At 37.1% G+C, this 72,089-nt stretch overlaps 1 pseudogene; it reads right to left on the bottom strand.

The window, feature by feature from the left end:
• Positions 1-45,385: 45,385 nt before the first annotated feature.
• On the bottom strand, positions 45,386-46,737 carry LOC107525091 (ras GTPase-activating protein-binding protein 1 pseudogene; annotated as a pseudogene).
• Between the last annotated feature and the right edge of the window lie 25,352 nt (positions 46,738-72,089).

Genomic DNA, 72,089 nt, shown 5'->3' with positions numbered 1-72,089 from the left:
TCCTCTTTGAAATCAATAAAGATATATTTAAAACACAAACACACACACACAATGGTTATAAAGATGCTCAAGGAACTTAATGAGAATTTCAAGGATCTTAGTAAGAATTTTAAGGAAACTAGTGAGATCATTAATGATATGAAAAAAAACCAGTCAGAAATGAAGGCTACACTAACTGAAATGAAGAATAATTTACAGGGAACCAACAGTAGAGTAGAGGACACCGAGGATCAAATCAGCAATTTGGAACATGAGGAAGCAAAAAACACCCAATCAGAAGAGCAAAGAACAAAACATTCTGAAACATGAAAATAATGTAAAGAGTCTCTGGGACAACTTCAAGTGTACCAGTATTCCCATTAGGAGAAGAAAGAGAACAAGAAATTGAAAACCTACTTGAAAAAATAAAGACAAAAAACTTCCCCTACCTGGTAAAAGAAATAGACTTACAAGGACAGGAAGCACAGAGAGGCCCAAACAAGAGGAACCTAAAGATGCTCACACCAAGACACATCATAATGAAAATACCAAATGTTAAAGACAAAGAGAGAATCTTTAAAGCAGCAAGAGAAAAGCACTTAGTTACCTACAAGGGAGCTTCCAGCTAATTTCTCAGCAGAAACTTTGCACACCAGAAGGGAGTGGCAAGAAATATTCAAAGTGATGAAAAGCAAAGACCTATGACCAAGATTACTTTACCCAGCAAAGCTACCATTTAGAATTGAAGGTCAGATAAAGAACTTCATAGGTAAGAAAAAGCTAAAGGAGTTCACCACCACCAAATCAGTATTGCATGAAATGTTGAAGGGTCTTTTTAAAGAAGAAGCTAATGAACAAAAGAAACTGACAGACAAAATAGACCCAGAGACATTGAAGCATGCAACAGAATGTTGTATCTCAGAGGGATGAAGGAAGGGGCCTGGGGGTGAGAAGAGATTAAGCAAATAACTTATATGCATATATGTATAACTCATGGGCACAGACGATAATGGGGTGAAGGCCTGGGGAGGGGGCTGGAAGAGGGTAGAAGGGGCCAATGGGGGGGGGAATGAGACACCTGTAATACTTTCAACAATAAAGATATATTTAAAATGAATTTTAGTTTCTTTTTCTCTTTTCCTTGAATACAGAAGTTTTCCTATTATTTTCATATATCTTTACTATAGAAAACACACAGAATAGAGAAAAGCAAGATCTATATCTCTGTGTATATATATATATGCACACACACACACACACATACACACGTGTTCTATATTTTACTTTGAGGCCTTTGCCCTGATGTCATCTTTATTTTTTACATAAACATAGATTAACACCCACAGAGTTCCAGGCTTTTTCAGAAATTTTGATGAATATAAAGTTAAATATGAAAGTTTTTTTTCCTCAAACTTACAATCAGGTGAGTCTAAAGTGAATTAATAGTTACAATTGAGACCTGTGGAGAAGAAATAAACACTTTTTATAGAAACAAAATGAATGTGAAGTGCAATAGGGTAGAAACTGGAAAAAGCTAGTGTTGAAGACTAAGAGAAGAGAGAATTTCAGGTATTGAGAGTACTGTATTAAGTTCGCCCTACCACACATCATATACAAAAATTAACTCAAAATGGATCAAAGACTCAGATGTAATAGCTGTAATTATAAACTCTAAGAAAAATATAGGGAAAACCTTCATGACCTTGGATGAGGTCATAGTTTTTTAGATAGGAGGCCACAGCACAAACAACAAAACAAAAAATAGATAAATTGGACTCTATCAAAGTAGAGTACTTTTGTTCTTAAAAGGACACAATGTAAAAAGTAAAAATAGAACCCACAGAATAAGAGAAAAAATTGCAAATGGCATATTTGATAGAATATTTGAATCTAGAATACATCAAGAATCTTATACCATAATAATAAAAAGATCTACAAAAATGGTGCTTCGCATCATTAGTCATCAGGGAAATGCTACTGCATCATACCCACCAGGATCACTATACTAAAAAAGACAGACAATAGCGAGTATTTTTTAAAATATCTTTATTGATTTCAGAGAGAGGAAAGGAGAGGGCGAGAGAGAGACAGAAACATCAATGTTGAGAGAGTCATTGATTGAGCCCGCAACCCAGGCGTGTGCCCTGACGGGGAATCCAACCCAGATCTCCTGGATCCCAGGTCGACGGTCAACCTCTGAGCCACGCCCGGCTGGGCAACAATAGCGAGTATTGATTAGGATGTGGAGAAATTAAAATCTTATACACTGATGGATGGAATGTAAAATGATGCAGCCACTTTGGAAAACAGTCTGGCATTTCTCAAAAGATTGAACATAGAATCACCATATGACTCAGCAATTACACTCCTAGGTATATGCCCCAAATAAAAAAAAAACATATATTCACACAAAAACTTGTACACAAATGTTCATAAGTGGCATTATTCATAACAGCCCCAAAGTGGAAACAACCCAATGTCTATCAACTAATGAATGGATAGGTAAAATGTGATATATTCATACAATGAAATATTACTTGGCCATAAAAAAGAACAAAATACTGATCTGTACTACAACATGGATAAACTTTGAAAACATTGGGCTCAGTGACAAGAGTCCCCCAAAACATGCATTGTATGATTTACAGTTCCATATGTGAAATGTCCAGAAAAGGCAAGCTTATAGACACAGAAAGTAGATTAATGGTTGCTCTAGGTTGAGGAGGGGTATAAAAAGAATAAAGTGGCTGCTAAATGGCCTGGGCTTTCTTTGGGTGGGGTGATAAAAATGTCTAGAATTAATTGTGGTGATGAATTGTAGAACTCTGAGTATACTAAAAACCATTGAACTTATGCTTTATTTTTAAAAATTATTCTTTATTTTTAAAAAATATATATTTTTAGTGATTTCAGAGAGAGGAAAGGAGAGGGAGAGAGAGAGAGAAACATCAATGATGAGAGAATCATTGATCGGCTGCCTCCTGCACACCCCCGACTGGGGCTCAAGCCCGCAACCTGGGCATGTGCCCTGACTGGGAATCAAACCCCGATGGCCTGGATCCTAGGTTGATGTTCAACTGCTGAGCCATGCCCGGCCAGGTGAACTGTATGCTTTAAATTGGTGAATTGTATGGTATGTGAATTATATCTCAAGAAAGCTATTACAAAAACAAACAAACGAACAAACAAAAAGGTAAAAACTGGAGCCAAGTGTTGATCATTGTTTTAGGTAGCTTGACTCTGAAAGGAAACGTAAAAGATGGCCGCTGGAATGGACACGAGATTTTTAAAAAAGTCCTTTTTGAGATGGAAGAGACTGAGTAGTTTTGAACCCAACAAAAAAGCTGAAGCTACAAAGGTTGGTAGTAATTAATTTGTGGAACAGCATCAAGGAATGGAACAAGATGGGCTGGGAAGCATAGAGGAAGGATTCCACTTCCAACAAGCCAACAAAGGAGAATAAAAGGATGCACTGATCAAGTAAGGTTTTTTGTTTTCTGTTTTTCTCTTCCTGAAGGAATTAAGAGTAGAAACATATTGGAATGAGTAAGGATCACTGCTTTAGTGGAGGTGAGAAACAACAATTCAACACAAGTTCATGTGACTGGGCAGATCTCTCCAGTGGGGCTTTGCAGCCCAGGAGTAGAACCAAAGAACTTCGATGTTTGGGTTATAGCAAGTTTGGCATCATAGGCAGGGGGGTGATGGACCAGGGGCAGAAAACTGAAGCATTGCTAGAGAATGAAGTGTATACTTCCTGGAAAGAGAAAGGGGAAGATGGAAAGGAATGGATTAGAGTGTAAAATGAAATGGTCAGGGGCCTGGAGTAGAAGTAAGTTTAAAGAATATATATGTAGGGAGCAGGAATATAATAGGAGATTTTGGTCAATAAATGAATTACCATATTGTAAGCTTTAGAAGACAAAAAAATTCTGGTTAGTAAGATCTAGAGTGATTATGGAAGTAGGTTGTTAGTAAGGATGAAGGGTCATTGGAACTCCAGAAATCAAAGAATCATAGACCAGATAAGTGGAGGTATGTTATACTAGGACAATTATGCCATCCAGGAAGATTGAGTAGAATTGGGGTGGAGAGAAATGTGGCAACAGAGGTGCCCAAATGCTCCATGCATGTGTGGGAGTTACTAAAAAATCAGCAGGTAACAGTGACTAAAATGAACAAAATGGTCATGTTGTTTATGCCATTTTTAATTTTCTCCTAATATTACAAATATTTTCCTTGTTATTATCTACTTTATAAATATGAGTTTTATAACTGATGGTTATAACATAATGTATGTATTCCTTGCTGGATTTAAATTGTTTCCAAGGTACTATGGTAAATATAATTTAGTCCCTTTTTTAATTGCACATACATTTGTAAGCAAATTTGAAACCAATTTTTGAATTCAAGCAATTGCTTTGCTTTTTATTTAACAACTCATCAAATTTGGTCAAATCACTTTGTCAACTGGTTAAATTAATTTAATTTCAACTATTCAAGAACTAGGCTTTGCCTTTCCTGTAGTTTCAGATTCCCAGTTTGCTAAGAGAAAGTGGTGGGTAGATAGGTAAATGGGTCCTCAGCACTTCAGAAGGGACAATTAGGTATTTTCCTGGTTTCCAAATTGAGAAGAAAGTTTTCTGACTGGAGTCCAGGGAAGCTGCCAGATCAGATCTGTGAGGCAATCCAAACTGTAAATTAGAACTTCAGGCACAGATATGTCTGAGTATGTGATAGCTATTTGTAGCAACATATGATTAATGGTTGTGTCTTGTTGAGAAATATTATAAGTAAATTTTTGAATTAATTGTTGGAAAATCATCAGAGAGGCATGTAAGTACAGAAATCCCAGTAAATCAAGGGAAGCCTAGTCTTCAGGGAGGTAAGCAGAAAGTAGTTAAAGAAAGAAACATTTATTTCAGAAGATAGGCTGCAAGATTACCAGGAAGAAATTCTCTACTGAAGTCATATTGAGAGATAAAAGGAAAAAAGGAGAGAGGGTGAGCATGTTCTGGGAATAAAAACTGGATATGGCTATATAAAAAAGAACCTAACCTTTACTCTGAGCCTGTTATATGCCAGACATATATTAAATTACTTTCTTTTATCCTGACAATGACTGTAATACAGGCATTCTCATCAATTAGGATTAGGATTGGCTGCCTATCAGAAAAAAGTCAAAATAATGCTGCCTTAACCAAACACTAGATATTCTCTCTGTTAAAGAAGTGTGAATGAGTCAGTCTAGGGCAGATGTGGCAGCTCTATGATATCACAAGGGACCCAGACACCACTTTTATTTTCCTGTATTCTTAGAGTATGGCTTCATTTCTTTTTTCTCTCCCACCCCAGCATGGTCATCCGTGCATGGTCAAATGGTTTCCAGTGAAATGCAGTCACTGGAATTCATTTGTAGTAAAGTATAATTTATCACCCATCACATTAAAAGAACTTAAAATTGAGAAATCAAGGGGGAAAGGGCAATAATTGGGGAACTGGACCCGTGAAAGTGGGGGAGAGGTTCTCTTATGAGGAAAAGGGGAAAAGAAGGTGGAGGCTGAGTATTTGAACCACAAACTAACCTTTTTATAATGTTGTTAAATGTGATTCTGTGATCTACATCAGAAAATTCTTATTGTGCAATTTATTAGGAACATTGTTCCCTTATGTATACCTCTTTTATATGAAAGATTAAATCTCTAGAGTAGGAAGATTAAGGATGGCGGCAGACTGACTGGAAGCTACACTGACAATCTCCCAGGACCAAACTAGAATTACAACTAAAATATAGAAAAACTACCCTGAATAATCAACCTCAACTCAAGATGAGCTGGAGAGGACCCTCAAACTAAAGTGGAGACCCTGTAGAGACTGGTAGGAAGTGCGAAGGCATGAGAGGGCTCGCTGGGCTCCCACAGGCAGCAGCTGAAGGTACAGAGTGATAACTCAGCTGTGGCAGGTTCCCACTGAGGACTCTGGGGTCTAAAACCCAGGCTGCACTCCCTAGCCCAGAGCACCAGAACTGAGAAAGGTGTCCCCATAATATCTGGCTGTGAAAAGCATCAGGGTTTCTGTTGGCCATGGAGAGATGGCTGGAAATGTAGGCACCCTCTTAAAGAGCCAAAACACAAAGTTTTGTGTGCAGCCACTCACCTCAGGCTCCAGCAAAAAGAGGGGAGAGTGGACTGGAGCTGTGTGAGGAGAATCTAGGGTTGTGGGCTCTGGAAAGTGAGATCAGAAGGCACCTGTGTAGATTCCTGTGCCAAGTCATTACCCTGTACTGCAGAGGATGTCTTTCTCAGATAGACATTTTGCTACTTTTGTCTGTAGGGGAGGGAGAAAGCAATTGCCCCACCCTGCTGGAAAACCTCTTGCCCTACCCAGAGAAGTTTCTACAGCCTAAGGCTTATTAAGAGACAGATAACAACCAGCTGCACCACCCTGTGGATTTCTATAGCATAAGGTTCATTAAGAGAAACAAGATTAATCAGCCTGTGGCCAGAGGCAGATTTCAGAGTGCTTTGAGTCTTTGCCTGATCTGCTTCTGGACCTGGGCCTTGGAAAAGCAAACTTTGGTGTGCATCTTGGTCCTGTCCAACCACATCCAGCCCCAGCAGAGGATACCTCAAGCCAAGGGTTGTTGATACCTCCAAACAAGGTACTCAAGGCCAGTCATAAACCCCATCTGACATTGGCCTGCACCAGAGACCCTCCAAAAAGACTGAGAGTCCTAAGACAACTACCTAATACATAGAAACAAACCCAAACAGGGAACCAAAATGGGGAGACAAAAAAATAAGTCCCAAATGAAAGAATAAGAGAAGTCTCCAGGAAAAGAGCTAAATGAAATGGAAATATAGAGTTTAGAATACTGATTGTAAGGGTGCTGAACAGCATGAAAAAAGATATGGAAACTATGAAGGAAATTAAGAATGACAGCAGAAATAAAGAATATATTGGAAGGAATAAATAGCATATTAGAGAAAGCTGAGGATCGGACCAGTGAACTAGAAGACAAAGTAGAAAAAAATCACTCAATCAGAGATCCAAAAAGAAAAAAAAATTAAAAAACAGGAAGACAGTCTAAAGGAGCTGTGGGACAACATGAAACATAACAATATTTGCATCATAGGACTGCCAGAGGAGGTCAAAAGTAAGCAAGGATTAGAGAATCTATTTGAAGAAATAACAGCATAAAACTTCCCTCACTTGTCAAGGAAAAAGTCATACAAGTTCAGGAGGCAGAGAGAGTCCCAAGCAAGAAGAATCCAAAGAGGCCCACACCGAGGCACATCATAATTAAAATTCCAAGAATTAAAGACAAAGAGAGAATACTAAAGTCAGCAAGAGAAAAACAATCTGTTACCTGGAAAGAAGCTCCCATAAGGCTATCATCTGACTTCTCATCAGGAACTCTACAGGTGAGAAGGGAATGGCATGAAGTGTTCAAGGTAATGCAAAACAAAGACCTGAAACCAAGAATACTTTATTCAGCAAGGCTATCATTAACAATAGATGGTGAAATAAAGAGCTTCCCAGACAAAACAAAGGTGAAGAAGTTTATCACCACCAAAACAGCATTGCAGGAAATGTTAAAAGGACTGCTGTAATTAGAAGTGGAAATAAAAACATTGCAAGAAATGTTAAAGGGACTGCTGTAATAATAAGAAATATATAGAGAAAAATATAGGTATAAATAATGAAAATAGCAATAAATAAGGACCTATATATAATAACCTCAAGAACTTTTAGGGAGAGATCAACAGCAACACAGTTATAATCGTAGAACTTAACACTCCACTGACTTCACTGAATTGATCTTCCAGACAAAAAGTCAACACAGAAACAGTGACTCTAAATGACACACTTGGTCAGATGGATTTAATTGATATTTAATGAACATTTCACTCCAAAGTTGCAGAATATACATTCCTCTCAAATGCACATGGGTCATTTTCAAAGATAAACCACATGTTAGAACATGAAAGCAGTCTCTACAAGTTCAAGAAGACTGAAATCATATGAAGCATCTCAGGTCACAATGGCATGAAATTAGAAATCAACTACAATAAAAACACTCAGAAACATTCAAACACATGGAGGCTAAATAGCATGTTATTAAACAATGAATGGGTTACCAATAAGATCAAGAAAGAAATAAAGAACTTCCTGGAAACAAATGAAAATGAACACACAACAACCCAGAATCTATGGGACACAGAGAAAGCAGTCCTAAGAGGGAAGTTCATAGCACTACAGGCCTACCTCAAAAAGCAAGAACAATTTTTAGTAAACTGTCTATGCCTACAACTTAAAGAATTAGAAAGCTCCCCTGTGAAGCCATCTGGACTAGGGCTTTGTTTGCTGGGAGTTTTTTTTATTACTGCTTAGATTTCATTGGTTGTTATTAGCCTATTTAGGTTTTCTGATTCTTCCTGATTCAGTTTTACATGATGTCACTAATATGTGGAATCTAATAAACAAACTAGACTGAGAAACAAAATAGATCCAGAGACACAGAAGCATGGAACACACTGAGGAATCTCAGGTGGAAGTCAGGGGTGGGGGAGTGGGTAGGGAGAGATTAATCATAGATCTTATATACATATATGCACAACCCCTGAACACAGACAATAGTGTGGTGAAGGCCTGGGGGTGGTGGTAGATGGGGTCATAAAAGGGGGCTATCTGTAATACTTTCAAAAATAGATAAATTTTTTAAAAAGTAAAAATATAAACCCCTAAAACAAACAAAAAACAAACAAACAGAAAACAAAACAAAACAACAAAACAACAGCAAAAATCTCTACATGGGTAAAATACCCTCCTAATATCATCCAGTACATGATATGGCCTTTGTGGAGGCCAACAACTAGCAAATATTTATGCTTTTATTATCGATAATTTTCTCTTTGCACATCTTTGGCCTCCCATTATTCCTAAACACAGTGGTAAGTATTTATTTTATTTTTACCTCTACCTCTGGCTGCAGTATTTTTTAGTAAGGATTTTGTCTCTCCTATCAGATTATAAACTCTCTGAAAGCAGGAAAAACATGTTTGTGTATTTAATAGATCACCTTGTAGGCACTGAATAAATATTAGTTGCTCATATCAAATAATTTATTTTTTCAAAATCCATACACAACATACAACCCAGAGGCCAACTGGATTTCTCCAGAACATGGAGGTAAAAGTTTTGGTATTTCTGCAACATGATCAAAACACAACTTCATTGACTTTTCAAGAACTCTTAGCACACAAACTACATACCATTGTGGCATTTCACTGAAGATTGAAAGAATTCAGGAGAGCAAAAAAGGCATCATCACACCTGTGATGATTAACATTGTGTGCCAGCTCAGCTGAGCCATGGGGTGCCCAGAGAGTTAGTTAAATATTCTTAATGTGTCTGCGAGGGTGTTTCTGGATGAGATTAACATTTGAGTTAGTAGACTGAGTAAAGTAGATGGCCATCTGGCTTCATTTTTAAGATCCCAAGATGACTGTTGGATCTCCAGCCATCACACCTAAATTCCAAACATCACAAAGGAGGGACTGCAAAAGGGTTTTTCCCCCAACTTTCTCACTTTAAAGAAGTCTTCCCAGAATTCAAACTTATATAGCCACTGTGGAAAACAACATGGAGTTTCTTAAAAAAAAAAATAAAAGAACTACCATATTACCTAATAATCCCTCTTGTATGTATATATCTGAAGAAAATGAAGACACTATCTCAAAGAGATATCTGCACCCCCTTGTGCATTATTCACTATAACCAAGACTTGAATGGCTAAAGAAAATGTGATAAATATATCACACATTATATATTATATATATGCCCCATGTGCAGAAATCACCACATGAGATTCACACAGACAAGAGAATATTATTCAGCCATAAAAAAAAGGAAATCTTACCAATTGCAAAAACATGAATAAAACTTGAGGGCACTATGCTAAATGAAATAAGACAGACAGCGAATGACAGACACTATAATCTCACTTATATGTGGAATCTGAAAAAGCCAAATTCAAAAAACAAGTTGGTGCTTGCCAGGGTTTGGGGTAGGAGAAATGGGATGTTCATCAAAAGGTAAAAACTTACAGTTACAAGATAAATAGTTCTGGGGTTATCATGTATTGTATGGTGACTATAGTTCACAATATTGTATCTCATACACACAGTACCCAACTTACAGTGGTTTGATGAAATGATTTTTTTACTTTTTAATGATGTGAAAGCAATATACATACATTCAGTAGAAATTGGATTTCAAATTTTGAATTTTGATCTTTTCCTGGGCCAGTGATATGGGGTATGATACTCTCATGATGCTGGGCAGCATCTGTGAACCGCAGCTCCCAGTCAGGCACCCAGGCACCAGGGAAAACAACCCATACTCTACAGTATACTGTGTTGCCAGAGTTTTCTTTGATATTGTATTTTGTGTTTTCACATTCCATTATGTCTATAAAATGCCTTTCTATGTCTCCCGCTTCTGGGCAGAAGAGGAAGGCAATTATAGATGCTCCTTGACTTATGATGGGTTTATGTCCTGATAATGTAAGTGTTCTAAGTATATTTTAAGGCAGGTTTGGCTAAGCTATAATGTTAGGTAGGTGGGGTGTATTAAATGCATTTTCAATTTATGATATTTTCAATTTGTGATGGTCTTATTGGGACATAAGCCCATCATAAGTCAAGGAGCATCTGTACTTGAAAGTTGCTAAGAGAGTAGACCTTAAATGTTCTTACTACACATACAAAAAAAAGAGGAATGTGTTAATTAACCTTATTCTGGTAATTATTTCATAATATATATGTGTATCAAAACATCATGTTATATACTTTACACTTACGTACACCATGCTGTAAAAAGAGTCTTCCCAGAAATCTCACAAAAATTTTCCTCTACATCTTATGATTAACTTCTAACATATACTAGCTGCAAGGGGCACTGACTTTGTCATGCATTCACTTGATACAATACCTCCCCACATGAAAAACGGGGTTCTGATAGTAAGGATGAAGGGGAGAACAAATATTGTAGAGTTAACTAGCATTCTTTGACACTTCATTCTCTTGTCTTCTTTTTGTATTTGTAGAAAGTAGGGCTCAGTGCATTGCCGAGGTCTCATGACTAACAAATGAAGGTGTCAGAATTAGAACACAGGTCTGTCTGGCTTTAGATCCAAGTCTCACTTCATTATGTGACATTGACCTTCAACAGAAGATAATCTTTTCATTGAGTGGAAAGCAGTAGGTCCATGAACCAAAAAAGTGAGGCTTGAAGAAGTTGAGACCAAGAGGTTACCCAATCCTCATCTCCTTAAATGGATAAAGGTAGACTGTGGCCTGCATGTCACTTTTCATCTTTAAAATAGTCTTGCTTTTTAGTTTGAGCAATTTTACTTCTAGGAATTTCACATTTGGATATAATTAAAATGAGTGCAAAGATTTGTACTAGGATGTTCACTGAATCTTTATTTACAATAATGGAAAATTAAAAACAACCAAAATACCCAACAAAGAAATCTGGTTAAATTACAGAATACTGAAACAACCATGTGGTAGAACACATTGCAATCATGTTCTTCAAGAATATTTAAAGACATGCATGAAGCACTCATAAATTATATAAAAAGGATTATGAAATAATAATCAGTAGTGCCCCAGTTTTGTAATGTAAGTGTAGAGAAGCATAGAAAGGAACCTGGAAGAACAGGTGTCAGAATGTTAATAGTGTTTCTTTTATAGATGGTAAGATTATCAGTTATTCTGCTTCTTATTATGCTTTTCTGAATTTTTCAAATTTCTATAATAAATGTGTATTACTTTTGTAATTAGAAAAAACTCATGTGTTATTTGGAAATATGCTTTTTCCTTAGCAAAAACAGTTTTGTTATTCTCAAGATGATTGGCTTAGATGCTTAGCACTTTCAAAGTGATAGCATAAAGGTTACAGCAGATTGACTTTATTGAGTGTTGGCCATGTGTAAGCCACCAACATTTCTGGGAATTGGGGGAGTGGCAGGGGGGAAAGTTTGAAGTATAAAGGTGAACAAACCATGACTCCTGTCCCCAGAGAAGTCTCTGAGAAGGGCTGTGCTTGAAAGGTGATGGTTTTAGAAAAGGGCTGAAGGTCCTTATAGGGTGACAGACAAGACAGAAAGGCCATGATGTAAGACTGTATGTAGCACTACAGTAAACATGTAATTTAGTTATGAAAAATGCATATCCCATTGCCTAGATGTCAGGTGTAGTGCATGCAGACTGAGGTCAGCTTGGGACATTCATAAGCAGAGCTACCATCCTGGTCTCCTTAATGAGACCATAGAATCTTGATTGTGAGAATCAATGCTTCCAAATAAGATAGCCATCTTCACCTTAGGTGATGAAGGTAACAACAAAAACATGACTGTATTTGAATGAACAAATGACTCAACCCATTGATGGAATGAGGATTCTATGCAATTTTTATATAGCTAATGAAGTATTATGCAACAAATGACTTGGTCAGTGTTCCAATCTTGACACCACCATTTATCAGGATTTGGGCAAAAAAAGAAATTCCATTTCTTCTTATTTTGAATTGGTGAGAATGCTGAGCCTAGTATGGGTATGAGAACTGGTTCTGTTATAATCCAGGTCATATATCTCCTTTTTTAGTCCACTAGATTTGTTTTTCTGTGGCTTTTCATAATTCTGCTGTTGGCCCTTGGGCATGTGCTTCATGTAGCAGGGTCCTTAGAACCAGCTGGAGGAAATTCTCAACCTCTGCCTCTGCTCTCATTCCCAGTTCACCTGAAGGACCAAATCTCTGACATACTCTCAGGGAGGCTCTGCTTTTCCCATTCATATCTCATGCCACCAGTATTTATGGTCTGGAAACAACTTCTTTCTCTATTTGTTTGGTCCTGAAGCTTTCTCTTTCTCTCTGAGAGTTCTCTGGGTTTTCATTCACAGCTTTTGTGTTTTTCTATTTTGCTTTGGTAATGGGAGGGGCTTGAGAGCTCATTTCCCCGACTAGATAATTAAATTGATGGCTAGGTCAGAGTGAAAAGGGTTCTTCCTATGGGAAGAGGTATTAATTGTCTTACAGACCTCTGTCCTACATTCTGGTTGGAGGTTGGAATGGGGAAATGGAGGTGGTGGTGAAAAGGAGATGGTAGGTGAGTGGTTAGCCTTATTCCTTCCAGTGTCAAGGGAATGACTCTTTGAGATGCATTTCCTTTTTAAAATAAAAAAAAGCGATTTGGTTTCAGAAAATACCACACCTGGTCCAGCACACCTGTCTTAAAATTATCCTTTAAAACAATTTAGCCAACTTACTACTCTGTTCAGTACTCCTTTCTTCTGAAAATAAATTGAGCACCCTTTGAACCCTTTCCTTCCATTGTTTCTTTCAGGAAATTAGACCATATGTCTTCCTGAAGTTGTTATCCTTGAATTCTTTTTCACAATAGATAAGTAGCTTCTAACTACCCTTGAATTGCAGGAAAAGTCCAGACATTTAGGAAGCTAAGGGACAGGGAGGCACTATGATGAGACCTGAGGTGCAAATGGAATATGTGTTCTTATGAGAGTAGTCAGTGTATGGCACTTGGTTGTTGTGTCTCAGGGCTTTGTCATCTACACTCATGAGCTACTGGTGCAGGGCACACTCTTCATGGGGCTAATTTATAGCAAATATTGCGAAGCCACAGGGCATTTAAATGGTGTCCTGGATAACATCAGATCATTTTTGTACAGGGCTGTTATGGTCCACATAGTGGCTCTTAAGAGGCACTAACTATTTTAATGAAACAAATATTGATACTTTGCTCAAGTCAAGTAAAAGGCAAGGTATTTTTTTCAAGTTAAATTTTGCTTTTAAGTCATACTAAATATTGCAAATCTGGCATTCAATGAAATAAATGTCTTATTGCTTTGTGACTGAAATACTCTTTTCTTATGCTAAAGTGGAACCTATATTAAGCAGTCCTCAATTCCCAAATGGAGAGGAGGAACAGTTTGAGTTTAGGCATCTGTTAAACCTCAGTCTTACTCTTTCTTCCACCTCTTAGGAGTGGTGGGATGTTGGACAAGTTAAATAAATTTCACAACTCAATTTCTTCCTCTGTAAAATGTATTTTCAATATTCCACCTTATTTCCCCATGGGCCAGTGCTGTGTTATACCAAACTGTGTTTCTGGTGAGAGGTATCCAGCTTCTGGTTTCTGAGCCTCTGGCAGGCCCCACATTTATACCACAGGCGCAACCCCAAGCCCGGGGCTAAAGCCACCGAGCGGGCAAAAAGTCCTCTTGAAAATTAAAATTATACTGATTATGAGTGATAGTTGGGTGGATCTTTATTTGAACAGGTAAAATGTAGTCTGGATAGCTCAGGGATTAAAATAAACCTGTTCTATTTAACCATAATCATTTTGAGTTGCCTTCTGCCCGTGGGTAAAGGATAAAGAACATTCAGCTTTCTTGTAAAGTGTTCTAAGTCCAAGGGGTGAGGAGGGTATGAAAGAGGAGCACCCTCAAGAGGAAATGTTGCAGGTTAATTTAGGTGGAAAAAGCAGCACATGGCATCCCAGAGTACCCTGTGCTCCTTTCAGAGCATGGTGGCTGTTAGCACTTGATTTTTTTAAGCTTGAGTTGCCATTCTGTTTGCATGGGCACATTTGGCATGACAAGGTTCCAAAGCGTTTGTCTGAGATATTTCAAACACAGCAGTTTAATAATTGGCAATAAAAATATCTTTATTCATACAATATCTTTGGTTATTCATATAATATATATGTTTATGGACAAAAAAGGGGCAACATATTAAAGCTGAGAAGCTCAAGGGAGGCCCAACATGGTCAGCCTTACAAACCTAGAGACCAAAGTAACCACACAAGATGGTCTGAATGTAAAAATCCCTAATTAAAAGTGGGTCATGGTGGGTAGTCACACCTTAGGCCTGTAGCTTCCTTGACAAAGGTCAAGCTTTAATTTTGAAAATTTTTATTGTCTTTGTGCACCTAACATATTTTTGAAATGTCAGAGTTATCTCCTTTTTCCAGATTCCTAGAAGGCACAACTACCAGCACCATAGCAGGAGACCTGATTGCTATCTTATTGCCCAAATACCATCTCTATGTGCTATAAATGTGAATTATTAACTATCCTGTACCCACCAAAGTAAAAAAAGTATGTGCCTCTCAGTTTTGCTTTGTATCCAATCCCAGAAATTTCCCTGCTTTGCTTTCTGCCTCCTCCTTAATCTACCACCAATGTATGTATTTCTTGTAACCCCCCCTTATGTCTCCTCCTTTGATTCTAGTGTATAAAATAAGTTGCAAAACTGCCATTTTCCAGAGCATTTTCTCAATCCACTGAGATTTTGCTTCCCAGAAATGGTCATCAATTTGGCTCAGATAAACTCTTATAAGACTTTTTCTTGGCTTAATGTTCTTTTGCTGGCATATATAATCATATTTTGTGTTTTTCTGGATGTGAAATACTTTGAGTCTTAAGTATAATTGCAGGAACATGGACCACGGGGAAGTTGCTAGGAACAAAAGACAAGGGCTGCTGTTTTAACATTGCTACAGATGGCTAATGACTTAAAAAACACACCACTTTGTATATAAAGGTTGCATTTTTGAGGCACTGTGGTGTCAGTCCAGACAGCTTACCTGCGGGTTTCTACAGTAGGCAGTAGAAACATCCATTCAACTGGTGTTATACTTTTTACTGTGAACATAATGACTTGATATGAGATTTTTTTTTTTTTAAACAAACAAACCAGTGTTAGGTGGAGGATGATAATGAGTTTTTATTTAATTCTAAAAGAGTAGGTTAAAATTTTGGAAAACTGTCATATATGGACAAGGACTACACTGCAATTGTGCCATCAGTAAGAAGACTAATATTTATCATTCCCACTTGTGAGATCTTCACTGGGCCCTAGCCATATTTCTAGTAGTTAGATACTACTAGAGGCATAGATCACCAGGGTAAAAATGGAGGGTAAATGACTTAGTCCTTTGTTTTTAAGTGAGCCTAATGGTTTGGAGCTATCCAGGGACAAGTCAGACAATCTGCTGGGTATATTTTTAGGTGTCTCTTGAGTAACCCCCATATATCTACGATGGAAAGACAGAGATGACTGGTCTGGTGGCTTAACTTCACAGAATTTAGAGAACTGAGAATTGTCCCTTCTTAACCTTGAGGTGCCCATAGGAAGGGAACATGAGTGTAGAACTTGTCCCAGACCAGGGAGTGAGGAGAATCCCTAGCCTTAGCTGGGCCAGTAGATTCCTTATTCCAGGAATTTGAGACTGCGACTCAGAAAACTAATTACACTGAGTAGTCTTCACAACCAAAGCAGTCTAGAGAAAATCAGTGGTAAAATAGGTAGGCAGCATCTTTCAAAATTGTGTACCACAAAATATGAGGCCTAAAAGAGACAGAAGAAGAGGGAAAAGGATATATGTTCAATAACTTTAGGAAATGCTGTGTGCTAAATTCTTTTAAATATTCAAAATTAACATTAACACATGAAAGCTTCTAAGAAAGCAAGTACAATAAAGAAATCGGTTAACCTTGTTCAAGATGGTGTTTTCAAGTTTAGTTGACCTAGGAATCTTTCATTTGTGTAACCATATATTATAATTCTATTGACTGTTCTCTAGAAACTACTACACTTCACGTTTCATATCAAGCCAGTAAGAAGACAAGAATATTTGCTATTCTCTCTAGGACTTCTTGCCAATGCAGTAAGTTGGAGAAGGAGTTTGGCAAAGGGAGGTATAACCACTGGAAAAGAGAAATTAAGTAATCATTATCAGGAGAAACCCTCACCAGTCACATCTTGCCTCTTTTCTCAGACACATTCTGTACTCCAGGCATGATGGTTTTAGTTTCCTAAATGCTAGTGTATTTCCACCTTATTATTCCTTTTTTTTTTTCTCTTAACATATCTTTATTGATTTCAGAGAGAGGAAAGGAGGGGGAGAGAGATAGAAACATCAATGATGAGCCAGTCATTGATTGGCTGCCTAACTCGCAGCCCGGGCATGTGCCCTGACTGGGAATCGAGCCCCGATGGCCTGGATCCTAGGTAGATGCTCAACCTCTGAGCAACGACCAGCAGGGCCCTTATTATTCCTCTGCTTGCATCTCACTTTTTCTTCTTCCTCTGGTTATGTCTTCCTTGTCCTGAAAGAACCAGTTCAACATCATGTATTTCAAGGAAGATTTCATTACATCCTCTCTTATTTAATTTTATGGCCCCATAATGCTTCATAGAATGTGTTGAAATTCTATTTAATAATTTGTGTAATTAATTGCATAATGATTGTATATCTTGCCAGAATGTAAGCCCCATGTATGCAGATACCTTTGTCTTACTCACCTGTATATTTTTTTGCCTATCACAATTCCTTGCATTAGCAAGCATTCTAGTTTTGTGGAATATTGAATGGAAATAGGCAAAAAAAAAAAAAAAAAGTTATTAAAGAGTAGCAGAGGACTTGCAGTAACAGAAAAGCACAATAAATTATAAAGATTAAAACAATATATTGCTTGTATCAGAACTGAAGAAAAGATCACTAAAACAATATAAATCTCAGGAACAAATCCTTGTATAAATTTGGTGTCTGAGAAAGATAACTTTCTACTAGGTAAAGTAAAATTTATATAACATATGGTGCTAGAACAATTGGTTTATTCTTTGGATTAAAAATATAGAGCTCTACATCCTGGGTAACAAAATAAAATAAAATAGCATATTTCCTAAATGTGCTCCAAGGAACACTAACTTGTGGGTTGGCAATAGGGTTAATATGAAAAAATAGTTCTATGGCTACAAAAGTTTGGGAAGAACCAAATTAAACTTAATCAAACTGGTTTCTTTCTTTCTTATTTTATTTTATTTTATTTTATTTTATTTTATTTTATTTTATTTTATTTTATTTTATTTTATTTTTCCCCCATCACCATTTATCCACCCTATACTCTTCCACAAACTGGTTTCTTTACTGTCATATTATAATGCAGCATTTGGCATAATTACATAGACCTATTTTTATTTTCAAATGTAACATAAATTTGGGAAATTTGGATTAAACACTCTGTTAGGAAAGCCTTTCTAAACAATATCAAAGGTAGAACTGTAAAAGGAAAACTGAATTATTGAAGGTTTTGATTATAAACAGCAGGAATCCTCTTGGATTAACTGAGCATAATAGACTCTAATATAGTTTCCTAATATTTTCTCTCTCTCCATGGGAAAACATTATGCTTCTCTGCTTCTGTAACATCTGGATTGGCTGCGTGACCTACTTTGACAAATAAAAACTAAAAACTTGATGGTGTGCTACTTCTAGGCAGAAAATTTCAGAGACTTAGATTACTGTTTTCTCTGCCCCTATAATTACGAAAATATGTATTAATATTAAAATTCTATCAACTGGAGTCCTACATAGTTTTGAGGAACATAACTTTTTTGTGTCAGAACAAAATTTGAGTGAGAAAGAACTTTGGTTCTTTAGTTGGCTTCTTTGTTACTTTAGCATATACTTACTTATACTGACTGGTTCATTTAGGGAAAAGATAGTTATTGGATTCATATCAGGAGCTCAGAGTGGATGCTTGAAGATAGGTAGGCTTGGTAGATGGAGTTTACCATAAGAGCTTTGGAGACTAGGAAATCAAAATTATAGGAATGATTTTATAACAGGAAACAATATGATCAGGGCACTTTAACAGAAGTCGGATAAATTCAAACCTTTTTCATTTAATTTTTTCCTCAACTAAAAATTTAAATTATAAAAAAAAATATCCTATGGGCTTAATTTTTATCACATATCCACCCTCTAGCAAAGGAAGGTGGGACTTACGATTACAGTCCCACTAGACTATACCTGTATACAATGGCAGTGGAGGAAGGAAATTAGAGTGCTGTTAAGACAAGGAAATGAATACTGGGAAGCAAAGATACAAATATTTACTGCATAAAAACCAATAGATTTGGCCACTGAAAAAATTAGTACATGAAAAAACACCTGTTAATACACTTAAAGAGAAAACAAACAAAAAATATTTATGACTTGTGTGAGAGCAAAAGGCTGATATACTAATATATAAGTATACAAATGAAAAGTAAAAGACTACATTAATAGAAAAAGGACCATACCAAGGCAAAAGATGTAAACAAAAGTTTCCAAAATATGAGCTATAAACAGCCAGAAAATTTGAATAAAATCCAATTCAACAGCATTCAAAGAAATGCAAATTAAAACAATGAGATATTTTTTATCTTTTGAATTTTTCAAAATTGATACTCTTTTTTAAAGGAGGAGAAAACTTCCTCATATGAACATCAGGTTACAGAGAAAACAGTATTTTTCTCAAAGTCTATGATTAGTGTAAATTATCCAATCTCTATATAGAACCATTTGGCTGTATTTATTTAAAATCTTCATAATGCTTAAAACCTTTGGCTAAATAATTTCACTCTGAAGAATTTAACTTAAATTTGCCTTAGATTTGGAAAATTTATTTATAAGAATGTTTATTTTGGCATCATTTATAATAATAAAAAATTAGAAATAACATTAATGACCAATTATAAAGAATTTGTAAAATAAATTATGGTGTATCTGTATATTGATGCAGCCATTAGAAATGATGTTTTAGAAAATGACTATTGACATGGAAGATGATTCATACTATATTATTGATATAAAAAAACATGTTATTTTAACAGGTACTATGAAATGCCAACTATGTAGAAAAATATTTAATGTGATGATATGATAAAATGTTAATGAATTATTTGGGACATGATCATCTAAATATGCTCAAAGAATGAAAAACAGGCTCAGTTAAGCAGCAGGTTGAATAAGAGAATTAGAAGATAAGGTAGGAAAAAACCCACTCAATCAGAGGAGCAAAAAAGAAAAAAATATTTAAAAAGCATAGGACAGTTTAAGAGAGCTTTGGGACATAAAATGGAACAATAGCTGCATAATGCAGGTACCAGAGGGAAAAGAAAGTGAGCAAGGAATAGAGAACCTGTTTGAAGAAATAATGACAGGAAACTTTCCTAAGCTGATGAAGGAAAAAGCTAGACAAGTTCAGGAAGCCCAGAGGGGACCAATCAAGATGAACCTAAAGAGAGCCACTCCAAGATACATCATAATTAAAATGGCAAATGTTAAAGATGAAGAGAGAATCTCAATTTCAGAAAGAGAGATAGTCAGTGACCTACATCCTTAAGGGAGCTCCCATAAGGATGTCAGCTGTTTTCTGAACAGCAACACTGCAGGCCAAGATAAAGGGGCATGAAATACTTAAGGTAATGAAAAGAAAACATTTAAAGCCAAGAACACTCTATCCAGCAAGGTTATCATTTGACATTGAAGGTAAAATAAAGAGCTTCCCAGACAAAAATAGGTTAAAGTAGTTGATTGCCACCAAACCTGCAACGCAGGAAATGTTGAAGAAACTGCTGTAAGAGAGGAAAATAACCATAAAGAATAAAAATGGCAATAAATATCTATCAGTAATAACCTTAAATGTAAATGGATTAAATGCATCAATCAAAAGACACAGAGTAGCTGAATGGAAAAGAAAACATAACACATATAAATGTTGGCTGCAAGAGACTCACCTCAGAACAAAAGATTAGCACAGAATGAAAGTGAAGGGATGAAAACAATGTTTCCATGAAAATGACAATGAAAATAAAGCAGAGATAACAATACTTATATTTGACAAAATAGGCTTCAAAGCAAAGCAAAGGCCATAACAAGAAACACAGAAGGTTACTACATAATACTAAAGGAATAGATCTAACAAGAGGATATAACCCTGATCAACACATATGCACCCAATATAGGAGCACCTAAATGTATAAAAAAGCTCTTGGAGGACTTTTAAAAAAATATGTTTTATTGATCTTTTTAAACAGAGAGGAAGGGAGAGAGAGAAAAATACATCAATTGGCTGCCTCCTGCATTCCCCCACCTGGAGATCTTGTCCCCAGCCTGGGCATGTGCCCTGACCAGGGATCAAACCAGTGACCTCTTAGTGCATGGGACAGTGTCCAATCAACTGAGTCACATCAGTTGGTAAGCTCATGGAGGACTTTAAGGGAGAGATTGACAGCAATACAGTCATAGTAGGGGACTTTAACACCCCACTGACATCACTGGAAGATTTTCCAGACAACAAATCAACAAGGAAACAGAGACCTTAAATGACACACTGGATAAGATGGATTAAATTGACATTTATAGAACATTTTACCTCAAAGATGCAGAACGTACACTCTTCTCAAGTGCACATGGGATATTCTCAAAGGTAGACCACATGTTAGGACACAAAACAAGTCTCCACAAGTTCAAGAAGATTGAAATCATATCAACCATCTTCTTGAATCACAATGGTATGAAAGTAGAAATCAACTACAATAAAACACTCAAAAACATTCAAACACATGGAGGCTAAATAGCATGTTATTAAACAATGAAGGGGTTAACAATGAAATCAAGGAAGAAATAAAAAACTTCTTGGAAACAAATGAAACTGAACATACAACCACTCAAAATCTATGTGACACAGCAAAATCAATCCTGAGAGAAAAGTTCACAGCATTATAGGCCTACATGAAAAAACAAGAAAAACTTCTAATAAATTATCTAACCTTACAACCAAAAGAATTAGAAAGAGATAAGCAGGAAAAGCTCAGAGTAAGTAATAGGAACAAAATAATAAAGATCAGAGCAGAAATCAAGAAAATAGACACTAAAAAAAAAAAAAAAAAGGCTAGTGAAATCAACAGCTGGTTCTTTGAAAAGATAAACAAGATTGATGAACCTTTAACCAGACTCATCAAGAAACAAAGAGAGAGGACCCAAGTGAACAAAATTTGAAATGAAAGAGGTGAAGTAACAACTGACACCACAGAAGTACAAAGGATTATAAGAAAATACTATGAACAACTATATGCTAACAAAATGGAAACCTGGGGGAAATGGACAAATTCCTAGAAAAATACAATCTTCTAAAACTGAATCAGGAAGAATCAGAAAATCTGAATAGACCAAAATCAGCTAATGAAATTGAAACAGTAATTAAAAAAACTCCCAGCAAACAAAAAATCAGGGACCAGATGAATTCTCAGGGGAGTTTTACCAAATATTCAAAGAAGAACTGACACCTATCCTCCTCAAGCTATTCCAAAAAATTCAAGAGGGAGGAAGACTTCCAAGCTGTTTTTTTTTTTTTTTAATGAGGCCAGCATTATCCTAATTCTCAAACCAGATAAGGACACTACAAAGAAAAAGAATTACAGGCCAATATGCCTGATGAACATAGATGCTAAAATCCTCACCAAAATACTAGAAAACCGAATCCAGCAATACATTAAAAAGATCATACACCATGACCAAGTGGGATTTATTCCAGGGATGCAAGGCTGGTGCAATATTTGCAAATCAGTAAACGTGATACATCACATAAACAAAATGAAGGACAAAAATCACATGATCATATCAATAGATGCAGAAAAAGCATTCAACAAAATCCAGCACTCAGTTCTGATAAAAACTCTCAGCAAGGTGGGAATAGAGGTATCATACCTCAACATAATAAAGCCACATATGACAAACCTACAGCCAACATCATACTCAATACACAAAAAACTGAAAGTGTTTCCCTTAAGAACAGAAACAAGACAGGGATGCCCACTTTCACCACTTTTATTCAACATACTACTGGAAGTCCTAGCCACAGTGATTAGACAAGAAGAAAGCATAAAAGTCACCAAAATTGGAGAGGAAGAAGTAAAATTGTCATTATTTGCAGAAGACATGATATTGTACATAGAAAACCCTACAGGATACACTGAAAAACCACTGGATTTAATTAATGAATTTGGCAAAATAGCAGGATACAAAATTAACATCCAGAAATTGATGACATTTTTGTACACTAATAATGAACTCCCAGAAAGAGAAACTAAAAAAACAACCCCTTTTACCATTGTAACAAAAAAATAAGATTCTTAGGAATAAACTTAACCAAGGAGGTAAAAGATTCATACTTGGAAAACTATAGGACATTGAAAAAATTAGTAGAGAAAGATAAAAACAATTGGAAGCATATTCTGTGTTCATGGGTTGGAAGAATTAACATCATTAAAATGTCCATCTACCTAAAGCAATCTATAAATTCAATGCAATCCCTATTAAAATACCATGGGCATATTTCACAGACCTAGAACAAATAATCCAAAAATTTATCTGGAACCAAGAAAGACCCCAAATAGCCTCAGCAGTCTTGAGAAAAAAGAACAGATTGGAAGGATTCCAATACCAGATCTGAAATTATACTGCAAAGCTATTTTAATCAAAATAGTCTGGTATTGGCACAAAAACAGGCATATAGATCAATGGAACAAAACAGAGAACACAGAAATTGACCCAAGGCATTATGCTTAATTAATATTCGACAATGGAGACAAGAGCACAAAATGGACTAAAGACAGTCTCTTTAATAAATGGTGTTGGGACAACTGGACAGATACATTAAAAAAAAAAGAGAGAGACTAAACCACCAACTTACAAAATACAAAAGAATAAACTAAAAAATGGATAAAAAACTTAATTGTAAGCCATGAAAATCTAAAAATCTTAGAAGAAAAGAAGCAGCAAAATCTTACACATCTCACATTGCTGAATTTTCACAGATACATCTCCTAGGGCAAGAGAAACAAACAAAAAAAGTAACAAATGGGACTACATCAAACTAAAAAGCTTCTGCACAGCAAAAGGAACTGTCCTCAAAATGCAAAGGGAACCCAGTGTACAAGAGGATATATTTGCCAATGATACATCGGACAAGGGGTTAAATTCCAAAATATATAAAGAACTCATACAAGTCAACAAAAGGAAGACAAACAATCCAATTAAAAAATGGGAAAAGTACCTAAATAGTCTTATCCAAAGAAGACATACAGATAGCCAAGAGATACATAAAAAAATACTCAAGTCATTAGCCATCAGAGAGATGCAAATTAAAACGATAACCACCTCCCGGACTGGCGTGGTTGAGCGTCCACCTAGAGTCCAGGCAATCAGGGTTCGTTTCCAGGTCAGGGCACATGCCCTGGTTGAGGGCTCAATCCCCAGTTGGGGGTGTGCAGAAGGCAGCTGATCAATGACTCTCTCATCATTGATGTTTCTTTCTCTCTCTCTCCCTCTCCTTTCCTCTCTCTGAAATCAATAAACATATATTTTAAAAAAAAGAAAGAAAAAAAAGAAACGATAACCATCTCACACCTGCCAGAACGACTACATCAACAAATCAACAAATAAGTTCTGGCAAGGATGTGGTGAACCTTAGTACACTGCTGGTGGGAATGCAGACTGGTACAGCCACTATGGAAAACAGTATGGAGCTTCCTCAAAATGGTACTGCTATTTGACCCAATGTCCCCACTTCTAGCAATATATCCTAAGAATCCTAAAACACCAATCAGAAAGAATATATGCACCCCTTTGTTTAAAGCAGAGCTATTTACAATACCTAAGACCTAGAAACAGCCCAAGTGCCCATAAGTAGATGAGTGGATAAAAAAGGTTTGGTAAATTTACACAATGGAATACTATGCAGCTATAAAAAAGAAGGATCTCTTACCCTTTGAGACAGCATGCATGGACCTGGAAAGTATTATGCTAAGGGAAATAAGCCAGTCAGAGAAACACAAATATCGCATGATCTCACTTATATGTGGAATCTAATGAACAAAATAAACCCATCAACAAAATATATCCAGAGACATGGAAGCATGGAACAGACTGACAAATCTTAGAGGAAAGGGGATGAGGGGAATGGGAAGTGATTAACCAAAGAACTTATATGCATATATGCATAACCCATGGACAGAGACAATAGTGTGGTGAAGGCCTAGGGCAGGGTAGAAACCGGTAGGATGGGGGCACTGGAGGAAAAATTGGAGAAATTTGTAATACAACAATAAAGATAAAAATTAAAAAGAAATAAAAATTCTAAAGAAACCAAAAAGAAGCAATGGTCTTCCAATTGACATCCTCTTTTTCCTCCCCTACTTCTTCATCCCCAACTACACTCAGCACAGCAGCCAAAGTCATCACAAATCAGCTCATGTTACCTCTGTTCAACCTCTAAAATCTTTTCTATTCACTCAAAGAAAAAGCCAAAGTCTTTGAAAGGCCCTCCTGGACTTAAGATGACCTGTTCCTCCTCGGTTACCTCTTTGACTGTTTCTCCTGCCATTCTTCCAGCTGATTATTCCAATTTCACCTCACCATTTCTTCCTGCTCTTTTAACACACTAATTAGACTCCCAGGTCAGAGCCTTTGCAACACTTTTCCTCTGTCTCAAATGTTCTTCCCTCAGAAATCAATGTGTCTTACTCCCTCACATTCTTCCCTTACTCATATGTCTTTGGCCATTCTAACCAAAATTACAAGCTTCAGCTCAAGATTTCTTTTACCCCTTTCATACATTTAAAAAAATTGTCTATCACTTACTTGAGTGTACTCAACAGAAATGCAATGATTTTACATCATTACTTCACTCATTCATTTATATATTTGTTTTAAATCACCCAATGACTTGAACATTAGGATTTGAAAGATATGTAAGACACAATCCTCAAAACTTAGTATTCTACTAAAAAAACCAATAAATACCAAGCTGCATGATCTTAATTCCTGCATACTGTTTCTAGTATGAAATCTTTACCTCACACAAGTTTTCCAAAATAGAAGTTAATATTTTTGTTAATGAGTTGATGTTATTTTTGTCCTTTAAATCTTTTTGTGGGGAATTCTCTTATAAAGAATAAGCATTCTCTAGTTCAGTCATAGACTATAATACCTGGATGAACCTTCAGATATGGTCTCATACACTTATCTTATAAAGCTGAAGAATTTAACACCAAGAAATAATGTCTTCACAGGATTAGTAATCATACCTATTATTTATTGAATATTATCTACCTCATACTGTGGAAACACTTTGCATGTATTATTGCTTGTAATATTTACAACAATGTCATCAGTTGGATAATAGTGTTGTCTCACTTTTATAGCTGAAGAAAACTGAGGTTCAGAGAGTAATTTTCTGAAGGTTACACAGATGTAAGTGGTGGAGCTTCCAGTCACACCAAGGTCTGTCTGTCTTACTTATTAAGCACAGGTTCTTGATAAATGAAGATGTTACACTTGCTCATACTGTTTCATAAGTGATTTACAAATTGGAAGCTGAAATCCTTTTTCTGATTCCCAGTCCAATGTTTTTTACGCAGAAAATTCCGTTTTGTTTCAAAGGTTTTTTTATGGTGTTTTTTTCCTATGGTGGGTATTGCAGTAAACTGTGTATCTGAGGATGTGGGAACAACATTTTTTTTATATATTGACATATAAGATATACTAAATCCTACCTGAAAACAACTATGTTAGTAGTTACACTGGTCATCCTTTTTCATTTATTTATTTATTTATTTATTTATTTATTTATTTATTTATTTATTTATTATTTATTTATTCACATATTTATTTATTTTTATTTTTAATCCTCACCTGAGGATGTGTGTGTGTGTTTATAATTGATTTTTTAGAGAGGGAGGAAGGGAGATAGAGGAAGAGAGAGAGAGAGAGACTCAGTGTGAGAGAGAAACATCAATTAGTTGTCTCCGGTACACGCCCCAGCACGGGATAGAACCCACAACCTAGGCATGTGCCCTGACCAGGAACTGAACCCACAAACTTTTGGTGCACCGGATAACACTCCAACTGACTGATTCACCCTGCCAGGGCCTTTTTTATTTATTTTTTAATGATTTAGAAATAGAGAGAAAATTGAAACATAGTCACATCTTTTTTTCCCCTCTTTGATTTTTTTTTCTTTTCTCTTTTTTCTCAGCACTGGTTCTCCTTGACCATGTGCCTTGGGAAAGACAGCCAAGTGCTTTGCCCATTTCTGACATGTTTCTGCATGGCTACCTATTGGATAGTGTGGATCTGGAAGCTGCATTTATATCATGGAGATGATTTTTTGTCTGTTTCTAATACAGCATGGCCATAGGCATAAAGATTTGGGCAGACATTTTGATTAAATATTTTGAAAGGACCTTTTATCTCATTTTATTAATTTATTGATTTATTTCCTTGACTCCTAAATGCAAAATTTGAGTTTTTTAGGATATTTCCAAGAGAATTTGTAGGTGACTAGATTCTTAAATTAAGCTCTCTTACTTTGATCGAATGAAGCAGATGATTCATAAAACATAATCAAGATTCAATTTAATTTCAATTCTTGAATTAGTAAGGCATAAACTTGATCTGCTCATCTGATAAGCCCTGACAAGAAATATGTGTTTATTTTACATTTGTACACATACATACATGTAAAGCCATACCAACCTTAATGGTCCTTCATATTTGTTTACTTATCCAATACCTAACATTTATAAATCATTTTTTACCACCTTTATGCATTTAAGACATTTTGTGCCACTGTCAACCATATTTCTTGCCAAATATGAAAGTAGGCATGTGAACATTCAGATTTTACTACATTGAAATGTGTTTTAAGAAACCATCTCTATATACACCATACATCAAAATGCAAGACCTCCTAAGTACAGTAGGAAAGACTTGTGGTTCAGGTGAAGACAGTGTCTTCAGGACTATTCATTACAGGAAGAGCAATGTTTTTCTTTAAATAAGATTCAGATTAGTTTTTGTTTTTTATATTTTCCCTAAGAATATCAAGGTCTTCTGGGATAATAGTTTCTGTTTTAATTCCAATTTCATTGTCAGGGGAGTATATCTATAAATTCATGGCAATGCCTTTTTATTTTTATTTTTAAAAGGTTTTAATTTATTGTTGAAAGTATTACAAATGTCCCCATTTCCATTGATCCCCTCGTCCCTGCATTCCCCAGCTCTAGACCTTCACCACACTATTGTCTGTGTCCATTGGCTATGCATATATGCACATGAGTTCTTAGGTTAATCTCTCCCCCCTCACCCTCCCAACGCCCGCCTTCTTCCTGAGATTCCTCAGTCTGTTCCATGCTTCTATGTCTCTGCATCTATTTTGTTCATCCATTTATTTTCTTCATTATATTACACGTGTGAGTGAGAATGTGTGATGCCTGTGTTTCTCTGACTGGCTTATTTTGCTTAGCATAATACTCTCTAGGTCTCACCATGCTGTCTCAAAGGCTAAGGGATCCTCCTTTTCTAAAGCTGCATAATATTCAAAGATGTAAATGTCTGAGAAGATGCTTGATATGATTTCAATCTCCTTGAACTTATAGAAACTTATTTTGTATCCTATCATGTGGTTTATCTTTGAGAATGTTCCATGTGCACTTGAGGAGAATGTATGTTCTGCAGCTTTGGGGTGAAATGTTTTGTAAACGTCAATTGAATCCATCTGTGTCATTTAGAATCACTGTTTCTTTGTTAATTTTTTGTCTGGAAGATCAGTCCAGTGAGGTCAGTAGGGTGTTAAAGCCTCCTACTATGACTGTGTCACTGTGGATCTCTCCCTTAAAGTACTGTGGAAGTTTTGTGTGTTTTTTTCAGCCTGTCTGAGTGTTGTTCTGAGGAGGGTCTTTTGTAGACAGCATATATTTGTAGCTTGTTTTCTTATCCATTCAGCTACCCCATATATTTTTATTGGATCATTTAATTCATTTATATTTAAGATTATTATTGATAGGTACTTATCTATTGCCATTTTATTTCTTTTTGCCTTTCTCTCTCTCTCTCTCTCTCTCTCTCTCTCTCTCTCTCTCTCTCTCTCTCTCTCTCCTCTCAACTTCTTATTATAGTAGTTCCTTTAACGTTTTCTGCAATGCTTGTTTGGTGGTCAGCCTTTGCTTGTTTATCAGTCGTTTTTTTTTGTTTTGTTTTGTTTTGTTTTTGTCTGAGAAACTCTTTATTTCACCATCTATTTTGAATGATAGCCTTGCTGGATAGAGTAGTCTTGGTTTCAGATCCTTGTTTTGCATTAGCTTGAATACTTCATGCCATTCCCTTCTGGCCTGTAGAGTTTCTAATGAGAAGTCAACTCACAGCCTTATGGGAGCTCTTTTGCTGGCAACAGATTGCTTTTCTCCTGCTATTTTAATATACTCTCTTTGCCTTGACTTTTTGGCATTTTAATTATGATGTTTCTGGGTGTGGACCTCTTTGGATTTTTCTTGCTTGGGACTCTCTGTGCCTTCCAAACTTATGTGACTTTTTCCTTGACCAAGGTAGGGATGTTTTCTGCCATTATTTCTTCAAACAGTTTCTCTATTCCTCTCTTATGATGCAAATATTATTACATTTCATGTTGTCCCACAGCTCCCTTAAACTGTCCTCCTGTTTTTAAACTTTTTTTCTGTTTGGTTCTCTGATTGAGTGATTTTTTTTTTTTACCAGGTCGTAATATTTGCTGATTTGATCCTCAGCTTCCTGTATCTGCTCTTTATTTCTTCCAATGTGTGTTTTATTTTTATTTCTACTATGTCATTCTTAATTTTCTTCATAGTTTCCATTTCTTTTCTCATGTTGTTGAACACCTTTATGATCAGTATTCTGAACTCTATATCTGCTGGGTTGCTTATCTTTATTTCATTTACCTCTTCTTCTGGAGAATTCTTTTGTTCTTTCACTTGGGGCTTGTTTTCTTGTCTCCCCATTTTGGCTGCCTGTTTGGATTTGTTTTTATGTATTAGGTATATCTGCTAGGACTCCCAGTCTTTTGGATGGTCTCTGGTGCTGGCCAAAATCAGACACTATGACTGGCCTTTAGTAGCTTGTTTGAAGCTTTCTGCATTCTTGTGGCTCCCTCTGTTAGGACACCAAGTCATCCATTGATTTTTAGAAAAACTTGAAGGGAGGAGAGAGGAGGAGGAGAGAGAGAGAGAATGTAGAGAGAGAGAGACATGAACGTGAGAGAGACACAAAGATTGGTTGCCTCCCACATGGGGCCCAGGTCCAGGTGGTGATTGAACCTGCAACTCAGGTATGTGCCTTTGACCATGAATCAAACCCATGATCTTTTCATGCCTTGGCAGACACTCTAACCACTGAGCCATGCCAGCCAGGGCTGGAGTCACATCTTAAAAACAATGTCAGTAATCTCTTTTGTTTATGTCATTAAACCAACATTCTGCAGGAGAGCAAGCCATCTCAAACAGTTCAATGGTGCAAGAGCAATGAAGTAGTTCTATGAGGTCAATTTATATTGTACATGAGTGTTTACTTACACACATATACTGTAATCATAGAACAGTTTGCGATAGCCAGAGAAAATGATTGTAAAAGTGTTTCCTTTCAATGTATCACTCAAAGAATCGTTTAGTCTTTTTAATGACAGTGCTGTATATTTTTGCAATTGCAGTAAGTAACTGTGGACAGCATTTTGATATCATCAATTGAAGCACAGTATGTTAATGTAAAATTAATGAGTGAAATGGCAATCTTCTTTTTAGGCAAATCACACTTTATAAAGAAGCGCCCCCTCTCAATAAGTCTGTTCTCAGGAACCAGAAAATGTGAGTATTGCTGTGAAATGTATATCTAAAGATGTGGGAGCAACTAAGGAAGAAGGTTGCTATTAATAGACAATGTACAATGATTGCGTATAAGATATAAAGGAGTATACACTAACAGAATATGCATTTACTCTTTTTGAATTTATTTGTTAATTCTTTCATATAGTCAACAATATAATTGAAACTTAACTGGTTTGTATTTAATAAAATAATTAAATAAGTAAGTAAACAAATATGTGAATGCCACCCCACATTTTCCTGCTTTTCAATAATGGTATATATTCAATGACTCTCAAAACCAGCAAAATGCATAAAGACCTAGCCTTGCTTACCATACTAATTATCACTTTCATCACTGAGGCTAAGCCTCTGATTTCCATGCCTAGTGTTGAGATACGAATCTCTTAATAAATACTAAACTGGAATTTTAACTAGAAGGGCTGTAGTGTGCTTTTAGATTCACTCATCCACAAGAGTTGAATTTCAGGAAATCCAAGGAGCTCAGGAGGGATCTTTAGAAAGCAAACCTTTGATAAACTAGACAAATTGTGTGTTGCCTCAAAATCATTCAGGAGGGTTGATCTGGTAGAAGGACAAGGTATGATGTGACACTCCATCTCAATTTGGTGTGGTTTCAAAGAAAACATTGCTCTGTGGAGCTTGTCCTAATTGCTACTTATTTTTCTTTTCTAAATTATGGTGTCTTGTGATATGTTTGTGGACTAGTAGAGAAGGATGTTGAAAATTATTTGAGAATGAAGTCACTTAGCTTTCAAATGTTTAAAAAATTTTATATGGCAATTGTAAGAAATAGAAAAAAATGTACGTGTAAGTACAATAGAAAATTACTTATGATGTTACTGCCCAAAGAAAAGCCCTCTGGCTATTTGGGTAAATAAATCTCCTTGTTGGTTCACAAGGTTTTTGCATTCATGACAATGAAGATTGTCTTTCTTCTTTCAATACTCAATCCTCTATAGCACCGGCCCATGTAAGTTATGTTACATAACAAAAAGAGATATTTAGTAAGGCTGAGAAGAATGACAGTGACTATTTTGGAACATTGCTGTTATGCTAAGAGAGGGTCCACTTCATAATAAAAGTGTTTTATTTCACTTGTAAATATTTCACTCTAAGGCTTGTTTGGGATGGGAAAACCCAACTGGAAAGCAGAACCTGAGGAATGGTGAAAGGTTTAAGTGACCAAGGACATCTTGAAGGGCGTGGTGGGAGATGTGGAGGTGAACTGGCTTGTTCTCACACTCCCTGCCCCTAGGAATTCTTTGCAAGTGGGAAGGAACTCGTAGATGGTGAGGGAAAAGTACTGAACTTATTTGCATCATTCTCTGAACTCTACTGTATGCTTGGGAAACTAGTAATCAGACATCTCTTAATGGATTATACTTTTAATTCATCCAACTGTTAGGGGAGATATATATATATTGCTTACAGAATTAATTTATTTATCTAAAAATGTGCATCACTTGTTATTGATACACAGACAAGACCTTACAGTATGGAGGCTGCTGTCAACTGAAGGAAGAGATAGCAAAGCCAGCAGGAGGCATCATAGGCCAATTGAGATAATCCTGTATATACAATCATGGACTTATTTTTCTTAATTATGATATCATGAACATTTTCCTTTGTCTTAACAAGCTCTTCATAAACACCACTTTTAATGACTGCATAATGCTTTATTTTATGGAGGTTTCATAATTTACACAATCATAGCCTAACTGTTGGACCATAGGGTTGTTTCTAATTATTTTTATTTTGTTTGTGATAATAAATAATTTCCATTAATATTTTTGTTGACATCTTAGTCCACATTTTGAATCACTTTGAGTCTAGGTATTGGATTATTGGGTCAAAGGGAACAAACACTCTTTTAAAGTTTCTGATATACCTTGCCAGATTTCTTCCCTGAGAGGTTATACTGAGGTGTGTTCTTTGCAACAGTATTAAGAGTAACTAATGTGTGGCAATTCCTTCTCCCCAGAGTCAAGCATGCCAGGGTTCTTTATGTAAAGCAGGCATAAGCTCCTGGCATCTCTGCTGACAGAGTTCTTCAGTTGTCTTGCACACAATGTCTTTTCTCTGGGATTTATGGATATTTGTTTACCTCTCCTCAGCAACTTTAGGACTGCTCTAGATTTGAATGAGAAAAGGTCATTCTGGTGACTTGCCAGGTCATAGAAAACTGCTAGAGCTTTCTGTTTCAAAAAATAAGACCAAAAAAATTTAAAAATTCCTTTACCTGGGAATTTCACTACTTTGATTATTTAAATTCTAAATAATCAAATTTTGATTTATTCAATGTTACAAGTATACTAAACATAAGTTAATTTTGGATAATTTGGAAGGTGCATATGAAAACATTTTCTTGTTCTCTGATTCTTTAGACATATTAATTATCTACCAATAACAGTTTCCTTTCATTTGACAAAATCTGACTCATTTTCAAGACCCAACTCTGTGTTCCCTCTTAGGTGAAACACTCTCTAAGCTCTGTTCTCTTCCTCACCTCTCTCTCTACCTGCTTCCCTGGCAGAGTTTGGGGCTAACTTCTTTGTATCTCTATGAAATACCTACCTCACAGTAAATGTGTATTCATGTCTGTTTCTCAGCCTAGGATGAGAATTTCTTTAGGGCCATTTCTTGTTTATCTTTTTATTCCTAAAACTTAGCACAGTGCCTGGCAGTTGTCAACTGTTTGAAAATAATTAGAATCATACCATAGATACCTGAAATGCAGTTTTGACTGAATTGCTGCAAGAATGGAATTACCCACACTGTTGTTCTAAAAATTCAAGTAATATCATTGGTCTTAAATGTATGGAAACACTTTCACATTTTGAACATATCATCTTCAATGCCAGATAGATTTTTTTTACTCATAAAACACAAGTAACTTCTAATAAAATCTCTTTTCAAATTGAAATTATCACACTAAATAAACTTCCATGTTTTTGAGAAAGACCAGTAATTTCTCAGCTAGCAAATGTAGCTTTCCTGTTAACTCTAAATAATTTGTGCATTAGGTAATTGTGATAATTATTAATTAATTTATTTGAGGAAAGCCTTCCTTTCACCTACCCTACTTAAATATATAGTACTTAAAAAGTAAAACAACCATGCACTCATCATTAATAATAACTAATGTTAATTATAGCTTGGTTCAAATCTCAACTCTATTATTTTACTATAAAAATCATTTGAAACCAAAATACTTGCATCCCTCAAAAATTTTTGAGAGAGCAAAATTCACAGCTGTTTTATAAAGAATAGTCTATTATTAGCAAGAGTTGTTGCCAGGAAAGATTTATTTATTCATTAATTTAGTTAGCCAATGAAATATTTTCAAATGCTTACTGTGTATGAGATCTAATATTTACCACTGTGATGTGCAAGAAGAAATATGTCAGAGCGACAGGAAGTGAACTAGCAGAAAAACTCATATATGTGCAAAAATTACAACACAAGTATGGTTGTATGCTTGTTATATAATCTTAGAAGATAAAAAATAAGAGAAACTTTTTGATTGAAATTGGGGGAAAAGCTTAGAAAATAAAGACATTTTTGGTTGAATCTTTAAGAGTACATAGGGTCTTAATAACTGAAAGTAGCTGGAGGTCTTCAATTCAGAGAGATTTATGGTGGCCAAGTTAGAGTGAGTGAAATATTATGGTAGTCAGAGACCATGACAAAAATTCACCAGGCAGAGGGTTTGTTGGAGAAGAGCAGTTGAAGATATTTTGGAGGGATTTAACTACAAGACTTAAGATATAAAACTATTCCATGGGACAAGCAAAGTCATTCACTGAGCATTTCTGAGTAGAAACTTAACACAAACAAATAAATATCTTATGGAAATGAATTTGAAATCAGTGTACAAAGTGGGTAAGTATTTCAAGAAACTGAAAGATCATTGCAGTATCCTAAGAGTAAGAGGTAATGAATGAAAATAAAACTTGATGTGGAGTCAGTATCAGGTGAGGTTCCCAGGTACAATGAAAATATGTTCTCTTTTTGTCATGAGAAGGGAAATTGGGTCTGGTTAGGTATCTGAGAAGTTTTGAAGTAGTGAGAGGAAGATGGAGATTGAGGGCTTTTTGAGGGAAGAGAGAAGGAGCTTGTCAAACAAACTTTAGCAGGCCTGGAAGGGTGCTCCACAAACCACAGGCAGCAGAGCATCTAGCAGTCTACGCTGAAGACACAACCGCCAACTGGGGACCGAGGAGGGGCTGTGGACCCGCCTTCCCCCTGCTTTTCTTCCTTATCCTTTCTTCTTCATCCCTCTGCTCTCGCCTTTAAGAATTTTGACCTGCTGACAAAAAGGTTGCCACAGAGGTTTTGGATCCAGGGTCATCCCAGATTCAGCTCAAAGCCATCAGCTGCATCAGCTTAACTTGTTGCTGTATGAGCCTGGGGGTGAGGGGAATATAGAGTAGGAGAGATCAAACAGAGTTGTTTAGGAGAATTAATGGAACTTGGTAACTAATTAGATATGGAAGGAAAAGGAAAATAAAAATAAGGACAACACTAACTCCATGATTTTGTGTCTGGGTAACCAGGACAATTTCAAAAGAAGAAATTGGTTTGTTGATGGGACCTTAACTAAAGCTTATTTAGTCTAATCTCACTTCCAGGGTTCAGATCCCCTCTACATCATCTTGCCAAGGGAAGGTTCACTGTAAGAATGAACATCTTCAGTAATAGGGAACATTCTATCTCCTCTAAGAGTGCAATCTACCTTTGACATTTCATTTCAGATTTATTGAGTTCATGGTAAAAAGAAGTTGTTTATATTGTTGGAAATACAGAATTTTAAGTCATTACAGAGACCAGAATTGGAGATAAAGATTTGGAGCCAAGTAGATGAGTTGATATTGTGACAAGTATTGAGGAGAAGCAGTCAATGGTAATAGAGAAAAGCAATGAGTAGGGAACCATGACTGGTCTTTGGAGGCCAGGGGAGAGGGAGAGGAACCACAATGGAAAAGAAGACTAAGGGAGGAAAAAATTGATTACATATAGTACTGTCATGGAAGTTAGGAAAAGAGAGTTTCAAAAGAGGGTGAATAATGGCAATTGCTGCAGAGGATGAGCAGAAAGAATAAGATAAGAAAAAGTCCTTCCATATTCTTCTGGATCGGATCTTCATAGTGTGATTTGATTATCTTGTTAGAAGTCATTTCGTAGAACATTAAAGCACGGCCATATTTAAAGTTAAGGATAAAATTACATTCTAAATTTAAATATAAATAATTTATTCTTTTCAAATTGTTTGAAACTTATGCATGAGCCAGGTTTATTACACTGTATAGCTTCTTCCTTGTTAAAGGTGAACATTTAAATATTAAAATCAGGGAACCCTGAGATAGTATATTGTATCCAATTGGACAGTATTGAAGTTTTGAGTATATTGTGTATATTTTTGTATGAATGCTTCCTCAAGTGTTTTTCTACTGTTTTAGTGGACTCCATGGTGAAGTGGTTTGAGATATGAATGCATTTTTGGGAAAGATGGTTCAAGTCTGTCATAGGTTGTCAGTGTATGTCCATGATTATTTCATTTTAATCTATACTGGACATTTCTTCATATCACAGAATCACTGACCATGAAATTTGGCAGAAGTGCCAATTTTGTTCACTGTAGGGCTAGCACTAGCAGGATACAGGATATTATAGATCAGACATAAAGTGTTTTATCACTGCTGCCTGGGAAAGCTCTATGGTACCTGAGGTTACTTTCTACAACTTGTTACCTAACCTATGAACCTGAAAATCATGTATAAATCATTTATTTTGTTTTATATAGATAAAGATACTGTTGAATAGCAGGCCTATATGAGGGGTTCAGGAAAGCATTCCTCAGGAAAAAAAGTTCACCGCAATGACCTCACTATAAAGCCTTGAAATTCACACATTATTTGCATTTTGGGAATCCAGTTAAGCTATTGACTCATAAATATATTGACCTGGTTAGTTAGCCCAGCACATTACATTCCTTCCCTTCTATCAGTGGGATGAAGGGTAAGGACATTTTGATGAAAAAGGTGTTTGGGGAAGTCCAGAATTTGGGACATTCTCTGGAAGGGCATGCTGTGGGCACCAAGGTGTGGGGGAATCTGAAGATAGTGAGGACACTTGTTCCTGGGGACTGGCGAACAGTCAAAGATAGCAAGGATAGTTGAGGGGCTAGGATAGCCCAAGGGATACTGTTTCAATCAGCATACTCATTAGTTTTCCTCTTTCATTCAGTTGAATAGGCTTGTCTCTGGTGCTCAGAAGAATCACTAATAAGCTCTCTTGAAGCTACAGGAAACAATAGTAGGGGCAAGCTTTGGAGAAGCCACACCAGAATTCAAATACAATCTCCATCACTTTTAAGTTGTAAAATTTGGGAACATTGCTAGCATTCTTTGAGTTGCTTTCATCTGTTAAATCAACATATCTTCCTAAGAATGCTGTTACAGGAGCAAAATGCAATAACAGACATTAAATACAATCATCCCATCAATGTTTCTTTCTTGCTTTTGGCCCAAACTACATTTCATACTAACAGGGTGGAGGACGTGAGGAGGCTGTTCCCAATGAAGATTCCCTCCTGGGCTGCTTTGTGTGTGTTTCTTGAGGTTCTGTCCCCATGTAAGCAGTGTTCTCTCTGCCAGAGGCAAGTTGGGCTTCACCCATGCGTGACCCAAGAAGAGCCCTGGCCTTGGTTTCATGTTCCACTGCTGCCACATGGAAATGCTTAATAATTTTTGAAATAGGGTCCTGGTGTTTCATTTGGTTTGAACCCTAAAGATTATGTGCAGGTTAGAGGATGTTCACTTGGTGACATGGGCACTTTCCCCCTCTGCTTTCCAAAGAGATGAACCATTTGGAGGTAGTGACTAGGCCAGGTGCCTGCTGTGGGGAAAGTGAGGAAGAAAAATGAGAAAGGCTCTTGGGAAATTCTTTTTCTGGTGTGAAAGAATAAGAAAAAATAATGAAAGAAACATACTTTATACTGAGGTTTATTTGGTCAGTGAAAGCAATGTGGGAAGTCAAGATGAATATTTAAGTATATTCCTTCTCTACTTCTTTATATTACATATTTGGAGCCTTAAAATATACATACTCACATAAACACAGACCAAATAATACAACTGCCAAAGGATTTAGATATTTTAGGGCACATTAGTTTTTCGTACTTTTAGTTGATGTCTAAACACAGTCCTTCGAAGTGAAAATTCCCTCATCGAATTTAATTTATTCACATCTTTAAGCTGACTATCTAACTGGTTTTTATGACAGGGTTATGCTGAAGCTTTATTTCCAGCCTCTAAAAGCAAAGACCAATGCTCTGCAGAGTATTTTCATGAGGGAGAGGAGACAGAAATGATTTCAATAAACTTGCACATTTATTTTGCCTAACTTGGGCCCTGATGCCTAGGCAACTACTCCCTGACTGAATTAACAAATAATAGAAATCTGTGCTTTTGAAGTCTGCCACCCCTAATGCTAGCCCATGATTTGGGAGTCAACAGGAAGCAGGTATGAAGGGAGAGTTGCCAAGAAAGGTCAGAATCAAAACGAAGACTCAGGAACCATTAAACACAGTTGATGTGGTTCATAATGACACTGAAAGCAATCATGCTATAATATATAAGGAGATGTTGTCAGAGTATCTTTACTTGCTGTCTGGAGAAAATTTCAGAGACTTTAAATAGCCAGAAAAAAGCATCAAGATAAGGCTGAGCACAGGAGCCTCCTTTGTGACATTGCTTTCAGTCAAAGACCCAGAGGGGTTGGGGCTGGAAGAAGAGAGAGAGATGGACTTTTCATTGGTTAATCACCTCTGACCAAGGCGTATCACCTATAAAATGAAGCTCAGTGTTGGAGTAAAGAAAAGGAGGAGAGGAAAGATTTTCCTTTGATTTTCCTTTAGATTTTTGACTAGAATAAGGATTAAAATTCCAAAATTACCATGTGAAAGCCAAGTCACTGGATATTGTCTAATTTAAAACAAAACAACAAAAGACATAACCACAAACCTTTTCTTCACAGTTAAGAAACTTTCTGAGCATGGTCTCTCTCATAAGCCAGAGAAATTTGGGTAAGCATCTAAAATGTTAATTAAATGTATTAGTGGACATGAGAGGACTTGGGAAAGTATAAAACGCCATTTAATTTCTTGGTGGTATTATTATTCATTAAAATAAATTAAACCTAGATTTGAAGCTTGTAAGAAACATGAAAATTATTCTTAGCAAGAGGACATAATTGGAGGATAAAGTCGTTTTCACCAGGGAAGAAAAATCGGGACCTCCAGGGAACCAGGGGATCAGGGTGACTGCGAAATTCAGAGAAAAAAGGTGATGATGGTTAAAGTCAACTTCCGGAAATAAAAAGCCAAACATCCATTCCTAACTTTAAAAAGCGGGGGAAAGTTTTACATTGGAATGCTGACAAACCAACAGGAGGCTATCAAATGATTTGGAAAATGGAGAGCAAAGTTAGTAGCATGTTGCTAGGCAACAGATTTCTAAACTGACTTCTCATTTCTTAAAGGTCTGGCACAATGTTTTGGTTTTGCTCAAACCAGCTCTTTATTTACATATTCATTGTGAATTAGAATGACTGTTCTCAGAATAAGACTGGCTAAGCCAGAAAGAGCACAATTGCAAGCAATTAGAATACGATTAGAAAGCCAAAAGTTGGGCAAGTAATTAGGTACTTGCTATGTGGGGTGAAGTAATGGCTACCTAATGCTGTTTTCACCAAAAAAAAAAAAGTTTCATGTGACCAAGACAATTCTTAATTAGAGCTCCAAATCAAAAAGAATTACAGATGACCAAAAAATTTATTGCAAAAGATAAAATGACCCACTAAAGACAAATGGCTGAGAGGCTGACGGCAAAGAAAGTAAAGAGTTGTCTTTTAGGAAAGGATCCCAGATGTGTGTTCAAGGGTCATGTTCCACAGGAGGCTGTCCCCTGTAGGTCATCACTTCACAAACATGCAAGATGGGTTGCTGCTAATTCTCAGGTGTTGACTCCACCCCTACCATGGAGGGGCTCATGGGGGCAGCAGATAAGCCCCAGGCCCACATGCCCCTGGTTCAGTGGATGGGTCTGACTGGAGTAGATGGAATCTGTGGTCTTTGAGATGAAAGCCTCTCTGAGTCTCCCTTACAACAGAGCCACTTCATCAATTTTCCTAATGTGGAAAAAGACTAAAAGATAGAGGGAGGGAAGGAAAACACTTTTGGTGCTTGAGAAAAAGGGAAGAATTTGATTAATGTACATCTAGGGAGTGAACCAGTTCTCAGGGAAAATAATCTTTGATCAATGGTATGAAGAAGCATCTTTCAAACCTCCCAGATTCCAGCCATTGTCAAAGGAACAAAAAGAAGCTGTTTCAGAGCACAGCTGTTGTTATTAAAAATAAAACCAAAACAAAACAAGAAAAGGAAAAGAAAAATGGTGACATATCATCATCTCAAATGAATTACCTGGAACAACTCCAAATGAATAATGTTTCTCATCACAATTCACTTCAAAAATGGAGAGGCAATGTTTGGGCCACCATGTCAGTAAAAACACAGATCTGGGAGAGCTCAGGATGATTTTGTTACTGGTCACCTTTTTCCTACAGAACGGTGCCCGTGTCAGTGTTATGTAGACATCCTCTAAAAAGAACAAGTTGACCTATCAAATATTAGGAAGGAAACTAACTTTGATCAATTGTCTACTGTGCAACACGGGTTATCTGATTTAAGTGGCAATTTTTTTTCCCCCTGAGAATTTATACTGTATGAAATTGCTAAGAGAAAATATGGGTTCTCTGTCCTTACATTAACAACCAATGGGCAGATGCATGAGAGTGTGTGCAATAATTTCATCTCACGTAGGTGATGTGCAGTTTGTTCAAATAGGTCCTTTTGAACTTAAATGTCAGTTTTTAATGTCAGCTTTTTTGAGAAAGGTGTATTGCCCCTTGATTATTTTCTTTCTGTTTATTTTTTATTTTTATTTTTTTAATTTTTTATTTTAAATATATCTTTTTATTGATTTCAGAGAGAGGAAAGGAGAGAGAGAAACATCAATGATGAGAGTCATTGATCGGCTGCCTCTTGCACGCCCCTACTGTGGATGGAGCCCGCAACCCGGGCATGTGCCCTGACCGGGAATCAAACCCCGATCGGCTGGATCCTAGGTCTCCGCTCAACTGCTGAGCCACGCCCGGCTGGGCTCTTTCTGTTTAATAGCCAAGCACAAATGTAAAGGTTTTGGATGTTTGACTTATTTGTTCCAATCCTCTCTATGAAGTATTGCATATACAGGCAGATTTTTTTTTTTACTTGTTTTTCCTTCAGAAGATACAAAAGTATGAATCCAGGACTCTGATTCCTTCACTCTGAGCACCTGTGTGGGTCACCCACAACCAGCTGCTGAAACGTTACTGGCTTTTCTCTTCCTATTGCTAGCTGCATATCTGCTTGATGTATTACTGTTGCTGTCAAACGCATTTATAAGCTCTAAAGTTCCTCAGCAAAACTGTGCAATATTTGTAAAGCCTGTTCTACTTTGCTGGTCAGAAAAGGAGTTGTTGCTGCATTATTATGTACCTGTCTAGTGAAATGCATCTGAGTCTTCACCAGTGGACTCACCTCATTGGAGGGCTGCCTGTGATAAGGATTCTAGTGGCACTTGTACTGCTAGTGTTGGATCTGCAGGGTGTCTCGGTCATGCTTGGCAGGGTGCAGCTGCAGTGACTCTCCATTCACAGCTGCCAGCAGTGCAAGGATGGCAGCCTTCTTGATTAGCACTTCTTTGCCCTCACCTCAGGAGCAGGCTCCTCAGCCTGAGTCCAAGAGAGCCCCTGGGGTTCACATAGCTGCTTTCATGAGATGTAGACAGAGTCCAGATTTACACAAAGCCCCATGCGTTACACCAGGGCTCAGGTCTGTTGACTTTTAGGTGTGATTCCTGGTCCACACTGATCAACATTTTTTCAAGGTCCTGTTGATTGCCTTCATATGGTTTTCCACTCTGCTTCCTGGGGCACGGCATGTCAGTGTACTGCTGAGAGAGCATAAATCAGTGACAGCTCACAGTCCTTTATCTCTAGTGAGGATCTCTGACTGTAAGAAGGGTCTCTGGTTCAAAACCAGATGTACTGATCTGGGTCCACTGGAGTCTGGGCTTAATGTGTAAGCTGAACTGGAGTTTGCCATAAAGTGTGGAGCTAAATAGTTCCTTTTCTTCCATAGGATAGAGTGAAATTGCTCAAAGAAGCATTTGGGATTGAAGATCACACTAGTTGAAAAGCTATAGAAGGAAAAAAAATAAGTTTTTTAAGATTAATTACAACATTTGTAAAACCATTCTTTATCTTTTCACAAAACAAACTTGCCATTTGGACTTGTTAGTGTTAGTTTTTATTGAAATCTGTTTTTACGATTGCTTCTTTTTGATTAATGGAAAGGAGTCATTTTATTTTTCTTCACTGTAATAAAAATCAAGCTGTCTTAAGGTGCCCTTCAAAATAGAAATCAAGAGATGATTTAAATAGAATATTAATACTGCTCTTTTAAACTTCTGGTTTTTAAACTCTGGTTGAATAAACTAAAATTTAAGCCGATTTCTTCTCTAGAATGCAATCTATATTTTGTACAAATATGAGCATTTACGACAGAACTTGATCACCCGGTTTCATACATTCGTTCCTGTTTACAGGCAGCAGGGAGAATAATGCTGTGGCTCATTCTTTGTGTACCTGACGAGGCCAGACAGAGTGTGTGATTGGATGAATTTGGGCATCTCAATCACTTTATTGTAGCTATTGTTATAGTTTAGGCTTCATGGGGCATACTTTTAAATTCAAAACTACAGAGTAGATTTTTCTTTGAAAAATGATTTCTCAGTTTCCAGTGATAAGGCTGTTTAGATTCAGGCCGTGATCTGAGAACACAGTGGAGTGTACTTCACTATGTGGTGATTTACTTTAACCTTATCTTACAGCAAATCTTAAAACTTCTGCCAAGTCTGATGTCTCCCAGAAGCTCTGAGGCCCTCTTGTAATCTTTAGCGGGTATCAGGATTATTTTCATGGCGTTGCCTTAAAATCTCTTTTATCTGATCATCCTGAGTTCTTTTCTGCCACCAAGTTTGCATCAGCTAGTACATTCAAATGCCATTTCTCAATCTTTCTTTCCTTAATATCTTCCTTCCTCCCTGAGACTTTTTAGACATTTTTTCCTAACTCCTCCCTTTCCTCATGAAATTTTAATACTTCAGATATACTGTATATCTCTTTATGTACTGTGGCCCTTGGTATAAACACCAAACATTGCAATACTAAGTTTTTGCCTCCCAAGGGCCAATTTTCATCACCTTGGGGCAAAATATTTCTCCCCAACCAGTCCTGTACCCATACTAAAATATATACACATTACTGCCAAGTAAATATTGCATTTTGTTTCCTTAAAACACTACATATGACTAAAATCTTTTGAAATGATTGACTACTGCTTGAAAGGTACTTACACTTAATGTACGTTTGCACTGAAAGACTTTAAATATTCATCTCCTCCTGATAATGTCAGCACCACAGATCCTGGACTGTTAGGGGCAGTGAGGATACAGCTGAACTCAAGCTGGACATCAGAAGATTGCTCTTGGCCTGCAAGTGTATCACCAAAATTTAGCCCAATCCACTCTGGAAGTGAAAGTGCTTCAGTTAAGCCTTGTCTGCACATTGCACTCATTCTGTGGGGTCTCTACTATGGCTTCAAAGCAACAAAGATTTTCTTCCTCCTAAATCTTTTCTACTTGATTTTGGCACCTTCAACCATAAAGATGCAATTTCCCTTTCTCCACCTCAATGTTGAGTTTTGGCATCAAAGAGAGCAAATACAGAAGAGTAGGAATGAAAGAGGAAAGGAGAGAGGAAGAAATAGGAGGAGACATTAGAAAATGTATTAAAAAGTGTCTGATACTAGGGGGATAGAAATAAGGGAGTGTTTGAGAATTGCACTAAAAACCTGTAGACACAGAATCTGCCCAATAAACTTTTGCTAATCAATATCTTTGTTTTACAATGGGGTAAAGATGATGAGGAAGGCACGTATAGGGAGGTTAAGTGATTTGTCCTAGGTTACACAGCTAGTAACCTGCAGAATCAAGATTTGAACCCAATAGACTGTTCCTGGAGTCCATCCTCGTCATCTGGTCCCCTTTATGTCTGCACAGAGAACCTGCCCAGGTTTCCTAGATAGTTCCCTTTGCTAGCCCCATCTTCTTCGAATTGGTGTTTCTTCCTGGAGCAAGGTTTTTTGTTTTGTTTTGTACTAACATCTTTTATTCAGTTTTAACCATACCAGTGAGAATAAAAATTGTCAGTTTTTCCAAAGGCACTTTCTGTTTATCAAATCCTGTATTTCTCAAAGGTGTTTGAAACATGTAGAAAATAAGTAAGAAATATCCCAACAAGTGAAATATACCAAATGTCAGTAATCAGTGAGACACATATCTTTGGGGAAATGGCTGTTGAAAAAAAAATCCAGTCTGTATATGCAAAGTAAAGCAGGGAAATTCAGTCTTTTTTTTCCTTCTTAAAAAATCCTTTTTTTTCTAAAATATTCCACAAAACTGGAAGTGAAGGACTAAAAGTGAGGAGAGGTGCATATATTCTTTCTGATTGGTATTTTGGGATTCTTAGGATATATTCCTAGAAGTGGGATTACTGGGTTTAATGGCAGGTCAATTTTTAATTTTTTGAGGAACCTCCGTACTGTTTTCCATAGTGGCTGCACCAGTCTGCATCCCCACCAGCAGTGTACTAGGGTTCCCCTTTCTCCACATCCTCGCCAGCACTTGTTGTTTGTTGATTTGCTGATGGCAGCCACTCTGACAGGTGTGAGGTGATATCTCATTGTTGTTTTAACTTGCATCTCTCTGATGATTAGTGACTCTGAGCATTTTTTTATATGCCTCTTGGCTACCTGTATGTCCTCTTTGGAGAAGTGTTTATTTAGGTCCTTTGACCATTTTTCAATTGGATTATTTGTCTTCCTTTTGTTAAGTTGTATGAGTTCCTTATGTAGAGCTTATGCACCCTTATATTCATGGCAGTGCAGTTTACAATAGCTAAGATCTGGAAACAGCCCAAGTGCCCATCAGTAGATAAGTGGATAAAAAAGCTGTGGTACATTTACACCGTGGAATACTATGCAGTTGTAAAAAAGAAGGATCTTTTACTCTTTGGGACAGCATGGATGGAACTGGAGATTATTATGTTAAGTAAAATAAGCCAGTCAGAGAAAGACAAGTATCACATGATCTCACTCCTATGGGGACTATAATGAACAAAATAAACTGATGAACAAATAGATCCAGAAACACAGAAGCATGGAACAGACTGAGGAATCTCAGAGGGAAGGCAGGGGTGGGGGAGAGGGTTCGAGAGATTAATCAAAGAACTTATATGCATAAATCTATAACCCATTGACACAGACAATAGTATGAGGAAGGCCTGGGGGTGGGACTGATGTGGGGTGGAGGAGATCAATGAGGGGGGAAGGGGTACTTCTGTAGTACTTTTAACAATAAAGATAAATAAGTAAAAAAAAAGGTGAGGAGAGGGAAGGGGAGGGGCTGGAAAACCCATTATTAACACAAAAAGTAAAATGAACAAACTTAAGCAGTTTTTAAGAGACCAGGGTCATACTGCAAGATGCCAAACAATGGTTGAAGAAATTCACCATTCTGCAGGAACAGAGGCTTGTACTGCTATATGGAGATCAGTGAAGAGCAATTCACTGCTTTGGAGCAATTCCCTTTCCCACTCCAAGTCCTGGTTTCTGCACCATGCCTTCACAGGGAGGGCCTTTCATTCTACCACCCAGCCCACATGGAGGGCCTCCAGTCCCCACAGATGGTTATCTTGCTGGTCCCCTTCCCGGGCAGCTGGAGTCTTCTTCTCTTCCACATTTAGATGGACCTCACTCTGAACATGATGGTCCTGTTGCTAAGGACCTTTTGGACAGGCTCAGAATCATCAAACACACGAAACCAAAGTTGGGTAATTTTCCGCTGCTGTTATGCACAGCTCCACCACATTTCTCTAATTTTGAAAGAAACCTTTAAGCTCTGATTTGTCCACCTCATGAGGCAGATTGCCAATGAAGTAGTTCAACATCATCTTGCTCAAAGATTTGTCTAGGTCCCCTCTGTAAAGGAATATTTATTCGTTGTTCTTGAACTCTTTGATCCCTTTGAGGCCTCTGCTATGGATCTGAGATTCAGGCTTAGGCTCTGGGCGAGGCTGTGAAGCTAGTACTTTAACAACATGTGGAGGTATCCCAGTAACCAGAACAGCATCACTGGGTGGAGGTTCTTACTGGTCACGGATGCCCAGGAAAATGCCAAGTCTTCCTGCAATGTGTGAGCAATGTCTGTAAGTGCTGGAGATTATTCTGAGCATCCTTGGGAGAAGTTTCCTCCAATTCTGGCTCACACTTTTCCTCTTGGATTTCAGATACAGGTTCTTGCTCCAGTTCTGGTTCAGGATCAGGCTCTGGTTCAGCAAGAGGTTCCTCTAAATGTTCTTCAAATCATTTCTGACAATCTGATAACAGAAAGTTCCATAATCATTAGGTACCACCTCAGGTGACTGCTGTCTTTCTTCAGGTTCCTCTACTTCTTTCTTAGAGGCCTCCTGAGGCTCAGTGACAAAGCCACCAAAGTCATCATGGTATCTGAAGATACCATTGTGAACGTAGAAGTTATTTGCAACAGGGATCTCAGGAGCAAGGACAAATGTTTGTATGAATCTCCTCAAAGCCTGGTTGTTGTTAGAGAGCAACCCCATCACCTGGACCACCACACCCTCATTCAGAGTGGCATGTGCATCAACATGGCCAATCTTAGTGTGGCAATTGGTGAGGTTTTGTGACATCACTTTTCTGTGGATTTCTTTCTGTCCGTAGACTGCACCTGCTGGCTTTCCATTTTAATCCAATCCCCCATGGACATAAGAAGAGGTCTTTCCACATAATCTGTGTAGCATGCCTGGGACCTGGTTTAGCAGTGTGTAATACTGTCTCATGAATTCCTGCCCAACCAGTAGGGGACGAGGCTTCTCTATAACCATTGCTTTGGTCATTTCAACCTGTGCGGCTGAGTGGGAGAGGAACAAGATTTGCTCCACAGCTTGGAGGAAGGAAAAAGCCCTCACGCCACTGTGTCCCTGGAACAATATTTTTCAAATTGTCCTTAGCAGAACTCTTTGGTGATGTCACTCAACTTTTAGTGTTTCAAAGGCTTCCTCAAATATCTCATTTAAAATGCAGATTTGCATGCTCCATGCCTGAAAGAGGAAGATCCAGAGGCTCTAAGTGGAGCCCAGAAATCTATCTTTCTAAGTACTCCCAGTGACTGTCCTTCTGGTGGCTGGGCACTCATTTCAATCAGAGCAACTCCATCCACATTGTATCTGTTGCATTATTGGGCTTCTGCCTAAGATTTCCCTCAGGTGAGGATTCTTCAACCATGACAAGTCAGAAAACCTGGTCTCAGTGGTTACTCACATGGAGGTCCTGGGCCTCTTTTTGGGAACATTATAAGAAATCATTTTTGATTAATGAATTACTAACAATTTTAAGTACAGAAATATAAGTATAATGTGTATATTTTATTAGTATTATTTTATTTGATTTCTACATTATTGGGCCAATTACAAAAATTTGTACAATATAATAATATTTTAAAAGTGAGGAATGCATTATAAAGGGAAAAATTGGTTAGAAAAAGGAGATAAAGATGAGATATATTTATACAAAATATATGCTGCATGATCCAATATGTTTACTAGATCTGGACAAATTGGCCTGTGATCTTTCTAGCAGCTCAAGCAAAAAAAAAAGCTATCTGTGTTTTGATTCTTTGCAAGAAATCACTTGCTCAGAAGGAGTACAGCCGTTCTCAGGACCCCAGGGAAATTGCTCCCGCTGTAAGACAACAGTGTGTGCTGCTCTGGGTGGCATCTTCACAGTAAATCCAATTGTGAAGTTCATCTGCCATTTCTTACACTTTCTCATGGGTAGTTTGAGAGGGAAAGTAATCTAGTCAGGTGCTAAACTGAGAAAGGTATGCCACTCTCCAATGGTCAAGAATGCATTTTAAAGCAGTTAGACTTCAGGATATGCTTGTCAAACTAAGGTCTGTGGGCCAAATGTGATTGTATTTGTATTTATAAGAGGCTGAAAAAAAGGATAATAATAATTCATGACATGAAAATTATATAAAATCCAAATTTCAGTGTTCATGAATAAAATTTTATTGGAACACATCATACTATTTATTCACATATTTTCTCTGCCTGCTTTGTGCTACAACAGGAGAGTTACACAGTTGTGACAGAGACCATATGGCCCACAAAGTCTAAAATATTTACTAGCTGGTCCTTTAGAGATAAAGTTTGCCTGCTATAGATTATTGAGAAAGGATGGACTGTATATCCTTCAGTCTTGTTTTTCTCAACAGAACAATGCCACTACAGAGAGGCATTGAGTTAAAAGTTATAATCTCTGATGGGTATAGAGTGTGTATATGAGATTTTTCCTCCTATTAAAGTAGATACACTTTTAAACAGTCATTTGAGCTGTGGGTAGAGACATTCCCCCTCTCGTGAAAGTTGAAAAGCTCATATTATATATTTGTGATGTGAAACCACAACCATGAGCACACATATATATGGGAAAAGACATGTTGTTGAACCAGCAGGATCAGCTGTTACTGAGTGTCCCTCTTACTATTTGCTACTTGTTCATCCACTCTTTCATCTGCCAATGTATTCTAAGGGACACCTGGGGAGAGAGCACCAAGGTTTAAGAAAAATATATGCCAGAAAACCTACTTGACAATCAGTAATTCCAACTTCTTACTATGAACTGTTTGTCTGACATTACTGGAGTTTACTTGTGCAATATTTTGGCCCAGCTTATAGGGCACTATTATTTTATGGAAACAGTTTGAGAATGATTAGTTTAAAACAGAAGCGGAGTCTATTGCAAGACTGGTGTCTGGAACTTTACAAGGCAAGGAGCATGTGGTAGTGACTCCATTATCAACAAACAACTATATGATTTTATCATGATAGTGAATTTTACACAGTCTGGGCGCCTGGTTATGTATGTTCCTAAAAGTGCAAAATGTAAACATCACTCACAAGCTTGTTTTGGGCTCATTAGAGTAAGCATATATTCTATGCTTACTGACCATAGAGTACCAATCTCCTGACCATATGAGTCTGTGTGGCAACAAAATTCTTAGGATCCTCTTTTTTTATATGTAGATTACTAAAGTTAGGTAGGGTATTTCCTTCCTAATAATGTTCCAAAGATGTAGAGAAGTCTGTCCTGGCTTTTGCCGCCAATCTGTGTTTAGAAATGTCACCAATAATTTGTAGCCTGGAAGTGCTTGACTTGTGGACCCCTGGTGCTAATTGGATACACTGATTTCTGCAAATTCCCCACCTGTCATCAACTCAGCAGTAGGTGTGATATTGAAGCTCTAATGAACCCAGGGATAACTTTAAATAGCCATTTGGATTTCTTTTGATGTTATTACTGGGTAAAAAGTTTGGATTTTTAGGGAGGGAACTACATATTTTTTTAATAGTCTCTTGTAACTTTTGATTAGGATCCAAGCTGTTTAAGAAGGAGGTCAGGTTTTTTCCTGGAGGACACCCCATTCTTCTAGAAAGGTTGTTAGAATTTAGGAACTCCATCAGGTGGAGCTTGGTCAGAATCTGCAGGGAAAATGAATCTGGAATTCTTGTTAACTAAGAACTGACTTATTTCACAGCAACAGTAGAAAACTCCATTCAGAGGAGTGGGGTGCAGATACTTGAGGCTCTGGGTTGTTTCCTATTTGTTTTGCTTTGATAGCTGTTTTCTCTGGTGCTTCAGTTTCAGAGCTGAATTCACTTGCAATCCCTGGGAGTTTCCTGTCTCTATAAGCAGACACTGTCCTCTCACAGGGTACTGCTCTTTGGGAGAAACATGTATATATTTGGATGCCCTCCAGCATGCATCGCTGGTATTTTAATTCCACAAATGAAACTACTAGTGTCCCTTTCTTAAGGGGGCCCTCACAGGAGCTGTTTACAATGGAGGGGACTTGGGCTGCTTTGTCCAGATTGACAACATTTCTAGTTGGACTCAAGAGAGGTGGTCTTTGTCAGAATATACTTCTTATGTTATCTAGGGCAGAAATAATTGTTACTTTCTTATGTTCGGCTAGATGGAAAGAATGTAAAATGATTCTTCTCCATATATATCCCTTCAGCCCACTTGAAAATGCCACAAGGACCCAAATGTTCTTATGAAATTCATGTTTATTGTTAAGAAACAGTTTGCTTTTATGGCAATGAAGAACTTGAATGCCAGCAGGGAAAACACTCTTATCCCATTATACCATTTGCTCAAAATAGCAATTTATTACCCTATTCTCATAAATGAAGGTTCAATTGCTATCAACTCAAATAACTTAGCCAATGTTATTCTTGTTCGTGCAGCTCTAGGGCCCTTGCTGTGGCTTTCATCCACACACCAAAATAGACAAGTGAGGAAAGGCTTGTTAAGTTATGCAGCCTGGCAATCTGATCCCAGTGGATATTCCCTCTGGTGTGTCTTTCTGAGGCCCTGACTTGCCTGGATTTGAATAATGCATCAGGACTTGAGAGTCTTCCCTAGGAGTTGATCATATATTCTCTTCTTGATTTTGGCGTTTAAAATGTCTTGATGTATTCAATCATTCTTGGGAATGCCGGTGCCGGGTCTCTGCCTACAGAACCCTCACTCACGCTCCTCCTGTATTTTCTGAGACTTACTCATCAGGGGGATGTGGGGTACCTTATAGCTCTGCTTCCTAGTCATCCTTGTGCTAAACTCTGTTGCTTTGGATTCCTTCACCTGCACTGTTTTGTTGCTGCATATCTAAGAATTCTCTTCATATTTCTCAGCCCCTTCAGTTTTCATGCTATAGATGTGTCAATGTGAGAGAAAAGAGACACCAGAAGAAAGAATATGGACTAGAAGAGCTCCTTACTAAGGGCACAATGAGTGAGCAATTGGTCTCAGGGCTGATTTGGAGTAAGAGTCGCCAAAATGGAGAAAAGACTGGAGATGTTGGCTTTTCAAGCTCTGAGACGGGATCTGTGAAACTGAAAAACAGGCTCCTGCAGTCCTGCCACCTGCTCTTTTTTTGGATCAAATTGTTGGCCTGGGCTTTAAATTTGAACTAGTTTCCTTTTAAGCTGCTGTTTCTCTTATATTTGTTCTGTTTTCTCACTATGGTTGCATTTCTTTTATATAACCACAGACTATAATATTCAGACTGGAAATCCTTGAGATCACCCCTCCAACCCCTTTAAAGCAGATATAAAAAATCAGGCCCCAGGGCGGTGGTAACTTCTTCAAGGTCACCTAGCAAGCTGGTACAGGAGCTAAGACTAGAAGCCCATCTCCTGAATTCCAGGCCAAAGCTGCCTGCTCTAATGAATATAGCTGGTTCAATCTGTTGAACTCAACATAAGGTAACTTTTGCCGAAGTAGCTGCCTCCACGTGTGCTCAGAAAGTAATGGTATGCATCATCAATTTGTCAGTGAGAAATGGCAAGTGAAAGAACTCAGAGCACTGAGAGAAGAAATGTCAGATAATTCTTCCATTAGCCTTACTCTTCTATAGGAAAACTGAAATTAACATAGCCTGTAACACCAAATTAAGTGATTTGACTTGGAAGCTAGTCATTAACATTTTCTGTTTTTTCCCCTTTCATAATTTAAGGTATTTTTCTTCTTTTTAAAAAGAAATAATAAAGAATAAAATTTTGAGGCAGATGTTCTAGGCATTATTTAATCATCCAAAGTATCTTTATCTATTATCCCTAAACCAGGTGATAAATAATTATCTAATTATAATTTGAAATCTATAATAAAGCATTTTAAGTAGATCCTATGATAGGCAGCAACAAGTATGACTAATAATAAGGTGACAGTCTTTGGCTGTAAATTCCTGTGCCACTGTTACTGTTTATAATTTGCCCTTGAGCTGTCCTGTGGTATGTTCCTAGTCATTGTTTTTGTTGTTGTTTTTTCATTGATGTGTGCATGTGAGAATAGACTATTAAAAATGTGATGTAAATACACTGAGACTTCTCTCAACCATAAAAGAGCTTTTCAAGGGCTTTAATATATAATTCACTAATTCTTAATTCTAAAATATTATCCACTAAGGGTAGTGAATCAAAATAAAGGGGAGAAATGGTATTTATGTTCCACTTTGGTCTTGAATACTTGAAACTAAGAACCTAATCTATTTCTCATGCTATACAATGTAAAAAGAAAGGAAATAAAGCAACTAAAATTTTCCCCAGAGATCAATGTGGCTTCATGCTCTAGCTTTTTGTTTTCTGTAATGTTAAAATAATAAATACATATCTATCAACAATTGAATCTAAAAATCAAAATAAATGAACAAGGAATCTAATGAACAAAATAAACTGATGAATAAAATAGACATAGATACCTTGAAGCTTGCAACAGACTGACACATTTCAGGAGGAAGAGGGAGGATGTGGGAAGGGATCTTAATCAAAGAACTTGTATGCATATATGCATAACCCATGGACACAGACAATAGTGTGGGGAAGGCCTGGGGTGGGAGCCGGGTGGAGGGGGTTAATAGGGGGGAAAACAGGGACATCTGTAAATACTTTAAACAATACAGAGAAGTTAAATAAAAAAATACTACTTCTAAGAAACCAGAGAATTATAAGCAGATTGGATCAAACATTTAAACAAGAAATGTTCTTCAATTACGGTGGGGCGGTGAAGAAGCCATAGGGTAGCATGGTGACTTCACTGAGATGAGGAAGTTCCTTCTAAAGTAGAGGCTTTTGACCTTTTTCACTGCATGGCACACATAAACTAATCACTAAAATTCTGCAGCACACTAATATATATATATATATCTTGCCAATCTGACAAAAAAAAAAGAGATATACTTTTGATTCATTCACATTGGACTGCTATTGTTGTGCTGGCTGTTGTCATTTTTTTTAATGTGACAAACTAAGGGAAAAGAAGTCAGTGCCCCTGACTAAATAGTCAGGTATTACATGTTTAAAATCCTTGTGGCACATCAGCTGAAAATCGCTATTCTAGAGACTTCACATAATCAGATATCAGTAGATATAAGTATTGTTTTTGACTTTCACGTGTCTCAATGCTTAGCAACTCATATAAACTAAGTTTTAGTTATGCCCTTTTTTTTTTTTTTTTAATATATATTTATTGATTTCAGAGAGAGGACAGGAGGGGAGAGAGAGAGATAGAAACATCAATGATGAGAGAGCCATTGATCGAGTCCGCAACCTGGGCATGTGCCCTGACCGGGAATCAAACCTCAATTGCCTGGATCCTAGGTTGACACTCAACTGCTGAGCCATGCTCGCCGGGCTATGCCCTTTCTTGAGAAGCCCTCTTTAGTTAAAATCATCTCCTTGTCACTGAGCGTAACCTCTTTAAGTACTTGTAGGTATGTGGACAGTGCCTGCCATCTCTGTCTAGGACACATACCTTGTACATCTTTCTAAATGCAGTGATATGAAGTCTTATTAAACAAAGATATGTATAGTGATAAACATTTGGATTGGGTGTGGGAGCTAAGAGCCTTACCAAGTAGACTCAATCATCTGAAGTCTCTCTCCCTCAGGTTCCCCATTCATTGGTATTTTACTGTTTTGGGTCTTCCTATTTTGCTAAATGTGGTGTTTCTGGGTTTGAGGTTCTTGGGAGTAGAGCAATTAAGTCCTTGCAAGACTGCCCTTGGATAACTACCCAGACACATGAATTCTAAACCCCTCCAAGATATATTTTACACTGTCTCACTCTTTCTGGCCCCAAGCTCCTTCTATAAACACCCTTATTTTACCCCTCCAGAGTGAAGCCCTGAGCTACTGCTTTCCTGTCTTAATGCCAATTCCATTTACTGACAGCTAATCTGATTTTTATCCTAGGTGATTCCATGGACAGTCATTTGAGGAATATCTCGTGTCTCAGGAGAGGCCAAGAGACTCAGGCCAGGCCCCACTTACAGATGGGCCTAGGCAGAGAGTCCTGCCTCTGGGCTGGGCAACCTCCTTATTGTGGGTGTGAGGAGGACCAATCAATCTTCCTCTTACTTTTCCTTTTCTTCTAAACTCTTTGGGCTGGACTAATAATCAAATTAACATGAGAATAATCAGATTAACAGGAGAAAATAAAGTTTTAATATGTGCACATGGGGAATTCAGATAAACATGACAATTCCAACCCGGCTGGGCGTGGCTCAGCGGTTGAACGTCGACCTGGGATCCAGGCGATTGGGGTTCGATTCTCGGTCAGGGCACATGCCCGGGTTGTGGACTCGATCAATGACTCTCTCATCATTGATGTTTCTATCTCTGTCTCTCCCTCTCCTTTCCTCTCTCTGAAATCAATAAAGATATATTTAAAAAAACACACACACAAAAAAAACAAACAAAAAACATGACAATTTCAAAGATAATAAGGCAAAATTAGGCATATATGTCATTATGGACTATGGAGGAGAAGCAGGCATCCAGGACTTCAGATGGAAAGTGAGGCCATTTACAAGGAGGTGAAAAGAGTTGTTTGGTACATAAATGTTTGTTGGGCCATAAATGATGACGACTTTGATTAATGAGCGCTGCTATCACACATTAGCTCAGATTAAACCATAGTTATCTGATGATATTGCCCTTCCTGGAGCAGGTCTTTTATTTTAAATTCTTTCCTGCAGTAAGGGGAAGGCCAAAGTCTTTTTCTTTCCTGAATCTTTTGTTTCTTAAAAATAACCAGCTTAAAATAATCAATATTCCAAAGAGGCATATTTTGGGGTGGCAAACTCTGCTTGCCTTCATGAGATATACTCAATTGATTCCTTGAATTTAGCCTCTACCAATTTTTATTCTTAGACTGAGAGAACAATGAGGATAAACACTCCTGTTCCTTTCTCATCTATTCTTGGCTCTCACCTATTCACTCTGAGGATCTCTATTCAACTTGTCGACGAAAAATGGTTCCATTAAAAGTAACCTCACGGGGTGATCTGATCATAAGGTTCTAACTGGTCTGGTCATGGTGGGTAGTCATGGCCCATACATAGCTTTTTAGTAAAACATTTATCTTTGCCTTAAGTAAGTCTGTCCATTGTTCCTGTGCATCTAGGTTAACACATCTTTAAAATGTCTCCTTTCAGACCCCTCATTATAAAGTGGGGCCACTCTCAAGAGAGCACATAATTTTAACTATCCTGTAATCGAGCCTTAATCTCAAGTGCATAAAAGAAATTGCAAAACTGTCATTATCCAAAGCATTTTTCTCAGTCTGTTGAGATCTGACTTCCAGGCATATCCTCTGTTTGGCTCAAATAAACTCTTATAAAAATCGTCTATAGATCCGGACATTTCTTACATTGACAAATTTATCAGAGTTCTCCAACAGGCTAACCAGACTTGCAATTCCTGTGTGGCAAACCCATGAATATCTCCCAGGACTACCTTGGTTACTTAAAAAAAGGAGTTTATTTTGTTTGTTTGTTTTTTAGAGAATCACATATATTTAAATTAATAGAATTATAAGCTTGTGCTTATCTGATAGGCGGTTAGACAAACATGAACAGAGCAAGGGCAATGGGCTACGTACACAAGGTCACCAGGGAGGAAAGCCCTGGGTGACTAGCAAAGGACAATGGTAGGGTGGGACCTCACCCTCAGGGTGACCTTTCCTCCCCTAGAATATCACTGGTTATGAGGTTTGAACCCCCTGACCTTTCCTCCCTAGAGATAACATCTAGGCATCAGTTGTATTTCAGTTCCAGACCCAGAAAAACAACAAAACCAACCACAGATGACCTCGGGACCAGCTGCATTGGATAATAACCCCCTACCCTGGTGCTGACCAATCAATCAGTGGAGACAGAGACCCTGAAAGGACACACCTGGAAAGCTGCTGAATATTCTACTGAGATCTCCCCCTGACATCTCCCCTAAATCTCCACCCTTAAAACCCTTAGAGGGGAGGACCCAGCCTGCTCTCCCTTCTGGGAGCACACCCGTACCTTTCCCTTCCCTCCCCACTTCCCCAACCTCCCCCTTCCAGGCGCACGCAGTTACCTTTATACCTTCTTCACTTCTAAACTCCAAGGGCCCTCCCTTTACCTCTATAGCTTATTTCCTAAGCCCATTTTTTCTATGAATTACTTCTTCCACCTCTGTGATGTTATAAATAAATGTTCTCTTATAGTTTGAATCTTGGCTCTCAGTTCTTTCCTAGCCAGAACTCAAATACCAAGGTTGCTGAACCCAGGTCTGGTCTGACCCTACCAGTTGAACACCTGATGCTGTTCCCACTGCCTGCAATACTTAAAGGCCCTGAAATAATAATTTGGTATTTTAGAACATTTTCCCAGCAATGAATGGGCTCTGAAGTCAGTCACATCTGCATTAAAAATTCAGCTTTGTCAGGTAAGTGGCCTTAGACAAGTACTTAAGTTTTCTGTACTTCATTTACCTGATTTGTGAAATTTGAATGATAATAGAATTCATCCCATGGGACTGTGAAGATTAAATGAGATGATTCATGAAAAGTACTAGCACAGCACCTCATAAATATGATGTTATTATACCATTGCCATTACTAAGTCAAGGAGTATAAAACACAGCAGCAAATTCTGCTGCTCCCTCAAATTTAGCCTGGGACTGTCATTTAGCTTGTCATTGGAGAGAGGAGCATTCTGGAATGGCATATCCAGAAAGGTATAACAAAACCCCAAACACTAATATTAATTAAGTTGTTTTTATTTCCCCCCAGGTATATGTTATAAGATTATGAATTTGATCACAAAAGACAGCCATTCTTGTGTTTTTTAAGCTTCTACACATCTTGCTGGGCATAAAGTTCTGAAGGCTTTTTTCCTGGGCCAGTTCTCAGGGTTGTGTTGAGCCTGGCAACCTTTAGACATAAGGTTGCATCTCTCCCCATACTAAGAGTAGGCAGGCTTGCTTACTGTTTAAAAGCAGAGGAGTCTCCACGCTCGATGTTCCTCAGCCGTGATACAAACATGCTGTGTGCACAAAACCCATCGTGGCCCATGTAACTTCATATTCATGGAACTAAGGGAGACAAGGGGACCAATGAAAACCTGTGGTCCTAATGCTGCTTGCTGCGCTGTGATAATAGTCTATTGTCTTTGACCCAGGAAACGTGTGCTTTCTGTGAGCATCCATGACACAGAATAAGCAAATTTATTAGCTTGCAAATAAGGTTAAATTCCAGATCCAACAAGTATTCCTGCGCCACAGTGTGAGGACTATATTAGGAATATGTCCACAGTCAGGTGGTACCGACCCATGTGACATGATCCTCATCCTTTTGAACTTCCTTCTGGGAAGGTTCTATCAAAGAAGAATGCCAGCAGCATCACGCTCAAGGGCTGCATCCAGATGCTCTCACCAGTGCTCTGAGGACTGGTACAGGAACGGGCACAGACACATATGGCATTCAACACTCGACAAGTGTCCACTGACAGCTCGTGATATGCCAGGCCACGCGTTAGAACTGGGGCACAGCAGCAAACAAACGGGTCTCATTCTTGTGCTCTCTCTAGAGCAGGCACGCCCTTCTGAAAGCTCTGGTATTTGCTCTCCCTTCTCTCAGGACCTACCTGCTTCCAGAGATCTTCTCTGACCCTGAATCTCAGTTTTTCTTTCTTCATGCTACTTTACCATCAAAAGCATATTTCCGCCATAGCAATGGTCACACTTATATTACTTAATTGTTTACTTTTGTGACTTGCTTTCTCTACCCCTTACTTCCACTCAACATACCTCTCATGTTTAATGTTCTTTGCAATTTTAATGCAGGATCTATGTCTCATTCACATTTTTATCCTTACGGCCTTGTACAGCATCTGACGTATAGTAAACATTCAGTAACTATTTTGCTGAATCAATGAATGATTAATTTGCTAACTTTTTGGTTACCCCAATATGCAGGATTATAGATTTATACAACTGTAAGGTTGAGAGAATTTTGTGAGACCGTTTCTAACTCCACATCACAGATCAATGATTTCCTAGTTGAATCACAGGAAGCAATTCAAATACCAGATGCGTACTGTTCAGGCAGCAGAAAATCTGTGAACAAAAATAATAACTGACATAGGAGGAGATACTTCAGTTGAGTAGCTAGTGTAAGTGAAGGTAATTTGCAGAACAGGTAGGACTCTTGGGTAAAAACTAACAGTGTTGAAGTCTGTTCTACTTGGTTGGACTCAAGCTTCAGTCAAGATCTACAAAACTTTCACTCCACTGTGAGCTGGAGGATGAATCATGCATTACAGACTCATGTGTACAGATGCTAAATGAATGACTACAAGGTGGGGTGAGAAGAATTGTTCAAGACCAGGGTAGAGGGTCTGAGGCATATGCAAGTGGAGAGGGAAGAGGGAGAAAGCGGTTTTTATTAGGTAGATGGAAGGGGGCCTTGAGCCTGTGGCGTGCAGAGGAGCTGTGCTGTGCAGGAAGCAAAAGAGTTGGCTCCCCTAGAGGAAATTAACTTTTTTCCTCCTCTGATGTATCCCCTCTTTTCATTACCACTTGCATTTTCTTTTCTTCTCTCCTTAGTCTTCTTCCATAGAAATAGTGGTTAGTCTTTGGCTCCAGTTCAGTTCTTGAAAATGCAGCCACCTGTGAGTGTTGGGGAGCATACGCTTTCAATCTCTTCACGAGTTGTATTTAGAGTCAGTTAAGTTCTACCAGAGTGGATCTGCCCACGAAAACATCAAACAATGTGTGGAATATGATTAAACTTTGATGAAGGCAATTGTTAAGGTAAGAAGTGAGTTTTCTTACTGATGATTCATGACCCGGCTAATCTAATGTTTGAAGTATGTCCTCAACCTGGTGATTTGCTTCTTTAACTGATGGCTACTGTCCTCACTAGGCCTTTTAGTCCATCACCTTATAACTGTTCAAGCTGGCCAGAGAGAGAAAACAAAATGCCAGTTTTCATGTCTCATTAAAAAAAAAATTCTCTCTTGATGCATTAAGGTCTTAAACCAGGACCATTAAAAAATGTTTTAAGATAGAAAGTGAGTTATTAGCAAATATTCTGATATTTACAAATGGCAAACAATGACTGTAAGTTTAGATTGCACATCTTCAAAAACATTTACAACGAGGCACTCGCTGTGGCCTAATTGTTTTTCCTCTGCGTTATAATAGTTCCGGGGGTGACCACACCCACAATCTATTTTATTGTATGCACTTATTTATTATCTATAGTCTTCTTCAAACTTACAAGTAATGCAAATGAAGGTCTTTTTAATAGATCGATATTTATACTTCATTACATAGAAATTTGATAAATAAAATATTTTTTATCCCAGTATTTTTATTCCAGTAAACATACTGGTGTCTTTTCTCATTTTCCTGATTCTCCTTCCTGTGTTGGTCAGACAGACCTGTTTATTGTTAGAAGCCTAATAAACGCGGGGTAACTACAGGGTCTGAGTCACCCAAGAGAAGGAGGAGGAACTGAGAGGAAATAAGTGACTTTCAGGCTAGTTTTATGTTCAGAAAATCTGTCATGCTTTTTCTCTCAGAATTTGAAGCTAATGCACCCAGCAAAGAAAGCATCCTAACTTCTTTGTTTTTATATTTCCTACTTCTTTTAATCATTAGTTTTATCAAAAACTCTAATTTCCTTTTCATAAGCAATTTTAACAGGATTTGGCACATTTTTAAGTACCTCTACTCGGTGTTATAGCAAGTATTTTTTTTTCCTGAAGCCATGTCAAAATTTATAGTGCAGTATGATATAATTTTAAATATTTGATGCCATTAAATTTTTGAATAGCTTATATATTATATAGTAAAATATTCAAAACATATAAAGGATATACATGAAAAGTAAGCCTTTCCCATCCTCTGCCCCTTGGCTTCTCAGAGACAACCATGATTACGCATTTCTTTTGCATGCTTTCAGACAAACACATGCATAGTATTTACACTCACTCCTCTTCCTTGACACAAATAGTAGTATATTACACACTGTTCTGTATTTTGATTTCCTCACATATCTACATATGTCAGAAAATGTTCCAGATCAATATATATAGAAGTACTGTCTCATTTTTATAGCTGTACTTTATCCCATTCTATGGAAATACTATAATTTATCCAACCAATTCTTAATTGATAAACATTTAGGCTGTTTCCCATATTTTGCTATTACCCTCCATTCTGCAATGACTATTTTTGTCCATAGGTTTTTGCACATACATGTAAAACTATCTGTAGGATAAAGTATTAGATTAAAATTTCTTTGTCAGAGGGAATATAAGCACATTTCAATTTTGATAGGTATTACCAAATTGTACTCCAAAGGTGTTTCTAAAATTTACATTCATAATAATATGGTTCGAGAACATGGGTTTCTTTTTAAAATGTGCACCATCTATACAGAGAGGTAACTGGCTTGCCACTATATGTTGCAATCAGCAACTAAATGAATCTACCAGACACTAAATATAATTAAGAGCCGATTACAGTTACTACTGAAATTAGACAGTGTAATGTTCCTTCTCACCTTCCCCAACTGATTAAATGGATACTTAATATCCATGCCTGCAATCTTGGGAGTATTTAGTGGCTGCACACAGAACATTTGACAGCTATGATCATTGACAGGAGAGTGTTCTGTGTGTTTTAAACACATGAAGGTCAATTTCTTAAGCCTGATGCTGTTTGGTTAGACAAGTATTTAAACTGTGATCTTAAATCTCAAAAATCAGTACAATGTTAAACATGATGGTGAGCTCAGCAACTGTTTGCTATTGCTTCCTAAAACTGTCTACACTTTTGATGTTAGATCATAATCAGATCTTTTAGACTCAGTCTGTAACAATTCTATCTGCTTTTAACATGTCAGTAAAAAATAAAAATGGTTTCACTTTCTGATTTTGAAATTAGGAATGTTAGTTTATTATTATTATTATTAGTGGAGTAAATATCTTATAATGAATCCCTTATAAGTAATTATTTTTACATATTTGGAAATTCTCAGTTTATACAATGAAGCTCCATTTTTCTCTTTGCTCTGTTACAATGAAACCCACCATCTTCTTTGAATTCTGATGTGAATTCTTGTACCTTGCTTTGTCAATATGGCTAATTTCTTGACCTTTCTAGACATCAGCCTACCATCTACATTTGAGGTCAGTGTTTTCTTGATAAGATGTAGTAGCTTATAAAACAAAAGCTTAATGATGCAAATTAAGAATTTTCAATTATGTAAAAATAAAAACTTATAAACAATTCATTAGGAAATATCTACTCCATTAATAAGAATATTTAACATTCCTTTTTTTTTAAAAAAAAAATATATATATCTTTATTGATTTCAGAGAGAGGAAAGGAGAAGGAGAGAGATAGAAACATCAATGATGAGAGAGTCATTGATCGGCTGCCTCTTGCATGCCTCTGACTGGGAATTGAGCCCGCAACCCTCATGTGCCCTGACTGGGAATCAAACCCCGATGGCCTGGATCTCCTAGGTCAATGCTCAACCTCTGAGCCACGCCCGACTGGGAAACACTCCTAATTTTAAAATCAGAAGTTAAAGCCATTTATATTTTACTGACATGCTAAAAGCAGTGAATATTGGTCAGTGAAACTTCTAAGTGTCAAATAAATGCCCTTGCATGAAGAGTTGTAATGATTCACAAAGTACCATTGAAAGCCATGATCTCAATTTTTTTCTTCATATAACTCTATTTTTATAACCTACTTTCTTTATTACTATTTCTTCTCCTAACCATACCTTTTAATAAGTCACTCCTCACTTCATGAACACTCTGCCCATCAGAATCAAGTTGGGCATATCCCAAATTAAACTCATCTCACTCAACCCCTCTCCTCCTCTAGAGTTTCCTGCCAGAGAGTAGTGTCACCATACATCCAGTGGCACCTGTTAACACTTCCTTCTCCCTCCTAACCTTCTTGCACAGCCTACCAGTCATCAAATACTGTTGATTCTACCTCCTAAATATCTCTTCATCTTTACTCCGCCACCCTAGTACTACCTGGACACAGCCTGCTAAATGGTATCCCTACATTTGCTCTTGTCAATTCCAGGTCACTTTTCTACATAAGGGTAAAATTTCTATTTCAGACCAAGGTGAATTAACATGGGCCAGATTTATTCTTTTATACTAAAAGACTAGAAAAAAAATAAGTGAAACAAAAGTTCTCAAGACATTAGACATTAGGTCACCTGGCAACATAGACAGAGGCAACTGAGACAAAGGAAATCTGATGAGTCCATGATGACTAGCTTATTCTGTGGAGAAGGTATTCAGGACACGATGCAGGGAAGAGAAGTCACATGGAGCCTAGTAATCTCTCTGCATTAAGGAGAGGGGAGCTGGGAGCACAGGGAGGTCAAGTTGGTTAGATATCACAGGACAGAGTACCAGAGAGGAGACAGAGGCAGAGAGAGAGAGGGAACTCTGGAGATCTGCTGGGTGTCCTCAACTATTCAGCTGAATAGCAATCAGTGCACATATCTTAGGAAACTACTTGGGGTAGAGCAAGAACTAGTCTAAAGGATTAGAATGAAAAATGCCCAGAGCTCTCTTAGGGCTATAAGAATGCCTACTTGCAGCAGTCAGAATGGAAAACCTGATAGTTTATGGTTCACTGAGCAGAGTGATCAGACAGATATTGTCTATGTAGTGAGAAAAGTTCTCCCTAGACATAATGCTCCACTGGTCCTGCCTAACAATGCTTAAAAGCAAAACCCAAGAGAATCAAACCGTTTCCAAGTAATTTGACCACACCCCCATCCCCCAATGCAAGAAAATGTATAGGAATGCAGAAATATTCAGCAGTCAATAGTGAGAGTCACAGTGTTTGGTATCCATTCAAAACTTACCAGGCATACAAAAAAAGCAGGGAAGTATAACACACAATGAGGATAAAAATAAAAACTGACTCAGAACTGACACAGATGTTAGAATTAATAGACAAGGTATTATTAAAATAGTTATTATAACTTTATTTAATATGATTTTAAAAACTAGAGGAAGGACTGAATATATAAATTAGAGACATGAAAAATATAAAATATAAGAAAAAATAATGTGGAGGAAAGGGAACCTTCCTGCGCTGTTGGTAGGAATGCAGACTGGTACAGCCACTGTGGAAAGTAGTATGGGATTGCCTCAAAAAATGTTCATTGCAGTATCATTTACAATAGTTACGATTTGGAAGCAGCCCAAGTATCCATCAGTAGTTAGATGAGTGGATAAAAAAGCTGTGGTACATTTATACAATGGAATAGTACTCAGTGGTAAAAAAGAAGAAAATTTTACATTTTGTGACAGCAAGGATGGACCTGGAGAGTATTATGCTAAGTGAAATAAGCCAGTCAGAGAAAGACAAGTACCATATGACTTCATTTGTATGTAGAATCTAATGAATAAACTAAACTAACAAACTAAGTGGAGAGAGGCTTACGGATACAGAGCCTAGACTGATAGCAGTCAGAGGGGAGAGGGTTGGGGGCTGGGTGAGAAGGGTGAAGGTATTAAGCAAAAAAAAAAAAAGACTCCTGGACACAAACAACAGTGTGGTGATTGCCAAAGTGAAGAGGGGTGAGGGGAGGTAGAAGAGGTTATAGGGGGTATAAATGGTGGTGGAAGGAGACTTGACTTGGGGTGGTGAACACACAATACAGTATACAGATGATGTGCTGTAGAAGTGTATGCCTGAAACCTATATAATTTATTAACCATTGTCACCCCAACAAATTCAGTACATCACACACACACACACACACACACACACACACACACACAAAGAACCAATTCAAACTTCTAGAGATGAAGCCTATAATGTCTGGGGTGAAAAATACATGGGATGTGGTTAACAGCAGATTAGACATCGCATAATATAAAATTAGTGAGCTTGAAAACACAGCAGTAGAAATTATCCAAAAAGAAACAAAAAGATAACAGAATTTCAAAAAAAGGAAAAGAAAAAGAAAAATACCATTGAGCTCTGGGACAACTTTAAGAGGTTTAATATTGTATAATTGTGGCAGAACAGAAAAAATTATTTGAAGAAATAATGGCTAAGATATTTCTAAATTTTATGGAAAGTATAAACAAGATTCAAGAAGCTTTAAAAACAAGAAACAAAGAAAACTGCACCAAGATACATCATAATCAAATTGTTTAAAACCAGAGACAAAGAGCATATATTAAAAACAGCCAGAGGAAAAAGACACATTAAATGCAGAAGAACAAAGAGAAGCAGTTTTCTCCCCAGAAATTGCAAGTGAAAAGACCATGGGGCAACATTTTTAAATCTCTCAAAAACAAAAACTGTCCATTTAGAGTCTTCAGCAGTGAAAACATCATCTTTGAAAGACAAAGGTGCATAAAGACTTATTCAGGCAGACAAAGCTAAAAAAAATTATTAGCAACAGTACAAGAAATGTTAAAGAAAGTCCTTTAAGCAGAGGAAAATGATTCCAGATGAAAACCTATACCTACACAAAGAAATGAGGAGCCCAGGAAATGATAGCTTTGCAGATAGCAGGAAGGGTTTCTTATTATTATTTAAATCTCTTTAACAGATAATAAACTGCTTAAAGCAATAACAATGTATTGTGTAGTACATATCACATGTAGAAATAAAATGTATGGCAATAATAGCATGAAGGCTGAAAGGAAGAAGTAGAAGTATACTTTTGTAAGGTCCTTACAATATGTGAAATGGCACAATGTTATTTGAGTATAGGATCTGATAGGCTAAAAATATATACTATACTACAAACCCTAAAACAATTACTAAAATAACACCACAGAGAGTTATAGCTAATATAGCTAATAAGAAAACAGAGGAGGTAAATAGAATCATAAACAACAACAACAAAAAGCAAACAAAAAAACTCAATCCAGGGACTTCTGGTCTAGGTAAAATAGTATAGATTCATTTCTCCCTGTTAAGTATAACTATTCCTTGAAAATAATGTGAAAGGAAACTGAAGGAAAAGTCTAAATTGGTCAGAGACCTCAGAACTAGAGGAAAACAGCATCAGGGTGTCTTGTGATGCTCTTATCCAACAGAAGATGATAACTCAGGCTTGGCATTTTCTGACCCCCAACCTCTACAGAAGGCAGTTTCAGGTAGGCTCATTTATCACTTGGATTGAATGAGAGTTCTGCCAGCAGTAGACAAGCTTAGCAACATCAGAAATGGAGATTGACTGATAACCTTGCTAGTGATAAATGGCCAGGGGAAGTGCTCTCATTCCTCACTGGGGCTGAGACTCCCTTCCTCAACCAAAGATGCAAAGAGGCAGTGGCAAGAGGGGTCCCCCTGCAACAAAAAACTAACCCAGGAAGTGCTCTAATTCCCCTCTAGGCCTGAGACTCCCATGCTGCATCTAAAGACACTGAGTGGCTGAGTGGCCCTACCAAAGGAAACCTACCACAGTAAAACCTGGTCCAAAAGGTCTCTTTGTACCCTTGGATAGAGAATCCCTTCCCCCACCTAGAGGGCTAGATAACCTGGTTTGGGGAAAATATACCCCATCACCCCAAATAGTACCAGCAGTGCTAGTGGGGACCCAGTGGCACCAAAGGAAACAAGCAGAAAAAACAGCACTCCATGGCTCTGAAAATTAAGTGGTCATTGGAATCACAGACCACAAAATTAGTCCAGTACCTGTGTGCTAAACCTATATATGGTGACTGCTATCATAAGAGATCTAAATAGGGCCCAAAGTCTGCTAACATAAAAGCCAAAATGTCCAGGATATGATAAAAAATCACTGCTCACCAAGAACCAGGATTTTAAAGCAGTCATCATAAAAATGCTTCAGCAAGGGCTCAGTAGTAGAGTGGATATGACAGAGAATAGCATCAGTGAAGTTGAGGACAGGTCAATAGAATTTATTTAGTCTGAACAAGAGGGAAAAGAGACTGGAAAAAATGAATAAAACCTCAGGGACCTGCGGGACAATAACAAAGGATCTAACATTTATATCAGTGGAGTCCCAGAGGGAGAAGAAAAAGACAGTAGGGCCAAAAGAGTATTCAAAGAAATAATGACTAAAACTTTTGGCAAATAACAAACTTATATATTTAAGGAAGGGAGTAAACTCCAAATTGGATAAACCTAAAGAAATCAACATTAAGACATATAATAATTAAATTCCTGAAGCTAAAGACAGAATAAAAACCTTGAAAATAGCCAGAAACAATAACCTAAAGGGAAACATCAGTTTGAATGACAGTGGATTTTTAATTTGACACCATGGAGGCTGGAAAGAAGTGGCACAGCAGTTTTGGAGTGCTGAAAGAAAAGAACTGTCAGTCATAAATACCATGTCTGCTGAAACTATCCTTCAGGAATGAAGAGAAAACAAAGGCATTCTCAGATGAAGAGAAACTAAAATAAATTGTTGCTAGCAGACCTGCCCTTGAAGAATGACTAAAGGAGTTTCTTCGAACAGAAAGGAATTGGCAAACAAAGGAATTTTGGAGCATCAGGAAGTAAGAACAATAGAACGAGCAGAAATAGATGTTCATACAATAAACCATCCCTCTCTATATGAATTTTATAAATCAAATCGACTAAAACGGGGAAGGTTCAAGATATCTAAATAGAAGTAAGGTTTCTAAACTTCACTTGAAGTGGTAAAATGTTGACACAAATAGATGAACATAAGATACATATATATGGTAATACTCAGAGCCTCTAACAGGAAAACTATACACTAAAAAACACTATAAACAAATCAACATGGAATCCTAAAGTTAATTTGGGTAAGAATCCAAAAGGACCTTCCATTGATGTAGCTGCTGTATGAAAACATCTGCCTAATTCAGAAATCAGAGAACTTTATAGCCAGAAGATTATTTAGTTTAATGTTTCTCAGTCAGTAATGTGTATTTTAATCATTTGGTGATCTTGTTCTAATGCAAACTATGATTGATTAGGTCTGGGATGGGATATAAGATTCTACATTCCAAGCAAACTGTCACTCCAAAGACCACCCTCTAAGTAGCAAGGAGTTATTTCAATCCCTTTAACAGTTGAGGAATAGATGGCTCTTCTGGTGCTTTAGAGCACTGCAATGACTCTGGAGGACCTAAAGCCATTGGACCTGAGTTTCATTAATAACAATTTCTCAAACTCTTATCATAAAGATCTCTGGTCTGGCCTTGGTGCTGCCCTTCCAAAGTCATGATTTTTAATATTCCTTCAATTCTGAGATTGAATGGGAAAACTCCTTTCAATTAATTTCTCCCTCTTTTATTTTTTTCTTTAGCTATTCAGAATCAGTTTTTGTTGTATGCGATCAAAAGAATCTTCACTAATGTAGGCTGAGTGTTAGACTTGGAGCACAAAGAAACATACCATATTTGCATCACAAGGAAACAAGTTCTTCTTCCCCTGGGATATTGCAATTGAGATATTTTTGAAAAAGTTTACAAGCCCAGTAGTGACTCAGAAATATTCTTCTCCAGTATGACCTCTCCTTTCATCTGCTAGGCTCCTATGCAACTTCCTAACTGATCTCTTCATTTGAATATCTAGTAAACATCCCAAACTTAATATGTCCAAAACAAAACCTAATCATCTGCAGCAAGTGGCACCAGCTTTCATGTAGTTGCTCTGATAAAAACCTAGACATCATCCTGATTTCTCTCTTTCCTTTCCCAAATCCAATTGATTAGTAGGTTAGGTCAGTTGTCCCTTAAAAATATAGCCAGAATCCAACCACTTACCATCTGAACTGCTTCATCTCTCTCCCTAGGAAACTGCAATAGCCTCCCAGTTGCAAGTTCTGTTTCCACTCTACCTTTGTCACTGGTGCCAGAATGATTCTTTAAAGATGTAAACCAAGTCATGTTACTTTCATATTCATAATCTGTCAGTAGCTTCTCATCATGAAGAGAATAAAATCCAAACATCTACCTTATGTGACCTGACCCTTGACTGAACTTCTTACTTCAGTTTCTTCCACTCTCCTTGAGCATCCTACTCCAGCTCTCTGGTCACCTTGTTATCTCTCCCACTAGAGGATAGGTCTCAGAGGGCCCAAATTTTGTCTGTTTTACTCACAGTTGTATTTTCAGTGCCTATAGCAATGCCTGACACAGAGTAGATGTCAATTAATAATTCTAAAATAAATAAGAGAATTATTAAAATCTTAAAAAAAAAGCAGAGAAAAAAGAAAAAGGGAGCAAGAAATAGATGGGACAAATAAAAATAGTGAGATGGTAGATATAATTCAGCCATTTCTATGAGTACATTAAATCACAATAGCCTAACACTACAATTAAAAGGCAGAAATTATCAGATGGAAAAAAAGCAAGGATAACTACATGCTGTCTGAAAGAAATACAGTTTAACTAAAAAGACATAATTAGGTTAAAAGTAAAAATATGGAAAAAGATATATCATGCTAACACTGATCATAAGAAAGTTTCAATGGCTATATTAATATCAGATGAAGAAATTTTTAGAACAAAGGATATTAGCAAGATAAAGAAGGTCATTTCATAATGATAACTGGGTCAATTCATTATAGAACACAACCATTATAACAATTAATGCATCTAATAACAGAACTTCAAAATACAGGGAGCAAAACCTGATAGAACTGCAAGAATAAATAGACAAATCTCAGAGTGTCTGTAAACAGACAGACACATATATGGTCAATAAATTTTTGGCAAAGTTGCAAAGGCAATTCAGGGGATAAAGGATAGTCTTTTACTATCAGTTCACACCTTGCACCATATACACTAATTAACTCTAAATAGATCACAGATCTAAATATAAAACATACAATCATAAAGCTTGTAGGAAAAAACTTCTATCATTATAGGAGAAAATCTATGATGTTTGGTTAGGCAAAGACTTTTTACATATAACATCGAAAGGACAATTTATAAAACAAAGAAGTTGGATAAATTAGAGTTCATTAATTTAAGAACTCTACTCTTAGAAAGCACTGTAAAAACAAAGAAAAGAAAGCCATGGATGGGGAGAACTGAATTCAGAATATAAAATGAAATTTCACTACTCAGTAATAAGAAGATAAACAACTAAAAACAAAATGAGCAAAAAATTTTAATAGACATTTTACCAATGAGATAGATGGATGGCAGATGAGCTCATGGAAATATGCTGAACATAGGGAAATGCAAATTGAAGCCACAATTATATATCACTGGGAACCAATTAAATGTCTAAAGTTAAAAAGACTGATGATACCAATGTTGGCAAGAAATTGGAGCAACAGGAACTCTCATTTCTGCTGGTGAGCATGTACCATGTACATAAATGAACCCCTTTGGAAACAGCCTGTAACTTTCTTAAGAGATTAAAGATATATCTACTACATGATCCAGTGACTCTGCTCTTAGAAATGACAATATATGTTTGGACAAAGATTATACATAAATGTTCCTAGTAGCTTTATTTACAATAATCCCAAACTGGAAATAACTACAAAGTCCATCAATAGCTGAATGGCTAAACAAACTCTGGTATCTCCATATAATCAAATACTGCTTAGCAATAAAAAGAATGGAATACTGTATTGATATTTGCAAGAACATGGATGAATCTCAAAATAATTATACTGAGTAAAAGAATCTAGACAAAAAGGAATTTATACTATATAACTATATTTATATAAAATTCTAGAAAACACAAAGTAATCTGTAGTGAAATAAGGTAGATCAGTGGGGGATTGAAATGGGGTTGGGAGAAGGGAGGGACAAGAAGGAGGGATCATGAATGAGCATGAAGAATTTATCTGGGTGATGGATATGTTCACTATCTTGATTGTGGTGATGCTGGGTATATACATAAATCAGTATTTATCAAATTATACACTTTTATGTGCAGTTTATTGTATGTCAGTTATCTCTCAATATATGTTTTTCAAGAAAGAAAATAAGAGTTGACCTATTTGGATGTCTCATATGCTGCCATTTGACTTACAGAATACTAACTTTTTTAAAGACAGAGACTTTTTTATTACAGTGCAATTAAACATTCTTAAAAGTGTCAGTAGATCAAAATTATAATCTTATAAAACATATAAACAAAAAAACCTTGGAGATTCTGTAATAATTTGTTTAGGTGAAAAAACTAAAGTGGATGAGATAAATTGATGTACCCCAAATTGTATAAGAATTCAGTGTGTCTAAACAAGCTCACAGAAATAAAAGTTTTGCTTTCTTGCCACCCACTAAGCTAAGTCACAGAGACAGATATAAATGGTCAAAATGTTGCATTCATATGATCTCAAACTTGACTACCTGATAGTAAATCCACTGGTTGAAAAATGCAAACAATTTTTTTAAATAGTTGTTGAGTATAGCACAAAACAACCAAGTTTCATTTGACCATAAATCTCAATCAAAATATTATGGTATATTCTATAACCCGTATTACTGGCTGTAAATGGAAATTTAAATGGAGCAAATTAGAAAAATGCATACTTTTTTCAGAAAATTGTCATAATGTGTTGTTTTTTATTTAAGATCAAAAGACTTTTTCCATCTGCTGGAGAATAGTAATAATAAATATACAAATCTATGACTTTTTCAATGTGAATGGCACTCTATAGAGGGTTGCGACGATGGAGGCTTTAGATGTACCTTTATCAGAAAAGAAAATATACCACTAAGGTATTAGAAGTATAACTGCTATAATTTCAAACAAGGTATTTAAGTATTATTAACTCTAAAACTGTTATTTTCCTTAACTGGCAAGCAGAAGTGCATTCTCATACCAATGTATGTAAGTAATTTTTGAACTAATTTTGTTTACATTGAAGTCTTTGGGACATTTGGGAGTTAGAGATAAGACTTCTTCATCTTTAGGGAAAAGTGCTTTAAACCTTGTCTTGTATGAGTTAAACGTATGTAAACAAACAAGTTCAATTATATTTTAGAGAAAATTCTGCAGTAATATTTATTGTAGATGACTAAGGATGAGGTAATGGTGGCTTAGCAACATGTTTTAGTTAAGACTGCACTCAAGAGAATTTGGTTTGCGTCCCAGCTCCACAGTTGGGCCAAGAAAAGTAATTACAGTGATTAATAATAATATTTGATTTTCTACTCCCTGAGCCCACTTCTCAGAGCTGGTATTATCTGGGGGCAGAAACCAATTGCAGGAAGGAAATGAGAAGTATGTCCTACCATTTGAATTCTTAAGTGTTATATAGCCCCAAAGCTGCCATTACAAAAGCTGCCTGTGTCACCCCATGAATTTTTACATGGAGTTTTCAGCTTCTTGTTTTTCTGGTCACCCTGGAAGTGAGAGCAGACCAGAGGTGATGTTTTCACTCTTCAGGAACAAGTTTTAATTAATGTCCCATAAGAAGTACCTCCTCAGGCTTGTAAGTGTGGTTAAGGAATTTGTAAGTGGTGATGAAGAGAAGTCAGATTTAAATGAATCAGGGCCTCTGCTTTGAAAATCAATAGTGAGACAAAACAAAAATAACATATTTTGTCTTTAACATGAGAAAGGATCTCATATCCTCATCTTTGGTTGGATTCTGAGGGCCAATGCAAGAAGAGTTCTAAGATACCTAAGATTTAATATAAAGAAGTAAATGAGAAGAAAAAGAAAACAAAAACTGTCCAGGGAAGGACTGGGTTTCAAGACTCCAGTAGCCTTCAGCTCTGCCACTACCAGGAGGAGTTGCTATGGGAACCATTGCAAAAGATTAAATACATCAAGAATACATGATTGTGAGAAATGGGTGGGAATGGGAATTATATTAATGTTGAAATGGTGGTTCTTCTATTTGTGGGGTTTTCACATTTCTTTTCTAAATCATATACAAAAACTCCCTCACAAGCACAGAGCTCATTAATAAATCTCTGCTCTATGCTAAACATAGGGCAAATAAAATTGTTCATATTTTGCAGTAAAAATTAAAGGGTTCTGACATTTTGTACTGCTTGCTTGTTTTCTGACCCCCAGCATCACTTTTGGAGTAAACTCTGCCATCTCTTCTTGACTGAAAAATAACCTCTTGGGGTGTATTGGCAGAGGGGTCTGGAACAAGTCAACTGAGGCTCCTCCTTTCTCCTCTGATCCTGTCATCATCACATACACTACATTTACTTTATCTCTAGGATCTGGGAAAAAAAATTAACCCTGGTACTCATTACAATTCTCCTTAGAAAAAATTTATCAGGAGAATCAAAGCTAGAAAAATGAGTCTCTTAAAATAGTTTCTTAAAATAATGTAAATGTTGTGATTTAGGTATTCACAAAGTTCAGAATTTTTCAACAGAGGCCTTTTCTTGTTATTGTTATTATGGTGAATGTTTGTC

Source organism: Miniopterus natalensis, chromosome 1, assembly GCF_054644295.1.
Source record: "Miniopterus natalensis isolate mMinNat1 chromosome 1, mMinNat1.hap1, whole genome shotgun sequence".
NCBI classification, from domain to species: domain Eukaryota; kingdom Metazoa; phylum Chordata; class Mammalia; order Chiroptera; family Miniopteridae; genus Miniopterus; species Miniopterus natalensis.
Note: the sequence above shows the minus strand (reverse complement) of the source record. Positions and strands in the feature narration are given on the sequence as shown.